Source organism: Adiantum capillus-veneris, chromosome 9 (assembly GCF_014529385.1).
Source record: "Adiantum capillus-veneris isolate H3 chromosome 9, ASM1452938v2, whole genome shotgun sequence".
In the NCBI taxonomy this organism is placed as follows: domain Eukaryota; kingdom Viridiplantae; phylum Streptophyta; class Polypodiopsida; order Polypodiales; family Pteridaceae; genus Adiantum; species Adiantum capillus-veneris.
In genome coordinates, this window is record NC_140939.1 from 65300403 (window position 1) to 65372491 (window position 72089).

Sequence of the window (72089 nt, forward strand, 5' to 3'; positions counted from 1 at the left end):
CGGCCAACCTAAGAGGACCTAAAATTCTACGAATGATACGTTGAAATTGCAACTTAGTACTAACAATTATGTGTACCTTTTGCCTTGCAATGGGAATGAAGGGATCATACAAATCTTCGTGATTCATGCAAACTACTTGACTATGCTAAAGGTTGATTCTACACAAAAATACACAAGCCGTCCTCAGTGGGGGCACCAATTTGAGGCGGTCCGGGGTGGGCAACAAGAAGAGTGGCCTCTAGACACCCTTCAAGGCTCCCGTGCTGCTCAATGGGGCTGGGGCACAACACAACACAAACCAAAACAACAAACCCACAGCCAAATCCCAACTACACAAGGGGCACCACCTAGTTTAAGAGTGAACTAGGACGCAAAAGAGGAGAATCGTTAGAGCAACCCACAAACAAGCAAGGAATTTACACTAACCCTAACACCAATGGAATACTCTCACACCCTAAAACACGAGAGAGAGAGAGAGAGAGAGAGATAGTGCTCGGGCTGCTTTGAAACGTATCGGCAATGATCAAGCAAACACAACTATATATTTAAGAAAGAGAGAGAAAGGGGGAGGGGGTGCTTGTTGCATTAATACCTTCTTACAAATCTGTCATGACAAATCAAAGTGAGATTAGTACTTGTTCAACATAGCTTGTGTAAATTTCACCACAACACATCACAAGAAAAGCCACCCCAATCACTGTCTTAAGGCCAGGGGAGTCCTCTCCACCCTGTCGCCCTCTTACAGTATGTGGGATTTATGGCTAGATTGATGACAACACCAGAGACAAGCTATCAAGAACTTAACAAAAAAACACCAAGACACTTACGCATCATTGTTGTCCATTACTTCACGTTGGAAGGGAGACAAAGTATCCAAGCTTAGTCCAAATCCACCCTCCTTGATTCAGCGAATGTTGGGCTTACACTAGTAGGAGAAATGATAGATTTCCTACTCTCAATTGAATGATCACTCTCTCTCTTACAATGGCATAGAGTTCCCTTCCTAATCCCCTATTACAACACATGCACATGCATAACACAATGAGCTTCCACTCAAGAGCTCCTTCTAGAGAGGTTGAGCTTGGCTTCTCAAGCTATAGCATAGTGCTCTTGCTTATGGCTCTCCCTTTTGTGCTAGCTACACCCTCCTTTTATAGCAATTTTGAAGGCTAGGGTTACTCCTCTAACAATGGTTGGGTTAGATTTTCAGCAATTTATCTAATTTCTTTTGCTTGGAATTATCAAGAAGTTGGTGGGGAAAGAGAGAGGAGAGAGATGGAGGTGATAGGACTTTTCATAGTGGGTTAGTGTTAGTAGAGTTAGTACTAATTTACAAATGGAATTGGATATTTACAATGGGAGTATCCATGTAGGATACAAATAAGGAAGAAAAACTCTTAAGAGGTAAGAAAAGGTGGATTTCTTACAAGGTTGATGCTCCAAGTGTCTTGAGTAGGGCCAATTTTGACGCTTGTTGACGCTCCACTAGCTTTGACGGTTCATTTTTTCTTCACTCTTGACCTTCCTTGAGAGACAAGGTAATTGAAGCTAAGTAATCAACCACCATGATGATGTCTTTTAAGAGAAGAGGCTGAATTTTGTGGTTTTTTGATAGATATGGGTAATTTGGAGGAGGAAGAATGAGACTAGGTGGTCAATTTTGGAATGGAATTGTGTGTGGGAGGTATGAGTTCACCATGGTTTCTCTTATTCTTCAAGGTTGAGGAGAAGGTGAGTAGTGTGTAGAGAGGAGTGGTGAGAGAGATGGGGATGATGAGTGGAGAAGTGTGTGTGAAAGAGGAAAATGATAAAGTGGAAGAGAGAGTGTGGCTGCATAGCATGGGAAAATTGGGGTCCACTAAAAAAATCATAGCTCACAGCTCGTAGCTCAAAAAAATATAAAAAAATTTGAGGCAAAAGTTCAGCTCACGAGCTACAACTTTTGTTTGTATCACCTTTTCAAATTCGGAGAGCAAGTGAACTTTAAAAATTCAGCAAAATTGATCGTTTTTTTCCACTGCAAAGGTCCTTGTGGGGTCCTTCTTTGGATGATTCTTTTGAATACCTCCAAGAGTGAGCCCTCCATAGTGCATGTATGCATGCCACCTACCCTTGACCTTATTTGGTAGGTCTATAATTGAAGATATTGTTCTAGAAATTGACAAGTGCAAGTAATTGCACTGAAAATTAGCTTCCAATTGGGCGAACAGGGGCACAATTCACATGTGATTGCAAATTAGGCTAGTACGAGCAACAAAAAATCTGTGAATCGATACCAAAATCTGCTAGGAGACAATTTTTACAGAACAAGCCAGCATGGACTCAAATCGAGTTGAGGATTCAAGTACATCATAGCAAGCCACTAGTAATGGCAACACAGGTACAAGTGCAATGGAGGAGATTTTACAGCTATATGGCTACAACGGAGATAAAGTCTTTTATACAGATTTAGAAGTCCATACATACTTAATGGGCAGCAAAAGCAACACAGGAGCCAAGATCCTATGGATCAGAGTAAAGCGAGATTTAGAGAACTCCCAGATGTTCACAGACTTCAGTGGAGCCAGGTATTGCAAGCTCAAAGATGAAGTGCAGATAGAAGTTCAGAAAGTCAACCCAAGTGTTTATGTACAAGTATGCACAAGCCAGCAAAACATACATTTAGTGCAGATGCAATCAGGGTCATTGTACATGGATTACAGTGGTCAGATCTATAGTCAAGAGCCAAAATTGCAAGATACAACAGATCAACCAATTGAAGCCAGTCTAATGGGAGAACCGAGTCAATTATAAAGGTCAAGATGGAGCAATCTACAATTTGATGTTCAGTGTTTTAAAAGAAAATTCCGACAACTTGGCAAGCATAGAAGCAGAAACTTCTCAGGTAGATCTTGACATGACCGAACCAAATGAAATACCACCAGTCATGGCATATTGCTTAGATTGTGGACAAAAAGGTGGACATTTTTCTGAAGATTGTCCAAGAAATCCAGACAACAAAGACACATCAACTACCAAGCAAGGCATAGAGAAAATTGGAAATACGAATCTCAATGTAAGTGTATCTACCTTGTCACTTTTAATGTAATCAGATGATTCTGGATTACCGTTAGAAGCACCAGTAAAAACATTACAGGTTCAAAATCAGCATAAAGATTCACACACACCTGAACATCTTAAAATTGATTCTTTGAACAACAAATTCTTGCATGAATTTGGTCAAGGTGTCAAGATATCACCAAATGTTGAAAAGGTTGCTAGGTTTGCAAACGATTCTACATCCACTGCCACAAGTGTGCAATCATTTACGAGTCTAAGGGACACATCAAACAGAATGATGTTAGCTTTGTATGGTACACATGATTCATATGCACACTACCTAGACCAAAAAGGGCAACTGTACAAAAAGGATCAACTAATGTTTGAACGGCCCACATACCAGCTCATAGAAGTGCATCCAGTGATAGAACAGAAAGGATGGTTCATTTTAGAAGATAGAATCTACTATATCCCATCCTCTCTAGAGCTGAAGGATATGACCCGACTGAACCCAAAAGTCTGTTTAGAGCCAAACTCTCCTCCACCGAAAATCAAGCTTCAACATAGCATATACTTTGATCAAAATAGTCATAGATATAGACGAGAGTCTAGCATCTATGATGCCTTGGGTCCCGAAACCACAAAAGCTCATATCATAGGAGACCCATGGGATAGACAATATCAGGGCAAAGATAATGCTATTTACAGCTTGACTTGGAAAATAATTTGTCATGTTTCACGAAGATACATAGGAAACTATGCAAAAGGTTTACTAATGCCAAACATCAACAATGCTACCCAAAGTGTACCTTCACAGTCCCAAAAGATGAGACTAAACCAGAGCCAAAAAAAATTGAACTCTTACAATGAAGCAAGCTATAATGGTCACCCTAAGAAGGGGGGAGCTATAAATCCATCAAGCTCAGCTTATGTACCAGGAAATGCTACACCAGTTAGAAGCCCTAGAGCCTCTAGCCAGCAGACCTCTTCAAATCGTAAACCATTGAAAGATCATATGGTTGTTGGAAGTTTCCAATTGACCCAGATTCCATCAGAGTCTACAGATAAATGCCTCTATGAAGATCATCACAGAAAAAAGTTTCAGCTGATCTCCACAAGTCAAAGTCAAAAGCCAACAAATCCAATAGTGTTCAAACAGTTACATGTGACCAAGCTCACATATGCATATCAAGATGCACATGGTAATGAATATCATCAAGATCACGACCTTGTACAAATCCCTATGGATGGTAAGATTGAAGTCAAAGACTATCTAAAGATGATGCAAAGCCTAAATCTGTCGGAACAGGTGAGAGAAAATTCAAAATCAATGGAAGCTAAAGTTCAAAAGGCTACACAAAGGTCACCACCAAAATCTTCTCCGAAGAGACAGATTCTGCCAGAAAGTACAACGGATCTATTAAGATCAAGAGTTACCCAGATGCAGGGAGACACATGCTCAACAATTGCAAAAAGGTGCAATATTACAACCAATGGAGTCAACATCAATTGTGTCAAAGCAAAGAAAATTCAGATAAAGATCAACCAAAGGACACTGCCACATCAAAAGCAGTCAATACAAAAAGAAATCCTGAGAAGATCAAGTGCAACATTGTTGGTGAAAATAAAGATAAGTTGTCAAGAGACGTAAGGCTAGATTTTTAGCTAGACAAGAACCTCGTGTCTTTTTGCACTTGGAAAAGATGTGGCCAACCAGAGCTGGAAGATGCTTCTGAATTTGTGAGCATATCAGGAGACAAACGAGCAGAATCCTGGGGAATCATCTTCACTACCACTGAAGTAAGTTCACAGATCATCATAGATCAATTTCACGTGATCATAGTAAAGGATATGCCAAACAACATCATAATGGGAATGCCAATGGCTCAGAAGATGTCAGAGATACAGAATGTAAACAAGATGCAGTCTTCATAGACAACAAAGAAAAAAGACCAACAATGGTCACCCGTGGACGACAACACAAAGTTCTCAAGCACAATTCAAATGGAGACTTATATCAAAGCAGATCTTACTGAAGATGATTTATCTCCATCGAACAAAGCTTCAAAAGAGCTTAAATAAAATCAGGCAATATCAAGTGCAGATCAAACAAAACAAAGAATAACCATGAAAGCTATTGAGCAAAGAATGCCACCAAAGCCAAAAGTAAAGAAGAACAAGGCTGCAAAAAGTCAGGAAGCAATAGGAATTTCAAAGATCAATCACTCATTGCCAGTCGAATTAGCCGATGCAAGTCAGATTGGAAGATAGAGTCTCAAGCCACTCTCCATAGAGATGCAGTTAGATCAAGATGAGACCATGGAAAAAGCAGGACTGAAATCTTCAATAGAACCTCCAATGAGAACAACTGTAGTTATCAGTAGTACAAATGGAGCAAGTGCCAGATGCAATGCTCTATTGGATAAAGAAGCAAAGTGCAATATGGTTGCAGACAACATTCATAGCATTCTAGAGATTACTCAAGAACGGCCAGGTAATAGAGAAACCATGGGTAAGGCTGCAAGTCAAAAAGAAATGGTTGCTACCCTTAGCATCCAAAATCATGAAGAGAAGGTAAAAGTTTTAGGTAAAGTCTTCAAACGATGTGCATGAAGATGTAATCCTTGGACATCAGTGGTTAGATCAGCACAAGGCTTTCCAAGAAGATAAATACTAATACTCTCTTTCTCAAGAGTTAGCAAGCAACATTTACATGTACCGTTGATGCCAGATTCAGATTTGCAGAAATCACAAAAATCAAAGACAAAACTTGCAGACAAAGGTAAAGCTAAAGTGGAACTTCCACCGATTAGCAAAGAAGGTGTAATAGCATATGCCTCTACATCAAAGAACCCTTGTGGATCAGCTTCTTCAAGCAAGTCAGGCTTTCAAAGCTTCAAGTCAATTGCTGACCCAACTAAAACCTCTAAGGAGACACCCAGAAAGGCAAAGATGTGTCAACCAAGTACTCAAGAAAGCAAAGGAAATTCAAGCAAGTGTTTGTTTTGAGAAATTTAGTCAAAGTCAATGATCCAGTTTGGATTAAGGATGGGAAATCAGCACAAAAAGACAAACACATGGGATGGATAGCATCACAATGGAGCTTAAAGGAACAAGAGTACTATAGAGGTAACAGACATATATGGGTACCAAAACTGCAGGTTAGAGCATATGAAGTAAATTCAAGTCTCTCCCAAGAAAGAAGGCCCACAAGGTATCAACCTCAACAACATCCTAGGATACCTAAGAAGCAGGTATACAACGAAACAACATTGAAAGATGCTAAAGTCAACCACGACTCTCAAGAGATACAAAAAAAATATGGATCTCAAAGAATCTTCCTCTTAGACAAGGATTCTACACAGGTTATACAAAGATTTGGCTACCTGTCAACCACAAGCCGAACTGTAACTACACCAGACCTGCATGAAGATTTAAAAAACTCAACAAGACCTAGAGCAAGGCAAAGTCAACAAAAGAGATACAAAGGTCATCAAGAGCTTTGGATTCCTAAGTCTTCCAATGCTCCTAGTCAAAAGCCAAATGCCGACAGTGAACAAAGGCCTACAACAACATCAAGACTTCTTACAACATGCCTAATTGGAGAATCAAACAGATAATGGAGTATTCACAGTCAAAGAAGGACAACCCAACCAACGCAAATGTAGATTTGAAGAAGATAAAACAGGAATGGTAAAACAAACCTTCAATGCCAACTTGGTCCTTCACTAATCCTCTTTTTGAGGATTCAAGCTTACTTTTACCCGAAGAAATATTTGTCGTAAGCACAAGAATGTAAAAAGTCAAGTCGCCAGGGTGCAAAAAACACTCTTTGGCATAGTCAGAGACAAGCTGTTGAGCCATAAAATGAGCAAAGCATTAGTCCCAAAGCTTCAAGTCATATTAAACTCTGTGCTAAGAATCGTAGTTATTAGGCTTACGCTCAAGCTATGAGAGTTGAGCATATCCAAGTCATGTCGCTCATGCTGGATGAGATGAGCATAAGAATCAAAGTCTATTAGCTTACAAATGGTCGAGTGTCGTTGAGTCCAACACTCACGTACAGTGCACAATAAGATAAGAGCACATATCCTTGTCAACAAAATCCATTCTTAAAGGGGTGTCAGCTTGCAAAGCCATGTCATATGCTTTTATAGCTACACCAGCTTTCTGAAGAACCCCTCAAAATCTTTCTTGCACAGCATATTATTTTTCATGCATTTGTGTGTATGCATAAATAAGATGTCCCATCATTGGACATATGCATTATACACTCTTTTTTGCTTCCACCTATGCACCTTGAGTGGACTACAACATCTTTCATATTTGCTACCTATTTAATTTCATATCTATCAGCAACTAATCCCTTGAGTACTTTATTAACATTTCCCATGCTAATGAGTACTCCAATATTGCACTTATCCCAAAGGCAGTTTTTTTCCATTGGGTTTTTTTCCTTTGGTCATCTAGGTATTAGACCCTAATTTAGAATTCATCATTCTACTTCCCTTGTACATACTTTTCATAAATAAATAGCAGCCTCCTCATTATTCTATTACAATGGACAAATGCAACATCATCTCTCACAATAAACATATTTGGACCAATGAAGATGCTGCAGCAAATTGAACCTCATCAACAAATTCAACAACAATTGAAGAAATCAGCCCTTCAACAAACAATCAAAAACCTTCCACAGCCTCCACGGACAATTTTCAACAATGTTCGAGGACGGGTACTAAAATCGAAAGGGGGGAATGTTAATTGAGTCAACGTCAGTTAACAGAAGCTGCTAAAGATCGAAGACATACGGATGCACATCGAGGATGAATACAAAGAAGCAGGGAAGATTGGAGTTACACATTTTCTGTTAGGAAATAGGGCGTAGCTAAGTAGATAATTGAGTAGATTACTTAATGGAGAGAGATAATTTTCACACACGAGATTATATAGTAGAGATAGAGAGAGAGTGTACACACAATATACGTGATTCACCTAATGTAGGCTACATCCACGGAAAAGCAGCCACCTAATGGCTTTAGTACTTCAAACAAGAAGTAGGTTACAAAGGGATTATACCCATAATAGAGCTCCCACCTTGCTTCACTCTCACCACCTCCCACCCACCTTGTTGCATCAACTTCATACTATTAAATGTGTGTAGAAATGGCCTCCTTTTATAGGCCAAAAGGCCTGCCCTCTCTCATGAGAGGCAGCCATGTGTAGCCGCCCTGGTGTAGATAAGTCCAAATCGCACCCTCCAATCTGCCCATGTGTGGCCGCCCTTGAGAAGACAAGTTCTCCTTTGAAATCGTCCACTGGCCCCACTGGCCATTGACTTTTGACCACCGGCCATTGACTACTGGCCACCGACGAATCAGCTAAACGACCGATCGTTTCCGACCACTTTTCGATCGTCGTCCAGCCATAATATTCTGGCAAAAAGGAATATTCCGGGTCGTGAAAATTTTGGTTTCTGACGAGTGATTTTTCTTCACGCACGATGGCTTCTCCTCATAATTGGGGCCTTACAAATGTGCCTTTTTAATACAGAAAATTATAAGGGGTAAATCAGGCTCCATACTTAACAATCTCCCACTTGGAGACTGACCTCCAAACCAAATCCGTGACTGATTTCCATCCTGGCTTCCTATCCTTGAATGCCAATTGAAGATGAGCAAAAGCTCAACTTCTCCTTGTTGACCACCTTTGTAAACATGTCTGCAGGATTTTCACTTGTATGCACCTTTCCTAGCTTTAGTTGTCCCTCTTCCAAAAGAGTGCGTATGAAGCGATATCTCACCTCAATGTGCTTTGTTCTTGAATGAAAGGTTGAGTTCTTTGCAAGATGGATAGCACTTTGGCTATCACTGTGCAAGACACAATTGTCTTGTTTAAATCCAAGCTCTTTGCTTTTAGATACCTAAGTATTTGTTAGATACCTAAGTATTTAGTTGTCCCTTTTAGATACAAAGCATTTGTTGTTGTCCCTTTTAGATACCTAAGTATCCACTTCACAGCTTGCCAATGCTCTTTACCTGGGTTGTCCATGAACCTACTTACAACTCCCACTACATCTGCAATGTCTGGCCTTGTCTAGACCATAGCATACATGAGAGAATCTACCGCTGCAGCATATGGAACTTTAGACATATAGGCTATCTCTTCTTGTGTCTTTGGACACATATCCTTGGTTAGTTTAAAGTGATCAGCCAAAGGTGTAGAAACTGTTTTTGCATTTTGCATTGCAAACCTTTATAGTACCTTCTTGATGTAATCCTCTTGAGATAGCTTTATTTTCTTCTTTGTCATGTCCTTTGATATCTTCATACCAAGTATCCTCTTTGCAGCACCTAAATCTTTCATTGAAAAAGATTTAGATAACTCCTATGCCATCAACATACAACACTAGGATGATGAGCTTCCCATCTCCCAAATTCTTTGTGTAGACGCATTGATCTGAGTTGCATCTTGTGAATCCGTGATCCAACATCCATCGATCAAACTTCAAGTACCATTGTCTTGATGCTTGCTTTAAACCATACAAGCTCTTCTTTAATCTGTAAACCATTTTCTCCTTACCTTTTACTTCATACCCCTTTGGTTGAAGCATGTAGATTTCCTCCTCTAAGTCACTGTGAGGGAATGTAGTATTTACATCCATTTGCTCAAGATTTAAATCATGAGCAGCCACAAGGCTTAAGACAAGCCTAATTGAGTTCATTTTTACAACAGGAGAAAATATTTCATTGAAGTCAATACCTTTCTTTTGAAAAAACCCTTTTACCACAAGCCTAGACTTGTACATTCTCTTCCCACCTTCTTCTTCCTTCAGCTTATACACCCATTTGTTCTGTAGTGCCCGCTTATCGTTAGGAAACTCAACCAACTCCCATGTTTGGTTGCGATGTAATGATTCCATCTCCACTTGCATGCTCTTCATCCATTCTTCTTTGGATTTGTGATGCATAGCTTCTTCGTATGATTCCGGCTCTCCAAAATCTAAGATCAAAAGATGGGTGAAGGATGGAACGAACCTTTTCGGACGTCTACTTGCTCTTGTATATCTTTGGGGAATACGTTGAGGCTCCTCATCTGGTTGACGTTGTTGCACATTGTCACCGTTTTTGCAGTCCTTGAGTCTTCACCGTCCTCAAGCTCCATGTACTCATCACCTGTTTTTTTTGTTTTTTTTCTTTCCAAGTAATCTTTGTATATATTTTGTTCGTTGAAAATTACATCCCTACTTCTAAAGATTTTACCATCTTCAGGATTCCATAGGCGATACCCAAAGTCACCTTCTCCATAGCCAATGAAGTTTTTGGAGTTTGCATTTAGCTTTGACCTTAGGCTTGACCTTAGGCTTCTATCTATGTGCATGAAAGCCTCACACCCAAACACTTTGAGAAATGCATAATTCATTGGTTACCTGTCCATGCCCCTTCTGGAACTCCCCCATCCAATTCCGTTAAAGGTGACCGGTTGATTAAGTACATAGACGTACTTATAGCTTTCGCCCAAAGCTCAAGTGGTAGGCCTGCATGTAGCCGCATGCTTCATGCTCCCTCCATGATTGTTCTGTTCATCCTTTCAGAAACTCCATTTTGTTGGGGTGTCCTTGTGTTGGCCTTTGCCTTTGAGTGCCATTGTTAGCAAAAAAGATTTCAAAAGCTTGGCTGCAATATTCACCTCCATTGTCGGATCTGAGGCATTTAACCTTGGTACCTGTTTCATTCTCCACAAAGGCTTTCCATCTTTGAAATATGAAAAACACATCGGATTTATTCTTCATGACATAAACCCATGTTTTCCTAGTGGCATCATCTATGAATGTTACATAATACAATGAGCCACCAAGTGATGGTGTACTTGCAGGACCCCAAACATCAGAATGAACTGACTCAAGTTTTTTATTTTTCTTTCATTTCTTGATTTTTGAAATTTTACCCTTTTTTGTTTACCATAAACAGAATCTTCACAGAACTCTAAGTCCACTTCTTTCAAACCTGGTAGAAGCTTCTTTGTTTGAAGTATTTGCATTTCTTTGGCACTCGTATACCCAAGCCGATAGTGCCACACCACATTGTCGAATTCCATAGCTATTGCACAAGTTGAAGATTGCGTGCTAACAGTACACGAGTAAAGTGTACCTACCTTTTCTCCCTTGGCAACCACCAAAGATCCATTTGAGATCTTCCACCGTTTGCTTCCGAATGCAATGTTGTGACCTTCATTGTCCAATTGTCCTGTAGAGATCAATTTTTTGCAAAGAGAAGGAACATGCCTAACATCTTTAAGCTTCCATTCATTTCCATTAGCAATTTTGACATAAACTATACCTTTGCCGACAATTTCACAAGCTTCATCATCTCCCAAGTATACATACCCAAAATTACCTTTGGTGTAATCTTGGAAATGTTGCTTGTTTGGTGTCACATGGAATGAAGCCCCGAAATCTACTATCCAGTGAGGCGGTCCGGGGCGGGCAACAAGAAGAGCAACCTCTAGACACCCTTCAAGGCTCCCGTGCTGCTCAATGGGGCTGGGGCACAACACAACACAAACCAAAATAACAAACCCACAGCCAAATCCCAACTACATGAGGGGCACCACTTAGTTTAAGAGCGAACTAGGACGCAAAAGAGGAGAATCGTTAGAGCAACCCACAAACAAGCAATGAATTTACACTAACCCTAACACCAATGGAATACTCTCACACACTAAAACACGAGAGAGAGAGAGAGAGAGAGAGAGAGAGAGAGAGAGAGAGAGAGAGAGAGAGAGAGAGAGAGTAGATGTGCTCGGGCTGCTTTGAAACGTATCGGCAATGATCAAGCAAACACAACTATATATTTAAGAAAGAGAGAGAAAGGGGGAGGGGGTGCTTGTTGCATTAATACCTTCTTACAAATCTGTCATGACAAATCAAAGTGAGATTAGTATTTGTTCAACATAGCTTGCGTAAATTTCACCACAACACATCACAAAAAAAAGCCACCCCAATCACTGTCTTAAGGCCAGGGGAGTCCTCTCCACCCTGTCGCCCTCTTACAGTATGTGGGATTTATGGCTAGATTGATGACAACACCAGAGACAAGCTATCAAGAACTTAACAAAAAACACCAAGACACTTACGCATCATTGTTGTCCATTACTTCACGTTGGAAGGGAGACAAAGTATCCAAGCTTAGTCCAAATCCACCCTCCTTGATTCAGCAAATGTTGGGCTTACACTAGTAGGAGAAATGATAGATTTCCTACTCTCAATTGAATGATCACTCTCTCTCTTACAATGGCATAGAGTTCCCTTGCTAATCCCCTATTACAACACATGCACATGCATAAGACAATGAGCTTCCACTCAAGAGCTCCTTCTAGAGAGGTTGAGCTTGGCTTCTCAAGCTATAGCATAGTGCTCTTGCTTATGGCTCCCCCTTTTGTGCTAGCTACACCCTCCTTTTATAGCAATTTTGAAGGCTAGGGTTACTCCTCTAACCATGGTTGGGTTAGATTTTCAGCAATTTATCTAATTTCTTTTGCTTGGAATTATCAAGAAGTTGGTGGGGAAAGAGAGAGGAGAGAAATGGAGGTGATAGGACTTTTCATAGTGGGTTAGTGTTAGTAGAGTTAGTATTAATTTACAAATGGAATTGGATATTTACAATGGGAGTATCCATGTAGGATACAAATAAAGAAGAAAAACTCTTAAGAGGTAAGAAAAGGTGGATTTCTTACAAGGTTGATGCTCCAAGTGTCTTGAGTAGGGCCAATTTTGACGCTTGTTGACGGTCCACTAGCTTTGACGGTACATTTTTTCTCCACTCTTGACCTTCCTTGAGAGACAAGGTAATTGAAGCTGAGTAATCAACCACCATGATGCTGTCTTTTAAGAGAAGAGGCTGAATTTTGTGGTTTTTTTTATAGATATGGGTAAATTGGAGGAGGAAAAATGAGACTAGGTGGTCAATTTTGGAATGGAATTGTGTGTGGGAGGTATGAGTTCACCATGGTTTCTCTTATTCTTCAAGGTTGAGGAGAAGGTGAGTAGTGTGCAGAGAGGAGTGGTGAGAGAGATGGGGATGATGAGTGGAGAAGTGTGTGTGAAAGAGGAAAATGATAAAGTGGAAGAGAGAGTGTGGCTGCATAGCATGGGAAAACTGGGGTCCACTAAAAAAATCATAGCTCACAGCTCGTAGCTCAAAAAAATATGAAAAAATTTGAGGCAAAATTCAGCCCACGAGCTACAACTTTTGTTTGTATCACCTTTTCAAATTCGGAGAGCAAGTGAACTTTAAAAATTCAGCAAAACCGACCGTTTTTTTCCACTGCAAAGGTCCTTGTGGGGTCCTTCTTTGGATGATTCTTTTGAATACCTCCAAGAGTGAGCCCTCCATAGTGCATGTATGCATGCCACCTACCCTTGACCTTATTTGGTAGGTCTATAATTGAAGATATTGTTGAGATTAGGATATAAGTGAATAGTACAACTAAGAAAATCAAATATTGAGGGGTCTAAAAAATATGTACATGTCAAATATAAATAATATAAGTGGAAAAAATATAAAGGGGTCAAAAGAAATCTCTCTCATTATGAGGCTACCATAAAAAGATAAATATTTTTGGTGTTCTAATTTTTTAGAAACAAACAAAATAGATGTAGGAAGGGAAAAATCAAAATAGTGAAAAAATATACACATAAATAAAACTAGTTTTTTTGGATTTTTGTTGGGGTGGAGTTACACCAAATATAAGAGAAGCTTACATGAAAATATTTCTATATGGAATAAAGAGTATGAAAAATGGTAATAAAAATTGTGGTAATGGTGAGGCAATGTACAGAGCATAAATAACACACACCTAGGTAGAAATATTTAAATAAATACCAAAATAATTATGAAAAAATATTTTATTTAGGTCCTATATATAAAGAAATATTTACATACGCATGGGCCATAATATACTTATTTTTTTTATTTTTTTTATTTTTTTTTGGCTCAACTAGCCCAATGACTAGCTAATTGAGGGTTTTTTAAGAAGATATGGGAAAAGTCCCGTGACTCACGCACGCCTATGTACAGTGAAATGGTAGGGATAGCCACAGTGTTTGGGTGATTTTGGTAGGGTGAGGTAACTCACTATGGTAATTACAAAGAGCCGAAAAACGGCTATCATTAGCCCTTCCCCTGGATGATGGTATATTCATGTACCATCATAGAGCATCTTTTCCAAAGAGAGTGCTTCAGAGTCCTTGACAAGATCTCCATTGTTTGGCCCCTCGGAATTTTGGCTAGAGTTACACTCATGCTTCATGTAACAATACTTACATGAGACAGTGGCATTTTGACAGATCTTTGGTAGATCCTTTGGTAGAAGGCGACTCAAATAGGGCTTCAAGCGATACCCGTTTACTTTCCTGGAGTGCTCTTTACCATTCAAGTCCATAAGCTGATAGTAACTTGAATTGAAAGCCTTCTTGACTATGTATGGCCCTTGCCATCTAGTTTCAAACTTGGCATCAAAACGATTATCGAGTCGATTGTCATACCTTAGCACAAGATCTCCTTCATTGATGCCTTTGTCCTTCAGTTTCTTGTCAAGCTTCTCCTTCGCCTGTGTGGCTTTCCTCTTGTAGCACTCGTATGCTGCTTCTCTTTTCCACTCAAGCTCAGCTAAGGTAAGAAGTCGATCCATCCATGCTTCTTGATCATCTTGTGCTGATTTGCCATGAAGTCGCATTGTTGGAATGTTTAGCTCAATTGGCTGTAAAGCCTCTTGACCATAGACCAAGTGAAATGGTGTGAACTCCGTGGCTTCCCTATATGTGGTTCGATACGCCCACAAGGCACCATCCAAGAAGTCATCCCACAACTTTGTCTTGTTTTTCACCATCTTTCTAATGATGCCTGCAATGACACCATTAGCTTTTTCTACCAAACCATTTGATTGGGGATAGTAGGGTGTACTGTGACGATGTAGAATGTGAAGTTCTTCACAACTTCTGTGAGCAATCCCTTTCTAAACCCTGGACCATTATCAGAAACAATCTCCAAAGGTGTGCCAAATCTACAACAAATGTGAGTGTAGACGAATTTGCTCACTGTCCTCTCATTTACCTTTGCCACACTTTGTGCTTCCACCCACCTAGTCATATAGTCTACAGCCACTAGAATGTAGAGTTTACCATTTTTTGTCCTAGGCAGAGGACCCATAGCATCAATGCCCCACTTTTCAAAGGGTCCATTTGCAAGCACTATTTGCCTCGGGCCATGCACCAACCTTCTATTTCCATTTATCTGACAATTGTGACAGCTTTTACACCAATGTTGAACATCCACATGCAAGCTTGGCCAAACATACCCCGCAAGCAAAATCTTCTTCACAGTTAATTCTTGGGCAAAATGACCACCACATGCCTCTTCATGCAAACCTTTTAGAATGGCTGGAATTTCCTCATAGTTGGTACTCTTCTGCACACTTGATCCTTCCCTCTTTGATAGAGGGAGCCTTCTAGGAAGAGATACATGCTTGCCTTCTTCATGAGTCTCCTCTTCTGAGCTTTTGTGAAGTCTGGTGGAAACTCACCCTCCAAAATGTAGCCAATGATGGGAGCCAATGACTCCAATCCCTGGTACCTCGGTTGCTTCACAGCAGCCGCCACCATGATGACCTGCACTTCTTTCTTTACACATGCAACGGCTTGTTGTGCAAGTAAATCAGCATCTTCATTTTGTTTCCTAGGAATATGATATAATTGCACTTCCTCAAATTGATTAAATAGCCTACGAATGGCATGAACTTTTGTCCTTAAGCTTTCATTCTTGCATGCCCAAATGCCTAAAATCTGTTTAACAATGAGAAGTGCATCTCCTTTTACCATGAGACGTTGTATCCCTTGGCCAATGCACATCTTCAAACCATGAAGTAGTGTGTCATATTCTGCTTCATTGTTGCTAGCTGAACTTGGTAGATTGAACTTCTCTTTCATGACCACCTCTCCACTTGGGTTGAGCAACACTAGCCCTCCCCCTGCTTTCCTGTGGCTCGACGAAAAGCTCCATCAAAGAACAAGGTAAAAGCATTAGGAATACTTTTTGGTGGTGGCAATGGTAGGGTCTTTACTTCAGGCACCTTAATCTCCTTTTCATGCACCCTATAAGTGAGAATCCCTGCCAATTGTGCACGCACACTATCTTCTACCTTGAAAGAGTATTGAAACTCTTGCAACTCCATAATCCACTTTGAGATCCTAGTACTAAGATTCATTTGAGATGACACCCAAGGGAACAAATTTTCTGCAGTGAGAATTACAAAAGGTTTTGGTAGCAGGTAGGATCTAAACTTTCTCACCGCAAACATGAGAGAAAGCATCATGAGTTCTGCTTCTGTGTAGTCTCTCTCCAAAGCATTCATGACCCTACTAGCAAAGTAGATGGGTCGCATCCTTGTACTGTGGGGATCTTGTTGTAGCAACACAGCACCAATTGTTTCTTTCCCAACACTAGAGCTAACAAAGAATGTGTACTCCCAACAAGGAGGCATGAGTGTTGGTAGCTCTGACAAAATGACTTTAATGTTACAAAAGTACTCTTCAAGCTCATCAGACCATGCAAATTCTACTTGTTGTGTCAACTTTTGCAAAGGGTGAAGTAACTCCGAGGCTAAGTGAATGAAGCGTGACATATACTTCACCTTTTGAATGAATGAGATGACCTCCTTAAGACTCTTGGGTGATGGTAGCTCAATAAGAGCCTTTGCCTTTGAAGGATCCACTTCAATGCCTTTGTAAGAAACTTTATGACCAAGCAAGATTACTTCATCCTCACCTATATGGCACTTGTCGGGGTTGAGTTGACCTCCCATGTCGTAGAGCTTCTTTAAACCTTCTTCTACCCTTTGTAGATGCAATGATTTTGAGCTATAAATACAGAAATCATCAATGAACACCCTAATTGACTTTCCAAAGAATGCTTGAAACACCATATTCATGAAACGTTGGAATGTTGCAGGAGCATTTGTCAGACCAAATGGCATGACTCTAAAAGCATAACAACCCCAAGGAGTGATAAAGGTTGTTTTCAATTGATCCTCCAATGCAATCCCTATTTGAAAGTAACCTGAGTAACCATCGCACACAGTGTACTTCTCATGACCAGCTACCTCATTTAGTATCTCATCCTGGAATGGGAGGGGAAAGTGATCTCTTTTTGTTGCCTCATTGAGGGGACGGTAATCCACACACACCCTCCACTTGCCGTTTTTCTTAGGAGTGACAACAACAGGAGAGACCCACTCTGAATTCTCCACTGGATAAATGAAACCTGCTGCTAGAAGCTTTCTTACCTCCTTGAGTAAAGCCTGCTCCTTGATGACTCCTAGCCTTCGTAGCTTCTGAGCCTTAGGTGTGGCCTCTGGCTTCAACTCAATCTTGTGTTGAACAACATCTACTCCACGCACATCGGTGTAGTCTTTAGCAAAAAGCCTAGGAAATTTCCTTAGCACACATTTGAACTCCTCTCTTTCATCCTTTGTAAGTGTTGTAGATAGCATACCTTCTAGCATTCCTTCATCTTCCACCTTTTGGTTCTCTTGGGACCTACCTCTTCCAAACCTTGACAAGAGGTCTCCTGGTTGCTTGGCTTAAACCTTACCCCCATGACTTCGATGGAAGACTCCTCTTCAGTAATGCTGCCGCTACTTTCTTCTTCTGAAGTGCTATCGGTCCAACCTTCTTCCGTCTCACTTTGAGATGATTCTTCATGGAGCTCCTCTTGGCGTTGCTCCTTCATGTCAAAGACAACCTTCTTGTGATTGTCATTCCTGCAAATTAGCTTTCCACTCTCCCAATCCTGCAAAGCTCGCATTTTCATTAGCCATGGTCTTCCTAGGATAAATGGGTAACCATTTCCCTTGGTAGACATGACATAGAAATCCACTGCCTTCTTAATGCCAAAGGCCTCTACAAAAACATTTTTACAAATGCCTACGCACCTAGCCTTGCTATTGTTTGCCATTTTCACTTTGATTTCAGGTGTCTCATGGATGTGCATGCCTAGTCTTTGCATGAGCCCTTCTGTCATGATGCAAATTTGTGCACCCCCATCCACTAGACCTTTCCTAACCAATCTTCCTTTTATGTAACAATCTAGCACAGGTGTAATATCCTCGTTCATTTCAGCATGTGCAATTTTTACAACAGGAAAACTCTCTTTTACCTTTCTCCTAGTGCTAACTGCCTTTGTTAAATCCCTCCTAACTTGTGGGCATAATGCAAGAAACTGAGGCCATGAGATATCAGGACCCTTACCTCGCATGTCTTCCAACAGGTTGTATGGAGCCATACCATGTCCAAGAGGGAAGTCTTGGAGATTGATACGACGTCGAGTCCTCTTAGCTTCCTTGGTCTCCTTTGCCTTCTTGCCTTGTCCATGGTCACTCTGTGATGGGACACCCTCTTTCTCTTTACCTTTTCCTCGGCCACGCTTAATGCCATTTGCTTCCATGTCAACCTCATTTGAATTTGTCACCTCTACCACATGCACATTTGGATCTGGCAAAGGTGGAACTCCTTCTACCCCTTGTGGAGGTGGTCTTGGTCCATTTGGCCTTTGTAGAAGCCTTGGTTGTTGACCAGCTCCTTCTCCTGCATTCATCACTGGGTAATTCAAGTTAGGTCTCCCTGGCTCTCCACGGGGCCAAGGACAATTATACATCCCATGTCCAGACTCTCCGCAATTCCAACATTGCAAGACTCTCCTAGTTCGTGGTGGATCTCGCTCTTCTGACTTCTTTGCTTGTCCCTTTGGACCTACAGCTTGTGCAAGGTGAATTGACAGGCTGCTTAAAGATTCATTTAACTTCTCAATCACTTCAGCCGTTACCTCAGGAATCTCCCTAGATGTTGATGCTTGTGACTTACCTTTGGGTCTAAGACCTTCTATTGGAACCTCTCCCCTTAAGCACTTGAGTTTCCTATACTTCTCAGCAGCCCTAGTTTTCGCTGCATCAAAAGTAGCAGGTGCACCCGCCTCAACTTTTACCTTAAGGTCAGGAAAGAGTCCGGCTATGAACCTCTCCTTCTTTAAAATTCTGCACCATCACCAGGGTTAGCAACATTTCGTATCCATAGAGCCCAAAGACGTAGAAACTCTTGCTTGTACAAGTAGTAGTCATCTAAGTCTTTTTGCTTATGAGAAACAATGTCTTGCCATAGTTTTTGAGTGTTTTGGGGATCAAAGAAGTATCTCTTAAAACGATTCAAAACTTCTGTGTAATTCCCCTTAACTTCCGCAGGCAAAGAGTCAAACCAAGTACTAGCATCTTTCCTAAGGACCACCTCAAACATTTCTACATGTTCTTGATCGGTTACTATCCTCTTGATACGGCAAGACATCTTGAAATTTGCTAAAAATAATTCTGCATCCTCTCCAGGCTCTCCAAAGAAAAGAGGATATCCAGACATTTGGCGTTGGCTCTCCATTATTATGAAAGATTACAACACGAGTTACAATAAGGGATACAATAGAGATTTAGAACCACTCGCCTGCAAATGAAGAAGTGAGAAAATACCACTCTAGGTTTTCTTCTTCAGCTATCCAAGCTTCAATAAGGTCTCGATTTGTTTGATCAAAACAAAAGGGTAGACTATTGATGAGCTCTAAGAAGGGTTGAAATTCTTCAAAGCTAAGGCGATAAACAGAAATCTCTAGAACTTCATTTTCTGGATCCAAAAGAGCAACCACGTCCCAAGTGATAAATTGCACTTGCTCTACAATTCCCAATGCACAAGCGGTTTGTATAAAAACTAGATCTTCATGCTCGTCGAAGGCCGTGAGAAAGTAGCAATTGACTAGGAGCTCCTTTCCTTCGAGTTCCACACAGTCGGAGTGAGGCAACCTTCTCACAATTTCATAAAGAACATCCTCATCAAGTCCAATCAAGTTTGCAAGATTTAAAGACTCCACTTGTGCTACAAAATTCCTGGACAAAAACTCCTTAGGATTATGGTTAAATCATTCAAAAGCATAAAGAGATTTACAATGTCTCTATGAACAAAGTGTCATAGAAAGTAGAGAAGGATGAGAATTTATACAAATTTGCAATCTTCTCTATGCTCTCTTTATTAAGACAAGCTCTGAATAGCTCCCTATCTCCTTTGTTGAAAGCGAAAGGAAGACTATTAATAAGACGCAAATGAGGGAAAAATTCACCAAATGTGAGTCTATGAAGCATGAACTCTGGCCGCAAGTTTCCTGAAGAGTCTTCCTCAATGGTGAAATGCACTCGCCAAACGCCAAATTTCACTCTATTTACCAATCTTAGGGCACACACTAGTTGGATGAATGCGCGGTCTTCCTTAGTGCCCAACAACAAGAGGAAAATGGAATCCACGCGTAGGACCTTCCGTCTTAACTTCACCACCCTCTTGTTATGAGGGAGACGCCTTACTACTTGCTCCTGCAACTCAATTGGTAATAGAGCTAGATCTCTAAGGATTGAACTTTCACTGCACACACATTCCCAGTTAGAACAAATGATCATTTTTTTGTTTCTTGTAACAACTTGGACAAAGAAAAAACAAACATACACACTATTTTGCCGGGCTGCACTTCATTTTAAAATAAAATGAACACATGTACATCAAAAGAAGTGTGGTAGTTGATGAGAGGTAGAATGACAGGGTTTGGTGATGCAAGAATTTCTCCTGCTCTTTGGGCACCAAACATGAACACCATTCGTTGTTGAAAATGGATCTTTCTACTAATTGCAACGTTTATTCTAATGTGTGGAGTAAAATGAAAGGGAAAAACCTCTATTCCTGGGCCATTATCCATGGCCTATGCATGTCCTAATGCTTAAAACAAAACAAAAATATAGACGTCCAAACTAAGGTCGTACCTAATGAGAGGCAAAATAAAAGGATTTACTGAAGCGTTTATCTCGACCAACCTAAGAGGACCTAAAATTCTACGAATGACACGTTGAAATTGCAACTTAGTACTAACAATTATGTGTACCTTTTGCCTTGCAATGGGAATGAAGGGATCATACAAATCTTCGTGATTCATGCAAACTACTTGACTATGCTAAAGGTTGATTCTACACAAAAATACACAAGCCGTTCCTCAGTGGGGGCACCAATTTGAGGCGGTCCGGGGCGGGCAACAAGAAGAGCAACCTCTAGACACCCTTCAAGGCTCCCGTGCTGCTCAATGGGGCTGGGGCACAACACAACACAAACCAAAATAACAAACCCACAGCCAAATCCCAACTACATAAGGGGCACCACCTAGTTTAAGAGCGAACTAGGACGCAAAAGAGGAGAATCGTTAGAGCAACCCACAAACAAGCAATGAATTTACACTAACCCTAACACCAATGGAACACTCTCACACACTAAAACACGAGAGAGAGAGAGAGAGAGAGAGAGAGAGAGATAGTGCTCGGGCTGCTTTGAAACGTATCGGCAATGATCAAGCAAACAAAACTATATATTTAAGAAAGAGAGAGAAAGGGGGAGGGGGTGCTTGTTGCATTAATACCTTCTTACGAATCTGTCATGACAAATCAAAGTGAGATTAGTATTTGTTCAACATAGCTTGCGTAAATTTCACCACAACACATCACAAAAAAAACCACCCCAATCACTGTCTTAAAGCCAGGGGAGTCCTCTCCACCCTGTCGCCCTCTTACAGTATGTGGGATTTATGGCTAGATTGATGACAACACCAGAGACAAGCTATCAAGAACTTAACAAAAAAACACCAAGACACTTACGCATCATTGTTGTCCATTACTTCACGTTGGAAGGGAGACAAAGTATCCAAGCTTAGTCCAAATCCACCCTCCTTGATTCAGCAAATGTTGGGCTTACACTAGTAGGAGAAATGATAGATTTCCTACTCTCAATTGAATGATCACTCTCTCTCTTACAATGGCATAGAGTTCCCTTGCTAATCCCCTATTACAACACATGCACATGCATAAGACAATGAGCTTCCACTCAAGAGCTCCTTCTAGAGAGGTTCAGCTTTGCTTCTCAAGCTATAGCATAGTGCTCTTGCTTATGGCTCCCCCTTTTTGTGCTAGCTACACCCTCCTTTTATAGCAATTTTGAAGGCTAGGGTTACTCCTCTAACCATGGTTGGGTTAGATTTTCAGCAATTTATCTAATTTCTTTTGCTTGGAATTATCAAGAAGTTGGTGGGGAAAGAGAGAGGAGAGAAATGGAGGTGATAGGACTTTTCATAGTGGGTTAGTGTTAGTAGAGTTAGTATTAATTTACAAAGGGAATTGGTTATTTACAATGGGAGTATCCATGTAGGATACAAATAAGGAAGAAAAACTCTTAAGAGGTAAGAAAAGGTGGATTTCTTACAAGGTTGATGCTCCAAGTGTCTTGAGTAGGGCCAATTTTGACGCTTGTTGACGGTCCACTAGCTTTGACGGTACATTTTTTCTCCACTCTTGACCTTCCTTGAGAGACAAGGTAATTGAAGCTGAGTAATCAACCACCATGATGCTGTCTTTTAAGAGAAGAGGCTGAATTTTGTGGTTTTTTTGATAGATATGGGTAAATTGGAGGAGGAAAAATGAGACTAGGTGGTCAATTTTGGAATGGAATTGTGTGTGGGAGGTATGAGTTCACCATGGTTTCTCTTATTCTTCAAGGTTGAGGAGAAGGTGAGTAGTGTGCAGAGAGGAGTGGTGAGAGAGATGGGGATGATGAGTGGAGAAGTGTGTGTGAAAGAGGAAAATGATAAAGTGGAAGAGAGAGTGTGGCTGCATAGCATGGGAAAATTGGGGTCCACTAAAAAAATCATAGCTCACAGCTCGTAGCTCAAAAAAATATGAAAAACTTTGAGGCAAAATTTCAGCTCACGAGCTACAACTTTTGTTTGTATCACCTTTTCAAATTCGGAGAGCAAGTGAACTTTAAAAATTCAGCAAAACCGACCGTTTTTTTCCACTACAAAGGTCCTTGTGGGGTCCTTCTTTGGATGATTCTTTTGAATACTTCCAAGAGTGAGCCCTCCATAGTGCATGTATGCATGCCACCTACCCTTGACCTTATTTGGTAGGTCTATAATTGAAGATATTGTTGAGATTAGGATATAAGTGAATAGTACTACTAAGAAAATCAAATATTGAGGGATCTAAAAAATATGTACATGTCAAATATAAATAATATAAGTGGAAAAAATATAAAGGGGTCAAAAGAAATCTCTCTCATTATGAGGCTACCATAAAAAGATAAATATTTTTGGTGTTCTAATTTTTTAGAAACAAACAAAATAGATGTAGGAAGGGAAAAATCAAAATAGTAAAAAAATATACACATAAATAAAACTAGTTTTTTTGGATTTTTGTTGGGGTGGAGTTACACCAAATATAAGAGAAGCTTACATGAAAATATTTCTATATGGAATAAAGAGTATGAAAAATGGTAATAAAAATTGTGGTAATGGTGAGGCAATGTACAGAGCATAAATAACACACACCTAGGTAGAAATATTTAAATAAATACCAACATAATTATGAAAAAATCTTTTATTTAGGCCCTATATATAAAGAAATATTTACATACGCATGGGCCATAATATACTTATATTTTTTTATTTTTTATTTTTTATTTTGGCTCAACTAGCCCAATGACTAGCTAATTGAGGGTTTTTTAAGAAGATATGGGAAAAGTCCCGTGACTCACGCACGCCTATGTACAGTGAAATGGTAGGGATAGCTATAGTGTTTGGGTGATTTTGGTAGGGTGAGGTAACTCACTGTGGTAATTACAAAGAGCCGAAAAACGGCTATCACCATGAATTAGACACATTGTCTAATGAGAGAATTAGAGCATCTTGCTCTACTTTACCTGCCACATTGGCCTCCGATGTTGGCTTGTTTTCTTGAGATTCCAACTCCTTCTTCTTCTTGGACCAGCAATCCTTCTTGACGTGGCCCTTCTTGCCGCAGTTCCAACATACAAGAATTTACTTTGTGTGTGACTTGCTCCGCCTTGAGCGATCACAACTCTTTTGATTTTCTCTTGTTTCCACTGCCAATGCGGCACTTGATGATTCTCGTGTTCTTCTCCTTCGCATTTCCTCGCTTAGGAGAACACCCACAACATCATCAAACTTAAGAGTATTTGTGCCAGAGATACAGTTACTTACAGGCATCAGAAGGCTGTCCCAACTATCTGATGGAGATGATACTATAAGAAGAGCTCGCATCAAAATTGATTTTCACCGTACGAACTTGACTTATGTTTGTGTTAAAGTCATTTAGGTGCTCTATAGCTGAACCATTTTCTGTCATCTTTAGATTGAACAAGCGCTTCATAAGAAATACCTTATTGGATGCTGATGGTTTCTCGTAGAAGTCGTCAAGTGAGTTCATCAAGTCCTCCGTGGTCTTCATCTCCGAAACATTGAAGGCCACCATTGACGCCAAGCTTAACCGGATTGTTCCCAATGCCTTTTGATCAAGGAAAATCCATGCTTCATCTGCCATCGTTGCGGGCTTCTTTGCAAGACCGCCTAGTGGCAAATAGAGGTCCTTCTGGTAGAGATAGTCTTCAATCTGCATCTTCCAATGTTGGTAGTTTTTGCCATCTTCTTGATCTTGAGCTTCCCTTCCTCCGCCATTACTCCCACTCAATTAAAGGAATCCTTTCCTTGAGATACTTTAGCTACGAGTAAACCTTGCTCTAATACCAGTTGTTAGGAAATAGGGCGTAGCTAAGTAGATAATTGAGTAGATTACTTAATGGAGAGATATAATTTTGACACACAAGAGATTATAGAGTAGAGAGAAAGAGAGAGATAGAAAGAGCATACAAATGATATACATGGTTCACCCAATGTGGGATACATCCATGGGAAAGCAGCCACTTAATGGCTTTAGTACTTCAAACAAGAAGTAGGTTACAAAGGGATTATACCCTTAATAGAGCTCTCGCCTTGCTTCACTATCACCACCTCACACCCACCTAATTGCATCAACTTCATACTATCAAATGTATGTAGAAATGGCCTCCTTTTATAGGCCAAAAGGGCTACCCTCTCTCATGAGAGGCAACCATGTGTAGCCGCCCTTGTGTAGATAGGTCCAAATCGGACCCTCCAATCCACTCATTTGTGGCCGCCCTTGAGAAGACAAGTCCTGCTTTGAGATTGGCCACCGGCCATTGACATTTGACCACCGGCCACAGGACCGGCCCACTTTTCGACCGCCGTCCGGCCATAATATTTTGACAAAAAGGAATTGTTTGTTAACAGGACGAAGCGACAAACGGCCGTTTCCAGAGAAGGATCATATTTTTATGAGAAACCTTTGTAAAATTCTTTCATAAGGAAGCATCTCTAAGCCGAGAACTTGTCAAAGGATTTATGATTCTTCTTCTGGGAGCAATTGTATATTAGAGAGCCAGTTAGAAGTTTAGGAGCTTTTGGCCGAACAAGCCATTTGTAAAGACCTAAACTACAAAGGTCATTTTTGTAAGTTTGAACATTATCTTTTTTATGGAAAACTGAGAAGAGAGCGTACGTTTGAGAGCCCCTTCTTGCTCCAACTTGTAATCTTCACCATTGTGGCTACGGTAATCCAAATTCAGATTTGTTTATTGCATTGTGTTCCTCTTACCTTGTTCTTCCATTCAAGTGTAATCATTCAAGATTCGGTGTAGGTTTTCAACTACGAGTTTGAGACCTTAAATCGTTGTTTTGAGTGTTTATATGCGTGTTTTATGTTGTTTTGACCCTAGGATGGGGCATTAGGGACCCTAAAACGACCCATTAGGATCACCTGTTCGCTGTTTTTGCTAACTTTGGGACGAACGATCACGGTCTTTGTACCTTTCGATAATGCTGTGTGACAATGATAGGATACAATCCTGATAGTCCCCTGTAGCTTCCCTTCAAGTTTCGTGCGATTCCGAATAGGTTTGCATGGTAAACGGGCGTGACGACTGTAGAGCTGTGTAGAAGGACATAGTCAGAATACTTGGCGGTAATGCGTCTGATTTGCTTGTAGAGTGAGTAGATGCATCTCATCGAGTTCACTTCATTAAGAGTGATACCCTAGTGAGTTTCCATGTCTCATCCTGGTCGCTTCCCTTGTAGTGATAAATATGTTGATGCTTGAGAGTTATGCTATGGACGTCCGTCGCGGCGACCCGCAAACATTGGCGCCGCTGTCGGGGAATGCACCTTAGGTGATGAGTGACCGAGTGCGCAGTTAGATTCCTTAAAAAAGATCAATCCACAAATCCAATTTACACCTCAGTTAGGTTGCTAGACAAGGGTTTAGAGCTTAGTGGAGTCTAGAGCCAGTGGACCGGCTAGATCCTCTCTTAGGAGATTTATGGAGCTGTGAGTGGGAGTGTTAAAGCATTTTTGCTCTTCAATTTCTCTAATTCGATTGAGTACTGAAATCTCACCCGAAATCCATCATGTTTGTTTTGTTTGATTCATTTCCTTGTGTTTTTTCATTTATGTACTTAGGAGTAGGATAAGCAAATCACATTCCAATCAGATTTGGGGCAAAAGTTAGAGTCGAGAAACTAGAAAACCATAACTTTGGCAAAAAGGCCATAAGACTCTGAAATTTAGAAAATCTAACCAAACAGAGCTGAAATTGATTCAAATCACAAAGGGGTAGTACCAAACACTGGGAAATACTTGTCAGAGGGAGCATACCAAATTTCATCAGATTTGGCCCAGGTACTATGATCACGATTGGTGTACCTATGTGCTAGATTTTGACCAGATTTGTTGTGTGCCTTCTTGATAAGATTCTAAACAAGTTTGTTTAAAGAAACAACACCCAAAAACATCAGAAATCAAGAAAATCAGGCCACTTGGACAAAACTAGCCTAACAGACCCAAAAACTGTGAAATCTTGGCTTTTGGTGATCCAAATGCAAAAAGACTTGGGGGATAGCCTTAAAACATCAGTGTCTACAAGTATGCCAAATTTGATCTAATTTGGGCTCAGAACTACGATCGCGATCGGTGTACCTAAGTGCCAGATTTTGACCACATTTCATATGTGGGATCCTCAGGTGTATACAAACATAAAAGTCTAAAGGACCTAGAGCCAGAAACCTCAAAATACCTGTCAAACCATCTGAATACAGATCCAAGTCAAAAACTACTAAACTGGCTTAGAAATTGACTTTCAGTAGACCAAAACACATCAAAACTGGAAAGGAACCATACATAGGGATAGCCTATACATAGGACAACCCCAGATAGCTTCCAAATCCCTAATCAAGCACTAAAATCAGATCAAACTGACAGATTCTAGGAAACAGACACTTCCAACCAAGAACTGGTAAAAGCTTGACTTTTTAGAGTCTGATTGCAAAAGTATCAGAGAGGTAGCCTTAAAATAGCCTAGTGAACAAGCTGATGAAGTTTGGTCAAATTTGTGCTCAGAAGTACGATCGCGATCGGTGTACCGGCCCAGATCTGACTCATTTTTGACCTGTTCATAGACCTAGACTATTTAAGATATCAGGAGTTGTCAAAACTCAAATTGGACATACTGTCAATAATCTGCAAGCAAAATTGTGTTGAAGTCATTGTGAAAGTGTTGAATCTGCTAACAGTTGGAATGATACAGTGATCTCATAGCCATCAAGTGTATTCATTTGCAGAGATCGGTCAAGTAACAATCCATGTAGTCGCAAAAGTTGGAAGATCACTCCATCTCCAGGTAAGAGGTTTGGATTCAGTCAGTAATTCCCACTTTCTTCATGTTTTTGAGATTGGGAAAACAAATCAACATCCGACACCGAAATTTAACGGATCAAGCAAGTATTGTATCAACGGAGGAGAGTGTAAAACAAGGGGTAGTACGACCGTTAGAGCTGATCCTTGAAGAAGGCATCTCCGATACTTCTTCAGAGAGATCTCACGAGTATTTCACAGAACACTTGGGACAATTAAAACTAAACGGAAGAGAAAACATGGCAGCAGGACCATCAGACCCCTTGGCCACAATAAAGCTATTGTTCATCAAGTATCAATATGACAACAGGCAAGGCGCCAAGATATACAAAGATGGTATGGACCGCTACTGTGTGAAAATAGAAGATAGACCAAGTGAGTTCAGGGACTTAGTGCCCGTGAGCTATAGCGGAGATAGGTACCTAGATGACGAGGGTATCATGTACTTGGTAGTCCCGAATCCTAACATTGTAGACAAGTGGGGATTGATGGGCACGAAAGTCAAAATAGATGAGGAACATGAGGAAAAGGCACCAACAATGAGCTTACCTAATGCGAGGTTAAGGCGAGAAAACGAAACGTTAAGAGTCAACACGGATAATGTCTACTTGTGGTTATACAAGTATAATAATGGAGAGCAAGATCTCTATTATAGATGCGAGGAACCCTACGTCGAAGAGATGACTGAGCGGAAAAGACTTTATGTCTTCACCTACACAGAGGGAGCGGAAACGAAAATCGCCACATATTACAAGTATGGAAGACGATACGCAGCAATCGATAAAAAGGAGTTGGAAGGATATACGTACTTTGAGGGACCACTTCACTAGTATTATGTCACTCCAAGCCCACTAAGACCATCACCTACAACTGTCGTGCCAGACCCGATGACCACAGGTGGAGAGAGGACTCATGTAGCTGACTCTTTCAGTCAACCTCATTATTCGATGCCAAGCCCCATGGGAACGTTGCATTCCAAAGAATCAATGGCCACGAATCGAGGTAGTGCGGTTCCTATCTCTACACATGCGGCAGTAGGTCCGACACGGAGGGAATTACCGTAAGACGAGAGATTGTCTGTGCTCTTCGTTGAAGGACTTAGGAACGAAACCTTGAAAAAGGACCTTCACTTGAAGGCCTGTAGCACATTTCAACAGGTTACAAGGGAAGCGTTAAATCTTGTTGATAATTGCAAAGCATATGGGGAAGTGTCAGAGGATACTGATTCAGTAACCAGTGGCTCTTCATCTATTAAAAGCGAACCCTCTACCAAAAAAGATGCTCAGGCGTCCTTGATGTCGACAGCTAACCAAATGATAGAGGAGGTAACGAAGAGAATGGAGCAACATATGAGATCAAATCCACTGATGAGCCAATCTCAGACGAGGAAGTGTGACATATGTGGGAGGGATCACCCGACGCCGTGGTGCACACAACAGCCGAAAGCACCAGTTGCGAATGGACGAGTATTGAAATGGTGCGCCATAGAGAAAAAATGGACAAATCATGGCATGGAAGAGTGTTTTTACAACAAAAACTATGTGAGGGAAAGACCGTATGGACCTCCAACAGAACCACCCCAGCCACCTCCTCCAAGATATCAAGTTGGACCAAACATGAATCTGGTAGCAGGAGCAGACAGACCTCAACCTGTGTTGGGTCAACAATCTCCATTACCACAGGAAAATAGAGCCATGATTAGGTATGCTCAACCTTGTGAAGCATCACCAAGAACAAATAGTACACTTCAAGTTTCTTATTATGAGGAACCGAATGAGCCTTACGCAACAGAAACTGAATCACAAATGTACGCAGACGAAGCCTATCAACCATGGGTAAATAGAGAGGGTATGGCACCACCAACGTATGTAGCACAACCTTCGAGAGATCAATATTTGGTGGATAAAAAAAGGCTAATGTTCATTGCGAACCAGAACTACAAACCAAGAGGATATCCTAATAGGGCAGGACAACCTATGGGACCACCTCCCCAAAATCAACCCACCAATTGGACAGTGCTATAAATGTGGAAGTACGGATCATTGGGAGTGTAACTGCCCTTTCAAAGGTGAAAGAGTGAAAATTTTTGGTTTTTGTGACGGATGTGGTGTGAATCACATATTGCCAGATTGCCCAAAGAATCCGGACAACAAGGGGAAAACAACTATAAATATTGTGGGGGTGTTACCAAGTGCAAGTAGCGGATCAAAAACCGATCCCATGATCCAAATCAATGCGATAACCAGAGTCCAAGCCAAGGATTTAGAGAAAAACAAGCCTTTGGAGGAAAAGATCGAGGTTGCCGATACCCACAGAAAATGAGAGTTTATCTGTGAGAACCCAGCGAAAATCCTGGAAGGCGAAACGAGACAGGATGAAAACAAGAAGGTTGAAAACCCAAATTGCCATGCAAAACGAATTACATGAAATGAAGGAGCAACTGAAACAAGAGAGAGATAGTAAAACTGCTGAGGATAACAACAAGCCGAGGAAAGCGTTCTCAGGGGGATCAGTCTTGGTCGAGAAAGTGCTAGAGCCTTTAGATGCTCTATTACAAATGTACGAAGCAAGGCTAAAAACAAACCAAAACTTAGAGCAGAGATGGTTAACTTATCCTCAACCAGCAGTGGAAACGAAGCGTTTGGAAATGTGTAAACACCTCATTGAAACAGCCCAGGCATTGATGGAACCTAAGGAGGTTAGAACCCCAGAACAAGAAGTGCTGATTCACAAAGAGCAAAAAAAACTAAAAATCGATGAACCAGAACAAGTAAACGGACCCAGGCCTGAAACGATATTGTCATTGGATCACCGAGTGGTGCCAAACATCACTGATGACGCTAACTCAATGACGATAATGCTAATTCTAGAAGTTGAAGAACAATGGCTACAACACTTATGGGAAACCATTAGAAACAGAAAGGACGGAAGCGCAATGTTACAGTCTGCTCCAATTCCTAAGATTAACTTGGATAACGGATTTTATCCAGGAGATATACAATCGTTGTATGGGGATGTGGGAACGGAGGTTTCGATGGAAAGCAAAGCTCAATCCTTAAAAACCCTGCCTTCATTTATAGGTGAACACGAGGCACAATAGAAGATAAGGTTAGTTCCATCCCAGATGAGAACTATTCCACAAATGATTGACTCAAAAAGTCTTCAAGAGATATTGTCAACACCTATAACATGCACAATCACACTGTCAGAACTCTTGAGAGTCAGACCACACTTATGGGAAGACATGGGGAAACATTTGGAGCACAAGGGAGTAAAGATTCCTCTTCAGACAAACCCTACTGGAGAAGAAAACAAACGGAAAGGTCAACCCAAAGCCCAACCAGTGCCCATAAACAAGGTCGGAGATTACTGTGAGGGCGAGGAAGGTAATACAACCTTACCTGTTGAATATCAGGATATAAAAACGATAGCTATCCTAGACAGTGGAGCGGGAGTGGCGATTGCTACAAAGCAAATCTGGGAGAAATGGGGCCGTTCAGCTCTCAGAAAAACGAGAATGAAACTGCAACTCGCATATGGGTATGTAGAGAGACCGTTGGGAATCCTGGACCAAATAGTTGTAACTTCGTGTGGAATTAACTATGAGCACACCTTTGTTGTGGTGGATTTCGAGAAAACAAACAACTTCGACATTATTTTGGGGCGACCTTTCATGCGTCAACTCAAAATGATACAAGATTGGGGGTACGACCAAAGTTACCTAAGGCACGAAGAGCTAATAACGAAAATCAACATGAAGGATCACAGCTATAGAGACGTTGCAAAAACACCAGTGCAAGAATTTAATTCAACCACTGTAAATGAAAAAGAAATACCTGCATGGATGCAAACGAAAGCACATGTTTGGATGTGTGGAGCATCTGATTGTGGAGATATAATCAAAGAGGAATGCGTATTGGAAAGATCCGTAGAAGACGAGGCTTATCTCCCAGAACCTTTCCCAAAACATTTATTTGAGCCATTTGGGTGGACTCAAATATTGTCAACCTTGGACGTATGTGTTAACAAATGCACGCCTACAAAATTTTGTGACGAAGAAGGATACGACCTAGTAACGTTGCAAATGGCTAGCGTCATCCTCGAGTCAGGATCGGAGAGCGAGGAACAAGAAGAACCACCACGTGAGACTGAATGTAAAAGAATAATTGATGAGATATCTTTAGTGAACGATAAAAATCGAACAGAGGAGGAATTCACGGATTCACTAAGCGGTGACCTTCCATCACTGGATGATGAAATCCAAATGATAGAGGCTGATGATGAAAGATCAAGTGGATCAAAGACAAATAGGAAATACGGATCGAGACAGGAAGGGTTTTATGAGTTTCCTAACTAGAAACCTAGTCGACAAGAGCGGTATAAATCCAAGAGAACAAGAAAATCAAGGGCGAATAAGCATAATCTGATGCCTCTTGTCAATGACAGAACGGGATATCTAAAGCTTGTCAAAGCTGATGATTGTGTCAAAGACGAGGTCACTAGCCGGCTTATCAAAACTAAACCATGGAAAAACAACAAGAAGAACAGGCACGAAAAGCGAACGACTAAGTCGCATAAAGGGGGGAAAACAGGGTCTAGAATGACCAAAACAGAGAGGAAAACGGAGTACAATAAGCTCAAGCGAACCCTCAAAGACATATGGACGATTGAATTGGAAACAAATGAGGACACGAATTCTGACAAGATGGATGCACCGTCCCATTATAATAAGTATACCATACAAGATAGGAAAATCATAGTGCAACAACCAATGAGCGAATTGAAGGAACCGGGTACATCGTACGACGATCCTGAGAAGCCAAACGAATAGATCTAGCGGAGCCGGGAGAAGATCCAAAACCTGCATATATTGCCACGGATCTTACTGAAGAAGAGGAAAAGCTTTTGGTAGCTACTCTTAAACAGTATAGAGATGTGTTTGCATGGTCATGTTAAGTATGGAGCCTGATTTACCCTTGTAATTTTCTATGGTAAAAGCGCACATTTGTAAGGCCCCCATTATGAGGAGAAGCCATCATGAGCGAAGGAAAATCACTCATCGGAAACCAAAATTTTCGCCGGAATATTATGGCCGGACAGCGGCCGGAAAGTGGTCGGAAAACAATCGGTCGGTTGGCCGGTGGCCGGTAGTCAATGACCAATGACCGGTGGTCGGAAGTCAATGGTTGGTGGCCGGTGGTCAGAAGTCAATGGCCGGTGGCCGGTGGCCGAATTCAAAAGCGGACTTGTCTTCTCAAGGGCGGCCACACATGGGCGGATTGGAGGGTCCGATTTGGACTTATTCGCACAAGGGCGGCTACACATGGTTGTCTCTCATAAGAGAAAGCAGCCCTTTTGGCCTATAAAAGGAGGCCATTTCTACACACATTTCATAGTGTGAAGTTGATGCAACAAGGTGAGTGTGAGGTGGTGAGAGTGAAGCAAGGCGGGAGCTCTATCAAGGGTTTAATCCCTTTGTAAACTACTTCTTCTTTTGAAGTGTTAAAGCCATTGAGTGGCTGCTTTCCCGTGGACGTAGCCCACATTGGGTGAACCACGTATATCGTGTGTACTCTCTCTCTCTCTCTCTCTCTCTCTCTCTCTCTCTCTCTCTCTCTCTCTCTCTCTCTCTACTCTATAATCTCTTGTGTGTGAAATCTATCTCTCTCCATTAAGTAATCTACTCAAAACTCTATTTAGCTACGTCTTATTTTCTAACAATTGGTATCAAAGCAAGGTTTGCTCGTAGCTAAATTATCTCAAGGAAAGGATTCCTTGAATTGAGTGGAAGTTATGGCGGAGGAAGGGAAGCTCAAGATTGAGAAGTTCAAAGGCAAAAACTACCAACATTGGAAGATGCACATTGAAGACTATCTCTACCAGAAGGACCTCTATTTGCCACTAGGCGGTCTTGCGAAGAAGCCCGCAACAATGGCAGATGAAGCATGGATTGTCCTTGATCGAAAGGCACTGGGAACAATCCGGTTAAGCTTGGTGTCAACGGTGACCTTCAATGTTTCGGAGATGAAGACCACGGAGGACTTGATGAAGTCACTTGACGACTTCTACGTGAAACCATCGGCATCCAATAAGGTATTTCTTATGAAGTGCTTGTTCAATCTAAAGATGGCAGAGAATGGTTCAATTGCATAACACCTAAATGACTTTAACACAAACATAAGTCAACTTCGATCAGTGAAAATCAATTTCGATGACAAAGTGCGAGCTCTCCTTATACTATCATCTCTACCGGATAGTTGGGACAGCCTTGTGATGGCTGTAAGTAATTCTATCTCTGGCACAAATACTCTTAAGTTTGATGATGTTGTGGGTGTTCTCCTAAGCGAGGAAATGCGAAGGAGAAGCACAGGAGAATCATCAAGTGTTGCACTATCAGTGGAAACAAGAGGAAGCCCTAAGAAGAGGTTCAAAAACCAAAAGGGTCGTGATCGCTCAAGGCAGAGCAAGTCACGCACAAAGTCAGTTCTTGAATGTTGGAACTGCGACAAGAAGGGCCACGTCAAGAAGGATTGCTGGTCCAAGAAGAAGAAGGAGACAGAGTCTCAAGACAACAAGCCAACATCGGAGCCCAATGTGGCAGGTAAAGTAGAGCAAGATGCTCTAATTCTCTCATTAGACAATGTGTCTAATTCCTGGATAGTAGATTCTGGGGCTTCATTCCATGCGACACCACACAAGCAACATTTCCAAGACTACACCAAAGGTAATTTTGGTATGTATACTTGGGAGATGATGAAGCTTGTGAGATTGTCGGCAAAGGTACAGTTTCTGTCAAAACTACTAACGGAAATGAATGGAAGCTTAAAGATGTTAGGCATGTTCCTTCTCTTCGCAAAAATTTGATCTCTACAGGACAATTGGACGATGAAGGTCACAACATTGCATTCGGAAACAAACGGTGGAAGATCTCAAAGGGATCTTTGGTGGTTGCCAAGTGAGAAAAAGTCGATACACTTTACTTGTGTACTGTTAGCACGCAACCTTCATCTTGTGCAGCAACTACAGAAGTTGACAGTGCGGTGTGGCACTACCGACTTGGGCATATGAGTGCCAAAGGAATGCAAATCCTTCAAACAAAGAAGCTTCTACCAGGTTTGAAAGAAGTGGACTTAGAGTTCTGTGAAGATTGTGTTTATGGTAAACAAAAGAGGGTAAAATTTCAAAAATCAGGAAATGAAAGAAAAAATAAAAAACTTGAGTTGGTTCATTCTGATGTTTGGGGTCCTGCAAGTACACCATCACTTGGTGGCTCATTGTACTATGTAACATTCATAGACGATGCGACTAGAAAAACATGGGTTTATGTCATGAAGAATAAATCCGATGTATTTTCCATATTTCAAAGGTGGAAAGCCTTTGTGGAGAATGAAACAGGTACCAAGGTTAAATGCCTCATATCCGACAATGGAGGCGAATATTGCAGCCAAGCTTTTGAAAGCTTTTGTGCTAGCAATGGCATTCGGAGGCAAAGGACAACCCCAAGGACATCTCAACAAAGTGGGATTTCGGAAAGGATGAACACGACAATCATGGAATGAGCACGAAGCATGCGGCTACATGCAGGCCTACCGCTTGAGCTTTGGGCGGAAGCTGTAAGTACGTCTGTGTACTTAATCAATCGGTCACCCTCAACGGCATTGGATGGGGGAGTTCGAGAAGAGGCATGGACAGGTAAACCGGTGAATTATGCATTTCTCAAAGTGTTTGGGTGTGAGGCTTTCATGCACATAGATAGAAGCCTAAGATCAAAGCTAGATGCAAAGTCCAAAACGTGTTTCTTCATTGGCTATGGAGAAGGAGACTTTGGGTATCGCCTATGGAATCCTGAAGATGGTAAAATCTTAAGGAGTAGGGGTGTAATTTTTAACGAACAAAATATGTACAAAGATTACTTGGAAAGAAAACAAACAAAAGAAACAGGTGATGAGTACATGGAGCTTGAGGACGGTGAAGACTCAAGGACTGCAAACGGTGACAATGTGCAACAACGTCAACCAAATGAGGAGTCTCAAACTATTCCCCGAAGATCTACAAGAGCAAGTAGACCTCCACAAAGGTTTGTTCCTTCCTTCAACCATCAGATTCTGGAGAGCCGGAATCATACGAAGAAGCTATGCAACATGAATCCAAAGAAGAATGGACGAAGATCATACAAGTGGAGATGGACTCACTACATCGCAACCAAACATGGGAGTTGGTTGAGTTGCCTAAAGGTAAGCGGGCACTTCAAAACAAATGGGTGTACAAGCTGAAGGAAGAAGAAGGTGGGAAGAAAAGGTACAAGTCTAGGCTTGTGGTAAAAGGTTTTTCTCAAAAGAAAGGTATTGAATTCAATGAAATATTTTCTCATGTTGTAAAAATGAACTCAATTAGGCTTGTCTTAAGCCTTGTGGCTGCTCATGATCTAAATCTCGAGCAAATGGATGTAAATTCGGCATTCCCTCACGGTGACTTAGAGGAGGAAATCTACATGCTTCAACCAAAGGGGTATGAAGTAAAAGGTAAGGAGAAAATGGTTTACAGATTAAAGAAGAGCTTGTATGGTTTAAAGCAAGCATCAAGACAATGGTACTTGAAGTTTGATCGATGGATGTTGGATCATGGATTCACAAGATGCAACTCGGATCACTGCGTCTACACGAAGAATTTGGGAGATGGAAAATTCATCATCCTAATGTTGTATGTTGATGACATGTTGATTGCAAGTGCTAACATGAAGGACATCAAAGACCTAAAAGAGGAGCTGTCTAAATCTTTTTCAATGAAAGATTTAGGTGTTGCAAAGAGGATACTTGGTATGAAAATATCAAGGGACAAGACGAAGAAGACAATAAAGCTATCTCAAGAAGATTACATCAAGAAGGTACTAGAAAGGTTTGCAATGCAAAATGCAAAACCAGTTTCTACACCTTTGGCTGGTCATTTTAAACTAACGAAGGATATGTGTCCAAAGATACAAGAGGAGATAGCCTATATGTCTAAAGTTCCATATGTTGCAGCGGTAGGTTCTCTAATGTATGCTATGGTCTAGACAAGGCCAGACATTGCACATGCAGTGGGAGTTGTGAGTAGGTTCATGGACAACCCAGGTAAAGAGCATTGGCAAGCTGTGAAGTGGATACTTAGGTATCTAAAAGGGACAACAAAAAATGCTTTGTATTTTGGAGGAACTGATATTTTTCTAGAAGGGTATGCTGATGCAGATATCGCAGGTGACAAAGATACTCGAAGGAGCACTACTGGCTATGTGTTCACGGTTGGAGGCACAGCAGTAAGCTGGGCTTCAAAGCTGCAGAAAGTGGTTTCACTTTCTACCACGGAAGCAGAGTATGTAGCAATGACGGAGGCAAGCAAAGAAATTATGTGGCTTCACAGATTCTTAGAAGAGCTTGGATTCAAACAAGACAATTGTGTCTTGTATAGTGATAGCCAAAGCGCTATCCATCTTGCGAAGAACTCAGCCTTTCATTCAACGACAAAGCACATTGAGGTGAGATATCACTTCATACGCACTCTTTTGGAAGAGGGACAGCTAAAGCTAGGAAAGGTGCATACAAGTGAAAATTCTGCAGACATGTTTACAAAGGTGGTCAACAAGGAGAAGTTGAGCTTTTGCTCATCTTCAATCGGCATTCAAGGATAAGAAGCCAGAATGGAAAGCAGTCATGGGTTTGGTTTGGAGATCAGTCTCCAAGTGGGAGATTGTTAAGTATGGAGCCTGATTTACCCTTGTAATTTTCTGTGGTAAAAGCGCACATTTGTAAGGCCCCCATTATGAGGAGAAGCCATCGTGCGTGAAGGAAAATCACTCACCGGAAACCAAAATTTTTACGGACAAGAATCAGGAGCAACTTTAGAGTATTCCTTTTCGTCGGAATATTATGGCCGGACGGCGGCCGGAAAGTGGTCGGAAAACAACCGGTCGGTTGGCCGGTGGCCGGTAGTCAATGGCCGATGACCGGTGGTCGGAATTCAATGGCCGGTGGTCGGAAGTCAATGGCCGGTGGCCGAATTCAAAAGCGGACTTGTCTTCTCAAGGGCAGCCACACATGGGCGGATTGGAGGGTCCGATTTGGACTTATTCGCACAAGGGTGGCTACACATGGCTGTCTCTCATAAGAGAGGGCAGCCCTTTTGGCCTATAAAAGGAGGCCATTTCTACACACATTTCATAGTGTGAAGTTGATGCAACAAGGTGAGTGTGAGGTGGTGAGAGTGAAGCAAGGCGGGAGCTCTATCAAGGGTTTAATCCCTTTGTAAACTACTTCTTCTTTTGAAGTGCTAAAGCCATTGAGTGGCTGCTTTCCCGTGGGCGTAGCTCACATTGGGTGAACCACGTATATCGTGTGTACTCTCTCTCTCTCTCTTTGTCTACTCTATAATCTCTTGTGTGTGAAATATATCTCTCTCCATTAAGTAATCTACTCAAAAATCTATTTAGCTACGTCTTATTTTCTAACAGGTCATACAAAGATCTTAAATGGATGGATCCAAGTATCTGTCAACACACAATACCCCTTAAGAATGACGCCAAACCCAGCAGAAAACGTCCCTATACTTACAATGAAACGTTTGCAAAAAAGATCACGGAGGAGATAGATAAACTTAAAGAGGCAGAGTTTATTTATGAAATTGAGCACACCGATTGGGTTTCACCGATTGTGGTGGTCCCGAAGAAAAATGGAAAGTTAAGAGTGTGCGTCAATCTCAAGAAAGTAAACGTTGCTACAATTCGAGACAACTATCCCCTACCTATTACTGATCATGTAATAGAAAGAGTGGCAGGTAAAGAGGCTTATAGTTTCTTAGATGGCTTTTCGGGTTACAACCAACTCACAATAAAGCCAGAGGATCAACACAAAATGGATTTTGCAACTGAATGGGGTATTTTTGCATTTCGGGTAATGGCTTTTGTCTTAACAAATGCACTAGCCACATTTCAGAGGCTAATGGGTTATGCTTTTAAAGAATATCTAAGACAGTTCTTAGAAATTTACATGGATGACTTGTGCGTTCACTCTCTTGTAAGATTGGAGCACATAGAGCACTTGACCAAGGTGTTCAAAAAATGCAGACTGTATCGGATTTGCCTGAATCCAGAGAAATGTGTCTTCATGGTAAGACAGGGCAAAATATTGGGACATATAGTGTCCAAAAACGGTATTTCCACAGACATGGAGAAGATCAGCGTCATTGTTAATCTACCACGACCAGTAAAGGTAAAGGAGGTACAGGCATTTATAGGCCATTGTGGATATTATCGTAGATTTATCTACTCATACGCTATAATTGCAAAACCACTTTACGCGGTGATAACTAAATTTGAGTGGACGGATGAGTGCGAGAAAGCTTTTCAAACTTTGAAGCGAAGGTTGATTTCCGCTCCAATTTTGAAGGCTCCGGATTGGGAAAAGATATTCCACATCCACGTAGATGCATCAGCATATGCAATAGGATGCATACTTGCACAACCTGGAGAGAACAACATGGATTTTCCAACAAGTTACTCCAGTAGACAACTGAACAATGCAGAGAAGAATTACACAACAACTGAGAGGGAGAGTTTGGGTATGATCTATGCGGTGAAAAAGTTTAGGCACTACTTACTTTTCAATAAGTATTCTTCGTTGATCACCAAGCATTGTTGTACTTAATAAACAAACCTTGCAGTACGGGAAAGATTGTTTGATGGTTCATCATACTGCTTGAGTTTGACTTCACGATAGTAGTCAAAAAAGGAACTACACACCAAAGAGCGGATCATTTATCTAGAATGATGCATGGAGAAGACCCGATAGGAGTTGATGATGATTTGCCAGATGCATATCTTTTCAACATAGAAATGGTTCCAAGATGGAGCGAGGATGTAATTCCGTTGCTGACTATCGGGTCATTGAATGTGACAAGACAACCATCTACCATTGCAGCATCTAGATCATTGGTAATGTTGGCAGGGAGGCTATACAAACAAGGATCGGATCAAATCCTTAGGCTTTGTGTTGAATCGAGTGAACGGGAATTGTATCTAAACCAAGCTCATGTACAAACAACGGGGATTCACAATGGGCATGCACAGACGTATCAAAGATTGATGAGAATGGGTGTGTATTGACCGAAAATGCCACATAGTGTTCATATGCATATCAAATCATGCGTTAGATGCACGCTTCAAAATCCGATAGAGCACGCAACTCTATTCAAACTATCTGTAGCACCCCAATGGAATAACTACATTGTTGAATACCTCACCACCAGGATACTGCTTGAAGGGATGAGTAGATCACATATCAAAATGATCACGAAAGAAGCAGAAAACTATGTACTGATCGAGGACAATCTTTACAAGAGGGGAAAAGACAATCAATTGAGAATGTGCGCGACTGAAGAGGAATACATTCCTATCTTAGAGCAAGCACACGACGGACAAGCTGGTGGACATTTCTCAGCTGACAAAACGGCCAAAGCAATTCTTATTGCAGGCATATGGTGGCCTACACTATTCATGTACGCTGAAGAGTTTGTTAAACGATGTGACGATTGCCAGAGGACAAAAATTCCTAGAGCACGAGATGATATGCCCTTGAGGCCAATGATGGGGGCAAGAGCGTTTGCGAAATGGGGAATACATTTTGTAGGACCGATAGCGCCTCCGGGATATAAAACGCACGCTCAATACATTATTGTGGCAACAGATTATCTAACAAAATGGGTGGAAGCGAAAGCAACAACCAGAAATGATGCAAAAACGACAGCATAGTTTTTGTATGAGAACATTTTCTCCAGATATGGCTTACCAATAGAGATAGTGAGCGATAGAGGAACTCACTTCATCAATGAAGTGATTGAATTCCTATTGGATGAATTCATGGTAATTCACAGGAAGTCAGCTCCCTATCACCCACAAGCTAACGGCCAAGCAGAAAGTACAAATAAGATCTTGGTGACAATTCTCACCAAAATTGTTAGCGAATCAAGAGCTGACTGGGATCAAAAGCTGCATTCAGCTTAATGGGCATATAGAGTAGCTTACAAAACATCAATCGGAACGACTCCGTTCAACATGGTTTATGGAATTCAAGCAATTTTGCCACTTGAATTTCTTATCCCGATGCTTCGGGTCGCTAAAGAATTAGAATGGACGGGCCATGAATTATCCAATCAGGTAGATGTCCTAGAAAAACTGGATGAAACTAGATTGAGAGCCGTTGCATCAATCTACGTGCAAAAACGAAACATGAAATCATTCTTTGATCAACATGTTATCAGCACAAGGAATTTGCTACGGGGGATTACGTCTTAATGTATACCCTGAAACAACATTTCCGAAAACTCAAAAAGCGAGGCAATGGACCCTATGTGATTCATGAAATATCATCTAGTGGTGCCATTAAACTTGCGACATTAGAGGGAGAGGAAATGCCTAACTGGATTAGTAGTTGCAGACTAAAGAAATACAACCTACCACTAACCTCAGAGATGCTTGCCAAAATACACGCTGCGAAGGAGCGCAAGAACAAAGCAAAGGAGACAAAAGCTCAAGCGCAGGAGGAGGCCAAAGTCGGGATTTTAAAACGAAAACAAAACTTACAACAACAAAGACTTCCTCAACCAGCAGATACGGCTCAAATTCCTCTTTCTATAATTCAAACTAATGAGCAATGGGAAACAGGAATCGATGTTCGCATCAATGTTAGACTTCCGCATGGCAAATATCAACGAGCATTGATTGACACAGGAGCAAGAGTCAATGTGCTTAACTTCTCCACTTACAATATGCTTATAGATGAACCCCTAGTGCAATCCATACGCGATTTACAAGCCGCAAACGGAGCAACAATGCCAACATTAGGAATAGTAAACTTACCAATCAATATTGATGGAAATAGTTGTCCTCATCAATTTTTTGTAATGAAAGACGGAGAAATCAGAGAACCACTATGTTTGGGAGTTCCATGGATGAGAACGTACAATGCAGTCACTGAATGGTCAGAACACGCGTTGATGTACACACACAACTCTAACACGTACATGACTCCATTCACCAAAACAGATCACTCGTGGCCGAGTATCCCCATCGACAAAAAGTAGGCTCATCAGCCAAAAACACCACAAAAGGTTATTCGGAAAGTATGGCTAAAGAAAAGAATGATACCCAACAAACCGAGCAAGATATGGCTACCTAAGGACAAACTCCAGACGAAAGCAGCACCATATCAAAGACCTTCAGGAGATCATCCAGAGTGAAAATGGCAACCAAAACTGGAGAAAACTAAAGATTTGACGACAGAGCTCGAACGGAAACCCAAAACTCAAGACAAGAAGCCTGAACCTCCAAAATGGCAATGGAAACCTGTGAAAATTCAGGAAACTAAAGTCGAATCTATAAAGATGCAACAAACTGCATACAAATGGGTTCCAAAAATAGTTGCCATCACCACACCAACAATCAGGGAAAGAGCAATTCGACTGCAAGCTCTTCCGTTCCATACACAGCTACCCTCGCCATCAAAAGCCACTGAAAACTACATTCAGTCCCCGCATCTTGCACAGCACTTTGTTACCCAACGTATTGTCTCAAACATTAGAATAGGGCTACATTACACGGCCATGCATAGACACAGATTCCAAAACCCATGCACATGCACCCAACCTTCGTCCGGGACGACTCAATCAAGGAAGGGGGGAATAATTGATGAATCTAGCAGCAGTCAGGGCCATTAAGGGGTCCAACGTGTATATATGTACATAATGTGTGTGTTTTTTTATTATTTAGAGTTCAATTTCGAACATATTCGATCAAACCTGGCATTTTTAGCGTTTTTTATCATCCGACCAGCATAATAATGAGCTGTAATGACAAAATCCGGAGCATTGGGATGCTTCTAGAAAAAAAATATGCTTAGGGGTGAGTATAATAATTTTGGCTAATTTTTTTCAGTTAATAAGTATTTTCAATTCATTTTGTTTGGTTTTCGTTAAAACATCAAAAAGTTAAAAATATCGCTCACAAGTGTCAGAATCAAGTTCTGGAAGCAAACGCCGAAGTATCATGATAAGGTTATCAAGCATGAAAGATATGAAGCTAAGCTGAAGATGTCGAATTTCAGCCTTAATGATCATGACTACATTTCGCCAAAATCGCATCAAATGGTCATACGACGCCTGAATGACAAGCGGTTCGACCCACAGGTGGTATGCAGATTATGTCAGGATCAAAGGTACGGAAAAGCATCCCTATGTCACGAAAATCTCGGGAAGATATAGGTCAGGTAGGCCAATTTTTAGCTCATTGTTCATTTTTACATTTTGAGAGAGAAGAAGAGAGCTTCTTGACCTAGAGCGAGCTACCACATTTCTACCCCGTACGGAGGGTCGGAGCCAGCGTTTCATACCAGATTTCACAGGTATGTTCCTTATCAAGTAAAGATCAAGTCTATTACGCATGCAAGCGCGAATCATTGCACAAACGGGCGAAGGGATCAAATCAAAGTCGGATCGGGTCAAATAGGTCAAGGGCCCTTAGAGGCATCCAAACAAAACTTTTTTCAAGCACAAAACACATCAATGTGCTCCCCACAAGGTCAGGAACAAAGCCATATGATCAAATCACAATTTGGTGGTGGTACACCGATCACGATCGGTGTACCTCACTAACAAAATTTGGGACAAAATCTCCAAAAAACCTCCCCTCAGCCTCGCCTACAATCTGCAGGTGTCAAAAATCATTTTGGCCTCTGTGGTACGATCGCGATCGGTGCCCCCATATGCAAGTTTTGCAACTTTTGATTTGGCCTAGGCTTGGAACTCAATTAAAGATACACACTCTTGAATTTTCAAGGAAAATGCACAAATTTTGCTCATGGAATGGGCCTAATTTTTCAAACACAACCGAAACGGAAAAATTTGACCTACAACTACCAAAATCCGGTTAAAAATAATGATGGATAGTTTGAAGGGCATGCTTGTCCGACTAAGAGTCAGTACAGTTGTAGAAAACCTCGAATGGATCTCAGAATCTCCTACAAGTACAGATATAATCATTTGAGTCTTGAATGATCACACAAAGGGAGACTTGGGGCCGAACCAATGCCAAAGACCAGAAGGTGACTTAGGGATGCTCAAATATCACATGGGTATCCAAGGAATGCTTGAAAAATGCACAAGTCTGGAAAATCTCCCAAGACGGGGTATAAAGTGCCTAATCAAGTCAAAATCAGACAGGGGAGTAGGCTGATGGTAGCAGCACATCATAGAAGCAATGGAAGCTCTAAACTAACTTCAACTAACTCCAGGCTCCAACCAAATTTCATCAGGAAAACCCAATATGATTAGACTTAGTAAAATAAGGTCAAACAGTGAAAAATTGCTCTAATTTGTTCATTTTAAGTCCAAACTTGGAAATAAATCATCAGTGTGCTAGGCAGGCATAGGGGTCCATGACCATCCAGTTTTCACCCAAAAAAGCTCAGGTACTACGATCGCGATCGGTGTACCTCAGCATCAGATTTTGACCAAAACCTAACAGATCCCTTCTATACATCTTGTTCAAGTCACCAACCAAGTTTCAAGCCATTTGGACATCAAAAACTCATGAAAAGTCAAAGTCTAGTCCAAAACTCCCTTGTAACCCAAAATTGGGACCTATAAACTCAAAAGTGGTTCAAATGAAACACGGAGTGGACCAAAATGACCCTCCAACTATCAGCAAACCACTCATGTGATCAAATCTAATTTTGGCCTCTGTACTACGATCGCGATCGGTGTACCTCAGGCCCAAAATTGGCTCAGATTTTAATCAATCATAGCTCTAGTCTTCCTAGTCCCACTGGTGAAATATGGACAAGAATGGATGAAATTTGTTCAAGTTGTGATCAGTTTTAACTTTTGAACCGCTTTTTACTAAAAGTCTAAATGCGATTGATTGCGAAAGAAAAATCCTAACAACTTGTGATTCTACTGACACAGAATGCCTCGCCAAAAGAAAGAAAGGCAGTGGACAGCAGCACCATATGAAGTGAAGGAGCTCGCTACAAATGAAAAGGCTCACATCTCGGATGAAATACTAGCTCAGATCCCTGCCCACATATTCATCTTGAAGTTTAAGGATGTTGATGGTGACATGGTAAAGACAACTATCATGCCACGAGAAATATGGAACCTCCACCAAAGGCCGGAGGTAATAGAGGCAGTGCGAGCTGTGCATTTGGAGCAATTTTTCAGATTACAGCCACAAGGAACAGATTACATGAGGGCCCACGAGCTCATGAGCTCGATATAATATGATGGGCAGGCAATGCTCACGGACAAGGATGGATCGAAGGTGAAAGTAAAGATCACGAAAGAAATCATCAATGAGGCTTTGCATTTCCTTCCAGGGCAACACGACTTGCTGGCAAAGACAAAGTCACTGGATAATGAGAAGGCATTCGTCAAAGCAAAAGGAAACAAATACAAATACAGTGACATGATATATGGAGAGTTGGAATTGCCGATGAGATTGATCTCTCAGCATTTCAGAGTACAAAAGCCTCCTCGCTACACCGAGCCAATCCTGCACATTGCCGCGGTCATGGCTCTAGCGACAGCAAAAAATAGAACCATTCGCTATGACTACGGTTCTTACATTTTGGAAAACCTGGTCGAAGCAAATTTGAAAAGCTCGGCAAAAAACAAAAGCTACATGAACGCAGGGCCAATGCTAACAAGAATAGCATACCAAGCTTTGGGAATGATTGAAGATCTGCCAACTGCCAGCTGCCAGTTCTCAAATGGCCCTGATTCAGAAAGAAAAGCTCGTTGCTCATTCAGTAAGGACGACCCTTGGCGCGACATCATCGCGCTCAGCAAAGGCCTCCAACAAAAGCTCGAGTGATGAAGAAAAGACGAAGACTAATGAAGAAGGAAAATCTCAAGGGTCGAAAGACAAATGGCCATCGGAGTTTGAAGAAAGCGAGGAGGAAGACTCCACAAAGCCACTCGAGAGAAAAAGGAGGGAGAGAAGTGCAGTACCACAGTCCGACCTTCAAAAAGCATATGCAGAAGCCCAACAAAGAGTCAAGGAAAGAAGAACCAAGTTACGGGCTAACAGACAGGCATGAGCTGCTACAACACAACAAACACAAAAAAGAAGATTCGAGAAGGAAAGGCAACAAAGAATAGAAAATGCAGCTCGCATACGGGTTGAAAAGCAAAGGTTAGAAGCAGAGCAAAAGGCTGCAGAAGTGGACATTTCTTCGCAGTCCACTAAGGGAACGAAGGAGAAAGATGCAGCTGATGAAACAAACCAAGCAGAGCAGCTAAAGAAGATTCAAAGAGAGAGGAATGTGGAAGCGCGACGGGCGGCGGATCTGACACGCCAAAGAATCATCAAGTTTTTAGGAAAAGAAAAGCGGAAGCATCTGCTTCGCAACGAGAGAAATATGCTTCCAAAAAGAGGCATGTACGAGAAGAAGCAAGCTCACCTCCTCCCTCGCCCAAATCACCACCTCCTCCCTCGCCCAAATCTCCTCCTCCTCCCCCTTCTCCATCAAACAAAAAACCTCCACCTCCTACTCTTTCAACCTCGCAAAAGGAGTTTATACCTCCTACAGAAGCAATCGGATACCACAAAGCCTGCCAGGCCGTTGCTGGTTTTGATTACAAGAAAACATTAAAGGACTTAGAAAGACAGTTCCAATGCCAGCACGTGGTGCTCTGTGAAAAGGAAAGGCAGGTACAGGAGGCCCAACAAAAGCAAGCATCTGGGCAAGAGGAGTTAGAGCGCCTGCGGGCGCGACTAGAACTCACAACGGAGGAAAATAGACCTTGAGCGATAGCAGGCTCAGTCTCTGATCAAAGATTTGGTGGACGTCAGGACAGATTTGACCTCCAAAGAAAAGGAATGCCAAGAATTGACGGCAAGAGTACAGACAGCAACGGAGCAACTTGCGTACGAGAGCGTAAGATTTCAGAGAATTAATAGTTCATACAACACTGTCAGAAGCACTCTGGCAACCTTGATGGCAAATCAGGAACCTGCTAGAGCATTGGTCTCCACATCTGACGATGCCACAGCAGTGAACACTATAGCGGCACTGAAATCGGATCTAGAGCAAGAAAAGCTTTAAAGACAGCTTCTCGTATCAGGAATGGTGGCCAAGACGGCAGCAAACGAGCAAAAGATAAAAGAACTGGAGTAGCAACTAGCTCAAACAAGCGCCGAATTAGAGACTCAGAAGCAGATCGGTGACACGCTGCTAAAGGAAAAAGAAGATCTGATTTTTCAACAACAAATCAAAGCAAACAAAGCCCATAGTCAACCGCAACTGCTACCCGGACAACAAGTGCCTGATTTGCCTGAAACATCACACCAAGGGGAACAAGAGCATGAATTTGTTGAGCCAGATCTGGATATTAGAGATGAGCTCACTGAGAGCATTAAGGACATGCCAGAGGGGCCAGCAAAGGAGTACATGCTCTATGAAAAGAAGATAATGGAGTCAGCGGCCCTGGCCTACTTACAGCCAGAAGAGCAGGTGGAAGGGTTTGGCCATGAGTACCTACCATTTCCTCTGTTATGCCATGAAGCGATTCTGTGGAAAGAAAAGATGCGGCCAGCCCTCCCACAAAACAAAGATGGGGGTTACGAAGGCATTGCACTGACAGCGGAAGAAGCCCAGATGCTTGTCGATGACCACCCAAAGTGGAGGCAAAAGTGGTTCGACAAATGGCCACAGCATCTAACTAACTACCACAACGCTCCTCAGCATATACAAATAGATCCTACTTTCTGCCCAATCCCTAGAAGACGCACGTGGAAGGATTTCGCCACATGGAAAGGCTCAAGGCCGCAAAACTGAACTACCCGGTCTTGACAGCGCAGCAGCCTCCTATAGTGGCCTACATGGTCAACACACTAAATTCGACAGTCACCTTGCTGCGGGATGTCCCCGACGTGGCTTGTCAAATGCTAGTAAAGATAGCTTGTATGATCGTCACCTGCATCCAGGTGTTTAAAGACACTGAAGGCGACGATCATCCATGGAATCTGTTCTTGGAAGGGCATAGAGGGATCTATTGGAATCTCTAGGATTCACCGCCACGACACATTTTGATGGCAATGTACTCCATGCTAATGTACCTGCCCTCACACTACTTGCAGACATTCGAAGAGGCCTTCGTCACAGGATTCTTCGAAATTGACTCAAGGATTTTCCATCCTATGGCGAAGGACCTCAAGGCACGGTACGTAGCATACCAACACACGCTAAGTGAAAATCCATTCAGACAGCATCAAGAAGCCCTGGAAGCTGTCCTTCGAACAAGAAGCTTTTCAGCAACACTTGCTTCATTGGAGTCACATCAACGGCCAAAGCACTAAACATGCACGAGGGCGTGCAAGGATAAGGAAGGGGGGAGTGTTTGACAGACGAAGCGACAAGCGGCCGTTTCCAGAGAAGGATCATATTTTTATGAGAAACCTTTGTAAAATTCTTTTGTAAGGAAGCATCTCTAAGCCGAGAACTTGTCAAAGGATTTATGATTCTTCTTCTGGGAGCAATTGTATATTAGAGAGCTAGTTAGAAGTTTAGGAGCTTTTGGCCGGACAAGCCATTTGTAAAGACCTAAACTATAAAGGTCCTTTTTGTAAGTTTAAACATTATCTTTTTGATGGAAAACTGAGAAGACATCGTACGTTTGAGAGCCCCTTCTTGCTCCAACTTGTAATCTTCGCCATTGTGGCTACGGTAATCCAAATTCAGATTTGTTTATTGCATTGTTTGCTCTTCCATTCAAGTGTAATCATTCAAGATTCGCTATAGGTTTTCAACTACGAGTTTGAGACCTTAAATCGTTGTTTTGAGTGTCTATATGCGTGTTTTATGTTGTTTTGACCCGAGGAGGGGCATTAGGGACCCTAAAACGACCCATTAGGATCACCTGTTCGCTGTTTTTGCTGACTTTGGGACGAACGATCGCGGTCTTTGTACCTTTCGAGAATGCTGTGACAATGATAGGATATAATCCTGATAGTCCCCTATAGCTTCCCTTCAAGTTTCGTGCGATTCCGAATAGGTTTGCATGGTAAACGGGCGTGACGACTGTAGAGCTATGTAGAAGGACATAGTCAAATTACTTCGCGGTAATGCGTCTGATTTGCTTGTAGAGTGAGTAGATGCATCTCATCGAGTTCACTTCATTAAGAGTGATACCCTAGTGATTTTCCATGCCTCATCCTGGTCGCTTCCCTTGTATTGATGAATATGTTGATGCTTGAGAGCTATGCTATGGACGTCCGTCGCGGCGACCCGTAAACAGGAATATTCTCGGCCGTGAAAATTTTGGTTTTCGGCAAGTGATTCTGTTTTGATCTCCTCATAATGGGGGCCTTACAAATGTGCATTTTTTATACATAAAATTACAAGGGGAAATCAGGCTCCATACTTAACATTTTTCACATTTTTCCAAAATGGTCATGTATTGTAAATTCCCGATTTATTTCAAGCCATTGTAATATTTTAATGTGTTACGGGCTCAATGGGAGTTCCAAGCTGTAAAGAATAGGTCAGTTAGTGTGCCTAGGTAGCAGATTCAGTAAGTGGTGGAGCCCTAAAGGCCTTGGGCACCCATACATTGCATATTTTTACCCTAGGTATATAAGGCAGTGTGTAAAAGAAATTAGGGTTCTCAAGCTCATTTTTTGAGAGCACTCTTTGGTGAGAGCTCTTGAGGTGTGTGTCTATGGAGTCCTTGAGCTTCACCTTGCTCATGTGACTTTGTTAACACTAATCAATGCTTAATTCTCTTTCACTATGCCTCTCTCATGTTTCTTATGATTGCCAATGATGCTTAGATTAGCTAGATCGTAACTAATTAGTGGTTAATCCCGCTATAATCTTGTGTGATTGCCCTCTTTTGCTTGTGTGTGCATGTAGGTTTGATTGGAGTGTGGTGCTCGATAGATCTATGTGTGTGTGCTTGCAATTAGTGTGTTGCATGATAGGATTAGTGTTGTGTGCATCTTGCAATCGTTAGTGTGTGTGATTGGGTTGATTGGAGGTGAAGGGAAGTGGATGTGGAGATTGCCCATCATTATGGCTTAGCTCCTCCATAGGCCGAGAAGCTCACCTCGTAGATTTAACCATTTGTGTTGCCATGATTAGCTCACTAATCGTGTGAGTGTTTTCATGCCCTAGCAGGGTAGCTCATCCCTCCAGATTGATAATTTTTTTGGTCATTGGAACTATACAACGATGGAACCCTCAACATACTGAGTCAACTTCAGTTAACAGACGCTACTAAAGACCAAAGATGTATGGATGCACATCGAGGGTGAATACAAAGAAGCAGTGAATATTGGAGTTACACATTTTTCACATTTTCCCAAAATGGTCATGTATTGTAAATTCCCGTTTTATTTCAAGCCATTGTAATATTTTAATGTGTTACGGGCTCAATGGGAGTTCCAAGCTTTAGAGAACAAGTCACTTAGTGTGCCTAGGTAGTAGATTCAGTAAGTGGTGGAGCCCTAAAGGCCTTGGGCCCCGGACATTGCATATTTTTACCCTAGGTATATAAAGCAGTGTGTAAAAGAAATTAGGGTTCTCAAGCTCATTTTTTGAGAGCACTCTTTGGTGAGAGCTCTTGAGGTGTGTGGCTATGGAGTCCTTGAGCTTCTCCTTGCTCATGTGACTTGTTTAACACTAATCAATGCTTGATTCTCTTTCACTATGCCTCTCTCATGCTTCTTATGATTGCTTATGATGCTTAGATTAGCTAGATTGTAACTAATTAGTGGGGTTAATCCTGCTCTAATCTTGTGTGATTGCCCTCTTTTGCTTGTGTGTGCATGTAGGTTTGATTGAAGTGTGGTGCTTGATAGATCTATGTGTGTGTGCTTGCGATTAGTGTGTTACATGATAGGATTAGTGTTGTGTGCGTCTTGCAATCGTTAGTGTGTGATTGGGTTGATTGGAGGTGAAGGAAAGTGGATGTGGAGATTGCCCATCATTGTGGCTTAGCTCCTCCATAGGCCAAGAAGATCACATCGTAGAGTTAACCATTCGTGTTCCCATGATTAGCTCACTAATTGTGTGAGTGTTTCCATGCCCTAGCCGGGTAGCTCATCCCTCCGGATTGATAATTTTATTGGTCATTGGAGCTATGGAATCCCCAACAATAGCCATCAAGCTATCTCTCTCTATGTCGTTTTTTTGAGTAGTCATCCTCTCGGTGATTGTTTTTTCATAGTGTTTATGATCACGTGTGTGCATAAAAAGCGCTTTTCATTTCACGTCATAGAAGCGATTTGAACATTGTTTCATAACTCACAAACCGTTATGAATCAGATCAAACCCTTTAAACCAAAAATAAAAAACATCATTTAGAACATTTTCTCTCTTTGGTGTCATGTGAAAATCATGCACAAGCTAGTATATATGGTGAAAAAAATAGCTTGTTGTCCACTACACAGTCAAAATTTTGGACCCCAGGCTACTTGCAGGACCACTATATAGATTCACCGGATGGAAAAACCCACTTAACAAATTGAAAATCTTGAATAAATGTGATGATAAATGTATTTAGATCTCCGTTATCGCCTTGGGTATGCGAGTTATTAATCATTCCATAATCGGTTTTACCTACGCGTGTAGGGGTGCTACCTACTAGGGGGAGTACCATATGACGTCGTGAGTTAACCAAGCCTCTTATGTATGATTTATGGTTTATTTTTTTGAGTCAATTTAATTTATTAGATGTCCATAAACTCATGTGAGGGTATATGGTTAGTCAACCCGAACCACATAGGCAGATATGAATAAGGTGGCTTTCTTTTTGGGTTACCGTTTGTTGTGTGAGTATCATCTGGATAAAGTGATGTGATAGGGTGTTATTCTATATTATGAAACTGAGTTTGATGCACTGGTTTGAGGTCAAATAGTTTCATTTGCATGTTATGCATGCTCCCAAAAATGGCAAAAAGTTATTTTTTGTATATGTGTGAAGTTATGGTTGATGGTCGACCTAAGGTTTGGAGTTTTTTTGCATCATGTTTATGGTGATGGAATGTTATCATATGATGTATAGAACTTTATGGGTTAATGTGGATGCCTCATGTGCATGGGTATGATTGCTTTCCACCTCTTTAGGTCAAAACTAGCCCTATGTGCTAGAGGGATGAAGTGCAGATATGATGCATCAACTTTGCATGGTTGGACGTTGTCAAAATTGGATATTATATCATGTTTAGTTGCTGCCCGGACTTGTTTTTATGCATGAAAAGTTCATGTCTTAAGAGTCATGTGTGTGCACTCCGATTGACTTCAATGGATATGTCAAACTCCAAGTGTGGGAGTTGGTTCAGTGTGAATATGATTTGTGGTTAAAGGTTGAGATTCCCTCATGGATTATGGTTGTGATCTTTATGGTGGAATCCGGTATGGCTCTTTCCTCCCCCCCCGGATATGGTTATGCTGCCGATATTTTTGCAGCCATGTTATATTCTAAAGTGTTTATGCATGATTGGTTGTGTGTCACCCGAGTTAGATGGAGCGCTCACACGTGTGAAGTGATTGGATTATGGGTTATGGTTTTGGGATTAGATCATGAAGTGGTTTGGATGGTTTATGGTAGACATATAAGGGTAGAGACCATGTACAGTCTAACTGCTTGGAAAAGATTGTTTGTGCATATGGAAGGTGCCATTATGATTGGACTCACGTGTTATGTTTCTCATGGAAGCGTTGCTACAAGACTAGGATCACCTACATCTCTTAGCCTTAGATAAAAGGGCCGTTGACCTGGGGCTTTGCTGGATCGGGGGTGTTGCCTAGGTCTTCTTCTTTTTATTAGGCTCATCTACACGATAAATGCCTCAAGGGTTGAATGACCTACACGGATAACGTGTGGATGATTTTGCCTTGGCTTTGCCTAAATACCCTGTGCTAGGTTTTGAAGAGGCATGGCACCTAAACTGGTATGGTTGGTGTTGATACCCTACCATCTACTAGTACTTGGGATCCTTTCAGAGCTCGGGTTCATGGTAGAGACGAAGCGGGCTCAGCTTATGTCTAGCTCTGGTAGGCTGGAGGTGTTCTGGCTAGCTCCCGGTGAAGTGAAATTTTCTTTGTCCATAGTAGAGCGGAAGTGGATGGGTGGACCGGTCAATCCCTACACAGGGTCCGGTGCTCTGCTAGTTATTTTGTCATATTCTTTTGATATTATGGTATACCTAGATTTTGTCATTGCTTTAATATATGGTTGCATGTTTCATTTAGATGGAGCATTTAAAGATTCTTTGTTGTCATCACCTCATGTCTCTATGCACTCTATTTCACCCTCCACTATATTCTCTCTTTCTCTCTTCCCGCAATGTGGTGTACACATATATTCACCCTCCACAATGTTATATTTTTCCTTGAGTACGCTTTCATTCATAACACCCATTCAGAGGTAGTACTAGTCGCTAGGTGCCTTTGGATGCAGTCCGGCTCGTGGCCTAAACTTCATGCTTGATCGGGCATTGAGAACTCCTCCCCTATGCAAATGCTTCCGCAACTCTGATGTATATTGAAAATTGTATAAAGATGTAAATTGTATATTTTGTGCATAGAACCCTGGGGAGGGGTATCTCTCACCTAGTATCAGAGTCTATACATAAGGTTATGGGTATAGCTTAAAGCCTAATACTAGTCGGATTATTATGCATTGTGCACACATTCATGCATGCTATTTAGGAAAGGATATTCTATTCATGATGCATTTATAAGTGATATTGATTGGTGCTATCTGCTTGACTTGTCTTCTTGAATGGAAGTATTTGGTTTGAGTTATGATGAAGTGATTGAAGTGTTCAACAACAGCGTTGTAATTTCTTTGAATGTTTGTTTTGTAGTAACAAATGGCTCCCAGAGTGACGTCTGAGTGCTTGAGCTAGTGGAATGAGGTTTTGGCCATAGTGCTCAACAATATGGCAACATGATTATCAAGAGATGAAAGGGAACTCTTTTACTTAGAAATCGGGACCAAAGTCTTTGGCACTCCAGGAAGCACAACTTGTTGGAAGAGTGTTGATCATAGTTACCTTACCCGTTGGGATGGGGGAAGAGGAAACTCACACAGCACACCGAATACTTGCCTCCCTATAGCCTAGTGAATGTCCAACACCCCAAACCACATGGTTTCATACACTCACACACCCTTTTCTACAAGTTTCTAATGCCAACCTCGCCTTTAATCGATCCCCAGAAACACACACCCAACCATGTACGCTCTAGCACCATTGACTCACCAATATCTCATCACATAGCACACTTTCCAAGCAAGACGACATAGCCGTAATCATTCAACTCTTCTCTCGCTCTCTCTTGCACACACACAATCCATCTTTCTCTCTCTCTCTCTCTCTCTCTCTCTCTCTCTCTCTCTCTCTCTCTCTCTCTCTCTCTCTCTCTCTCTCTCTCTGTTATACCCACTCCTCGGAGAACACACACGAAATTGGAATTTGAGCACAAGAGAAGACATTGATACAAAATAGATGGGGCAAGCAAAGCAATGAGCTTTAGATTGGGATATGATAGTGCTCAAAGCAACATATACAAACTCAGTCGATGCCGGTTTTCTTCAAACTTACAAAGAAATTTTGAGAATAAGAAGTGATCCTTTATCATCATGGGATGGTATTGATAGCCTTGGCTTGTCCTTGTGCAGCGCTACCATGAACCTGAAGGATTTATGATAATTATTGTTTGCCTTCCTGTAGAGACGGTGGTCCTCAAGATCATGCGACCACCTGCAAGCAATCGAACACTCTCTGGCTGAGTTCGACACCACTATTGGTGGTGCCCCTTTCGTGGCATGAGACGAAGTCCTTGGGCTCTCCTTGTTTTTTCTATACCCGCTGCCCTGCGGAGACTTTGCCAACACTCCCTTGTCCCAATCCACTGTAGCTCTCAACTCGACTCACTCCACCCTGTAGTGCTCTCTTCATGCACCCATTTTTAAGCCGTTTTCCAAGCTTGGTGCCACATGTTTTCCATGAGCATAGTCTCCTCTTGCATGACAACCACCTAGGATCATCTTTCCTACTAGCCATCCGTTGCCATAGTGCCATCCCAGCCTGTATGGGGCCCTGACTTGCCTCAGATTCCCATTCGGCATCTCACCAACTGGTGCCCCTTGCTCCATGCCACCACCACTTGTATGGCTCTCCCTCGCATGCCCTACACATGGTGGCTCTTGCTTTGCCTTGCACCACCTGGCGGGCACTTCCGATGCTTATCTCCACCTACACACCGACACGTGGTGCCACTTTGTTCACATCCTGTCGAACTGCAGATGTTGACTATAGCGCATTTTTTTATAGCATGACAAACTTCAAATTTTTATTTTAACTTGCACCTTAGCCAATGTTCCCACCGAATACAACCCGCAGCCAATAGCTTTGCATCTCTTAGCATAACTTGAGACCTTTGCTTTCAAACCAAGGCCTTCACGGCTTTCAGTAAACATAACTGACCTGCAAGAATCAAATCCCGGATGCTTGCGACCGCAACAAACATTGGCCGCCTCGAACCCCAATGCAACCATGATAGACGACCACATTCAAGCTCTAGTTTGGAATGGATCTCCAAAAGAACTCCAAATGATAGGCCAAAGAAAAATCGAGCCATAGAGTAAACGGAGACTATACTTCATATACCTGCAAACATCCTGATCATTAGAGGCCCAAAATCATCACTTAACCTGTAAAGTTCCACATTTGACATACACATCACAATCCAATTTGTTGTAATCTGCCTCTAGTATTTGCTCCACCGCTTGTTCATGAGCCTACATGATTCCACACTAATGCTAGTACCACTATCTTGGGTCGACAAAACTCAGTTGCACCATCATTGCCCAACGCGCTGGTTGAACATTTATGTTCAACCAAGCAAAGCCTTTATTGTCTAGAAAATTGTAAACCTATCGACACTGAGCAAAGATGAAAGAAAACCATATGTACAAAGTATTATTGATGTCTTTTTGCTATATTGGACTTCAACCCTCAAGTGGGATGCCCAACCCCTTCAACAAGAATCTGACGTACATCCGGTGTTAGAGTCCTATCCAAGTAGAGTTTGAGACGATCCCCATTCACTCTATGTCAAAGAGGCTTACCATTGGACCACTCTAACTGATAAGTACCATTAGGAAAATCTTTGAAAATCTTGTATGGTCCAGTCCACTTTTTCTTGAGTTTCTTCTGGAACGTGAAATCAAGGTAGCTCTCATAATTCATCACTAAATCACCTTCATGCAGCTCCTTCTTTGGCAATTTTTGGTTGAACTTCGCCACGTGATTTTTCGTTTGTTGCACATAGGGATCTGTTGCAGCCTCTCGATCCATCTTTAAAGTCTCTAGATGTGTGATCCTGTCCTGCAAAACATCTCTTTAATTCACATTAGCTCGCCATAAACCTTTTAATGCACTTAGCAGGATGTGTACAGGTAACACTACTTCCTTGCCAAACACCAATCTCATAAGGAGTGAAATTGGTGGCCACTTTATAAGAAGTTTTTTAGGCCCACATGAATTTATCAAGATTCACCTCCCAGTCTTCCACCTGCTTATATATATACTTGGTGAGCATTTTAATAATTTGACCATTTGCACTTTCTACTAAACCATTACACTATGGGTGATAGGGAGATGAGAATCTGTGCTGAATCCCCATCTCCTCTACCAATGCACGCACTAGTTTACTCCGGAATCCCTGTCCTCTATATGATATCAAAACCCATGGCACTCCAAACTGATAGCATATAGAATCAAAGACAAATTGAGCAAACGTAAGAGCATTTACCTCCTTGACCGCTTTAGCTTTTATCCACCTGGTGAGGTAGTGGATAGCTACTAAAATGTACTTTTTTCCACTTGTAGACTTGGGAAGCGGTCCAATAGCATCCAGTCCCCATTTTTTGAATGCATTTTGGGCCAAGATAGCCCCTTGTGATTCTGCTACTAAACACCACTCTCCCATAACTTGACACTCATGACATGTCTTGCACCAGTAATGAACATCTCGTACAAGAGATGGCCACCAAAAACCTGCTCTGAGAATGCGAAAGAGTACCTGTCTTTACCTTGATGCCCGCTTTCTTCATGGCATTGTCTCAAAACCATTCCAATTTCCTCCTTATAGAGAACCCTCCTCAATACTCCATCACGGATGTATACCATAAGGTCTTCGCCTACTAAGGTGAACTTGCTAGACTTCTGAGCAACTCTTTTCCTTTGTAGCTTGAACATGCCTGCGGGACTTTGAGATGTGCTCAAGAAATCATCAACATCTTTTAGTGTTTCCCAACCTGCGTAGCTGGTAGGTGTTACATATAAACCTGCTACATGCATTTGTACTCGGCTACTGGCCAACTAGTCAGCTTCTAGATTTTGCTCTCTCCTGATATGCTTGAAGTGCACCACTTCAAAAAACTTCAACAACTTTTTAATAGAAAAAAACCAATGCTTGAGAGAGTCCCTCTTCACTTGCCATTGCCCCAAGAGATGTTTTATTACCAAAAGAGCATCTCCCTTCACTGTGAGCCTAGATATTCCAAACTCGATACACTGCTTAAGTGTGGAGAGCCAAGTACTCTGCCTCGTTGTTTGTATGCACATTCTCCAAATCATAAGCCTTTGAAAAAATAGTGTTACCTTGTGGATCATGTATAACGACCCCGCCTCTGGCCTTTTGTATAAACCTCCTGTAAGCACCATCGAACCACATAACAAAAACTTCTTTTAGATCAAGTTCATCGTTCTCCTCTCAAACCACCCTCGGATATATTGGCAAATACACACCTTTATTTACCAACATGTCTGCGAGATGTGACCTGCAAGTGTGATCAATTTTAAATTCAAAGTCGAACTCCTGTAATTCTAGCACCCACTTCATAATGAGCCTCCCTGGTCATAGGCGAAGCACCACTTCAGGTAATAAATTGTTAGTAAGCACATAAAACTTGCGACAATTAAATGCACTTTGAACTTCTTGCGAGAAAACACTAATGTCAGCACCCACTGTTCAGCCTTTGTGTAAGACATCTCCCCTGGACTGATGACCCAACTTTTGAAATAGATGGGTTTGTAGCATCGCCCCACTTTATGTAATAGGATTGCACCAATTGCAATCGTACCCACCGTCATAACAACATAGAAATTATCCTCACGATTGGGAGGACAAACAGTAGGCAATTGACATAGGATCTCTTTAACCCTGTCAAAGGCTACATGTGTGTCTCCATTCCATTGAAAGCCATCAACCTGCTGACTCATTTTCCAAAAGAATCAAGAGAGGTGCATAAATGATGCGAAACCTGTAGCACTTTTGGGAGGCTCCATCAACACAAGAGCTTTTACCTTTTTTGGATCAGCTTCAATACCATTTTGTGAGACCACATGCCCTAGCAGATGAGCTCGAGGTTGAGCTAACTTACACTTTTTGGGATTTAATTGACCACTAGCTTCATCCAATTGTCAAAAGCATAACTTTAACTTTGACAAATGATCAACCCTGCAACTGTAACACCCTATGTCATCCATGAAAACCCTGATGAACTTACCAAGATAGGGACCAAACACTTTATTCATCCAATCCTGAAATGGTGCATAAGCATTCACCAAGCCGAAGGGAATTTTGCGGTAGGCAAAACAGCCCCATGGTGAAATGAAAGTGGTTTTCAATTGATCTTCAAGTGCAATACCTATCTAGAAGTATCCAAAGAAGTCGTCCATAATAGAGTACCTCTCATAACCTGCAACTTGATTTAAAATTTCATCTTGAAAGGGTAAAGGATAATAATTTCGCTTGGTGGCAGCATTCAAAGGTTTATAATCAACACACACTCGCCATTTCCTGTTCTTTTTAGGCATTATGACAATTGGGGAGACCCATTCAGACTCTTGCATGGGATAGATAATACTTGCCCCCAATAGTTTGTTGATTTCTTGCCATAGAGCCTCCTGTTGAATTTCACCCAATCTCATTAGCTTCTGCACCTTTGGTTTATACCCCTCCTTGAGTATGATCCTGTGTTCGAATATCTTGGTACCTTGTAAATCTTTATATTCAGTGACAAACAGATTAGGGTAGGATGCACAAAGTTGCACATTGTTCTCCTTCTCTTGCTTTGTTAAGTCCTCTCCTAGCATACCTTTTACCTCTTGAGCATCAACAAGAGAAACTTGAGCTTGCATACCTTCTTCTGGAATAGAGTTATCGATAGTAACCCCAAAGAGATCAGCATAAACGTGGAGGAGGTTGTCATCACTCTCTTCCCCTTCTGTATCTTTGTAGCCTTCATCATAGGTTGACTCTATCTTGTACTCATAGCTTGTCGTTGAATCATCTCCCCCATCCCTCGCCATGGGATGGGAGCAACTCTCCCTTGTCTGTAAGTCAAGCATTACCTATCTATCATTCTCTTTATCAAACAAAGTAACTACCCCTTTTCCCCAATCCTGCTTGGCTCCAATTGCAAGAAGCAATGGTCTACCCAATATGATAGGGTAGGCATTGTCGCCTGCTTTCATAACAAAGAAATCAATAAGGCATTCAACACCCATGGATTTACCTTCACATCCTGTGCTATGCCCAAACACCTTGCTTTGGTAATATTGGCCATCCTCATTCGTACATTAGACCTTACTGCTTTAACTCCTGCATCCTTCATGGCAGATTCGGTCATGACACACACTTGTGCCCCTCCATTGATTTATGCAAATACCTGCATCTTCTTCAAAATAAGAGCGTCAACATGCGGAAGCACATCCATTGGACTCACAACCCTCAATGCTAGGTTCTCCACAGTATGCACTCTTGCTTTTGTTCATGGGAGGCTGGTACTAGCACTAGTAGACCACTGACGTTGCAACTTAGGATTTAAAGCAAGCAACTAATCAAAAGTAATTAGCCTTTTGGCTCTTGACATCATTCACCAAGTCATATTTTGGATGATCCCTTCCAAGCTGGTAGTTGGATTGTTGGATTTTATGCCTCCTTCTTCTTTTGCTTGTCTCTACTGGCTCTCTACCTTCATCAACCTTCCCTTTGCCTTTGCGAGCTCTGTCTCCGTCTCTCTTCCCTCACGTGCCCTCTTGTTGGCCAAAACATCCACCACCTGCTCATCTACTCCAATTATGTTAACACAATGAACTTCTTCATTACCTTGAGGAGCAGGAGGCACAGGGTTTTCACTCGGCTGCTCCCTTTGCCCGTTGAATTGCCCTTGTCCTCTCCCTCTTCCGAATAGTGGATACATACCACCCCTTGCTCTTGGTGGATGTGGAAAATCCGGTGCATAATGCCCTTCTTCGCCGCAATTATAGCAATGACTAGGTAATTGTCTAGCTCTTCCCCTTCCTGTTCTTTGCTTCCCTCTAATAAGTCTTGAATAGTACGTACCCAGTGTTGAAGAATAGCCTCTACTCCTTGATTCGCTTGATCCTCTACACGAACGTCGTCTTGAGGGCTTGGTGGCTGCTCGTAACCCATCATACCTTGCTCGCTCTTCTTCTTTATCTTCCTACTCTTTGTTCGAGCAATTGCTATTAGCACCATTGTAGTTCTCGGGGCTTTTGAAATTCATGTTTTTTTGTACCTTAGGATGTAGGCACGCCATAAATTTGTCCATCTTGAAATAGTTGTCATTGGCCAATTGCATTGTTGTTGCTATCTTCATTAGGCATTCATAGCGATAGCATGTATAGTTCAAAATCAGCAATCCAATCCATTGGATCCTCCTCGCCTGTGAAAATTGGCCCGTAACTCCGAGCAGCCATGTTTTCCTTCTATTGGTCTTTGCATTGCCTTCTTCAAAGCGATCAGTAGCTCCTCAGTGGGGGCACCACTGATGGGATGGGGGAAGAGGAAACTCACATAGCACGTCGAATACCTGCCTCTCTATAGCCCAGTGAATGTCCAACACCCCAAACCGCACGGATTCATACACGCACACACCCTTTTCTGCAAGCTTCTAATGCCAGAATCTCCTATAATCCCCAGTCACACACACCAAACCACGTACACTCTAGCACCACTGACTCACCAATATCTCATCACATAGCACACTTTCCAAGCAGGACGACATAGATGCAATCATTCAATTCTTCTCTCGCTCCCTCTTGCACACACAGAATCCATCTCCATATCTCTCTCTCTCTCTCTCTCTCTCTCTCTCTCTCTCTCTCTCTCTCTCTCTCTCACATACCCAGAGCACACACACGGAATTGAAATTTGAGCATAAGAGAAGACACCAATACAAAATAAATGGGGCAAGCATAGCAATGAGCTTTAGATTGGGCTATGATAGCTTTCAAAGCAGCATATACAAACTCAGTCGATGCCGGTTTTCTTCAAACTTACAAAGAAATTTTGAGAATAAGAAGTGCTCCTTTATCAACATGGGATGCTCTCGATAACCTTGGCTTGTCCTTTTGCAGTGCTACCATGAACCTAAAGGCTTTATGATAAGGATTGTTTGCCTTCCTGCAGAGCCAGTGGTCCTCAAGATCATGTGACCACTTGCAAGAAATCAAACACTCTCTGGTTGAGTTCGACACCACTATTGGTGGCACCCCCTTGGTGGCATGAGACAAAGTCATTGGGCTCTCCTTGTTTTTGCTATACCCGCTGCCTTGCAGAGACTTTGTTTTTGCTATACCCGCTGCCTTGCAGAGACTTTGCCAACACTCCCCCCTTGTAGTGCTCTCATCATGCACCCGTTTTTAAGCCATTTTCCAAGTTTGGTGCCACTTGTTTTCCATGAGCATAGTCTTCTCCTGCATGACAACCACCTGGCTCGTCTTTCCTATTATCCATCCGTTGCTATAGTGCCGTCCCAGCCTGTATGGAGCCCAGACTTGCCTCAGATTCCCATTCGGCATCTCACCAACTGGCACCCCTTGCTCCATGGGTGCCGCCACCTGTATGGCTCTCCCTCCCATGCCCTACACCTGGTGGGTCTCGCTTTGCCTTGCTCCACCTGGCAAGCACTTCCCATGCTTATCTCCACCTGCACACCAACACGCGGTGCCACTTTCTTCACATCCTGTCAACCTGCAGATGCGGACTGTAGCACGTTTTTTTATAGCATGACAAACTTCAAATTTTTTCTTTCCTTAGTCGGTGTTCCCATCGAATGCAACCCGCAACCAATTTATCTCTTACCATAACTTTAGACCTTTGCTTTCAAACCAAGGCCTTCACAGCTTTAAGTAAACATGACTGACCCACAAGAATCAAATCTAAGATGCTTTGATACTTGCCACTATGGCAACCACAACAAACATTGGCCGCTCCAAACCCCAATGCAACCATGATAGAGGGCCACATTCGAGCTCTGGTTTGGAATGGATCTCCAAAAGAACTCCGAATGACAAGCCAAAAAAAACCGAGCCATAGAATAAACGAGACTATACTTCATGTATCTTAAACATCCCGATCATTAGAGGCCCAAAATCACCGCTTGACGTGTAAAGTGCCACATCTGGCATACACATCACAACCCAACTTGCTGCAATTTGCCTCTAGTATTTGCTCCACCGCTTCTTCATGAGCCCACATGATTCCACATTGATGCTAGTACCACTATCGTGAGTCGACACAACTCAGTTGCACCACGATCACCAAGAACCCTTCCATCAATGCTTTATTTACATTGATGATAGTCCACGTGACTGGTTTTCCAAACTCAAGCTACTTCAACTCAGGATGTGGTTAGGCCTAGAAGACATGTTCTACTGCTTGGCAATTTCTTCCCAAATGTTAAGGATTGCCAAAGTTGCTAAGAAGTTTGAAGCTCTTGCAGATGTCATAAGGAAAGAAAAATTAGAAGATAACTATAGACCACATTGTCGCATAGGAGGTCTAAGGGAATACCTTGTCATGAGAGTTAAAAGAATATTTAGAGGATTGGCTTTGAGCCATCCAAAATATTGTAATAAAATCATAAAAATCAAATTTTGGTGAATAAAAAGGACATAAACTCAGTTTTGGTTCACATGTGTACTAAGTCTTGTCTCTCCTTGTCTTGTTTTTAGATGGATCTTCTTAATTGTCTAAATGAACTCCCAAGTGATTTTGCACAAAGGGTCTTTTTCAATTACGCAGTCGCATTCAATATCCATTGGGAAATTGAAGTGGTTCGAGCTTCAAAGGGGACTAGAGACTACCTTGTTTCAAACACTTGCGTAGCATGGGAATTGTATGTTGAAGCCTCACCTGAACATCGGACACAAGTGCCTAATAGGTTTACGACCGATCCACGACTTTGGTCAAGGAAAAGATCCTAGAAGGTGATGTCAAAGTACAGGGATATGTTCTTTATCTTAACATGTGTTCACTTTTGGACATACCAAGTCGAGAGCTCATTCTTAGTAAGAAGGCTCTCATGCTAAACCAAAGATACGGCTTCTATGAGAATGTCACAATCAAAGTTTGGAAGAAGTCAAACGGCAGAAACCAATTCTATTATATACCCCAAGATTGGTTCAATAGAGTCTATGGACCCATTCTCAAATATGAGGAATCCCAAACTTTAAGCGAACCACTTCGAGCTTACACAAAACCGAGAAATTTTTGGCAAAGCACCTTGAATATAACCACGTTGTATAATTGATACAATTTAGGATTAAGTAAGAAAGCATCATCTCCATCATCTATTTCTATGCCTCCAACTTCATCTATGCACCTTCTCCATCATCTATTTTTATAGCATCCAAACGTCACATGTGCTTCCAAAACGTCAATGGATGCAAAGATGTATGGTCTGCAAGGGCCATAAAATGTACTTTCAAAAAACAAACTTGATCTCAAACATTCTACATTCCAACGTCAGAGGACAAAGGATAGTGATATGCCTACACTCCCTTGCCCAGATGTTTTATCTTATACTCCCTTGCCCAGCTCTTGGAAATCCTACGGTCTATTGCAAAAGCGGAAATGATGATGATGAGGCCACGTGAGTGGTAGCCTCCTTGACAGTAGCCTTAGCACCAATAGCGACCTTAATCTTGGTCGGCATGGCAACACACTGGAGGAGAGATATTAATGGCAGCAGGGACAAGACGAGGAGGTTGAGGGCCACAACATCAACACATGCAAGCTTGTAGGCACTCACAAATGACATCCAACCAGATCCAGTGATGCGATCACCAGTCCGACTCACCACGCTCCTACTTGCGCCATCTGACCATCTACTCGCGTTGCCTCTCCTCCGATGATCCCAATATTACATGGATAACTACATGCTCAATTAATATGGACGCCATTGCATGCTAGAGGAGAGGACCGTGAGGGCCACAACAACAGCTTGCATCCACTCCACCGTCTCACCATCCACACCTGGCCGCCTCCAATTACACACATAGCTGCATGCTCAGATCACTCCTTCTACAACACTTACCAGCTATCATTATTATGAGCTGCCCCCTAATGGCACATCTAGCTCCTCCCCTTCTTGTTCACAAAGCCACCTTCCTCACTGATGAATTGCTCCCATGCAACCCTTTCACAACGCGCGTCAATTGATCAGGCCCCCAACAAGCTCGAACTATCCTTGAGTTGCATATAATTGGTTGCCCATGCTAGCTGGGTGAGATTTCTCCTCTTTGCACTATCTAAACCTCCCTTATCCTCGAGTGAATGTCTATAGTTCCCGTTTCTTTATAATCTGGTGGCTCCTCGGGCCTCCCTTCACAATCTCCTCTTCAATGCTACTTCCCTCCTATCGGTTTCCTTCCCCCATAGCTAGCTCTGAGTGCTCCAACCCTCAGATCTATTCACATACCAGCGTGTCTTTGCTTTGGCTGCCTCATGATGCCAACACTGACGCAACATTTAGGGTGCCCGCTGATTCAAAGGCTTGGAGGCACATTGAAGATACCTGGCCACATTTTAAGAGTGAACCACGCAGTTTGCGTTTGGGCATGGCAATGGATGGAGTCAATCCATTTGGCTTGAGAAGCTCATCATGGAGCACTTGGCCTGTGTGCCTTATCAATTACAACCTCCTGTCGTGGCTTGCTATCAAGAAGGGTCATTTGATTTTAAGCTTGATTGTACCTGGTAAGTTCAAGGCAAAAAACATGGATGTGAACGAACGCAAACGAAGCTAGTGCTAGAAACACGAATGAGACCACTAGCAACCTGGATTACTGTGGTCTGGTGTCAGATATCCTGAAAGTAAGCTTCAGGCGGTTTGAGATGTTTTTGTTGGATGTGAAGTGGTTCAAGGTGATTACTTTTGGTCGCAATGCAATGGTATGCAGAGATGGAAACAAGCTTGTGCAAATAGATTCTACAAAGACTTGGACAAATGCGAGCGACACATTTGCTCTCCCCGAACATTGCGAGCAAGTGGTCTTTGTACCGGACCCTCGAGAGCAACAATGGTGGTTTGTGGTTCAAGTTGCTCCAAGAAATAAACAAGTATTTGAAGGGCAAGATCTCCTGGAGGAAAGTCAGTCAGATGACGTCCATACTACTGTGACATTAGATGAGATGGACGAAGGTATGGCAGAGGAAGCTGACAGATATATGAGGGATGATGCAGACGAGCCAGAATTGACACTTGTAGATGCAGATGCAATGGATGAAGACAATATGCCAGAACGAGTTGGGGCAGAGTTATGTTTGCAATTAGAGATAGACAATGATACGGTGCAAGATCTTATCGATGATGCCTCACTCGTTGAGGCCTAGGCCTGTAAGTGTTTGTGTGAAGACTTTGATTTAAAATTAAGCTTAAATTTAATTTAAAAAACTGTGTTCTGACGCTTTATTTTAGTTTCTTTGTGCAGGACTTTAGTATGGCAGACGAGATTCCAGATCCCGCTTCCATGAGTGCAGATGCATTCATGGGCTTCGTTACACGGATGACGCCTGCTCAGATGGCAGAGGCTTCTCAGTACTGGGTAGCTAGAGGCACGGGTACTATGCCTCCGGGATTCACACCCGAGGGACCGACGCCTAGGGGGGGGCGCCTACGGGGTTCAGGACGCCTATGGGTACGATGCCTTCTTCTCCCATCACGGCCGCTTCGACACCTAGGGGTGGGGCAGAGACGGGTACGTCCTCATCTCCGCAGCACAGGCGCACTCCCCGATCTCGGCGATCATCAGGTGGAGGTGGTGGTTGCTGTGGAGGAGGGTCCACAGATGCTTCAACCCCTCCTCGCTCACGACCCCCGTCTTACCCAGGCACACCTCATCTTGGCAGCGGAGGCTTCGACACCTTTCGCTATGAGTTTGTGAGTTTCTAATCCAATCTTAACTATGGCATTTTTTAAAACGCGATGAATCATGTATTCTTATTACTTTGATTTTTGTATAAACGCAGAATCTTGCGATGCATCAAGCTCCATCACGCGAGGAGGAGTCAGATGGATATCACAGAGGTATCTATGAAGTACTGAATGATCTTGAAGCTTCAGGAGAGCCTGTAAACTGGGAGGCCTTACAGTCTCGCTGATCGCTTGAGGTGAGACGTTAATATGTGTGAGTTGATTTAATTAAGTCAGTATATGTGAAGTAATATCAATACTAATTTTGTGAGTATTCCTATGTGCAGGTTGCGACGCCTAGTCATTAGTGGACCAGATTTCATCTATATGCTTTGTGAGACACAGACACGCTTTTGTATCTCTTTTTTGTACAAACAGTTAGTGTTCAGACAAATTATTATTGTTTCCCTTATGGTTATGATTATTGTCATTGTCATTGTATAGACAGTTATTGTTTCTCTTTTTGGTTATGCTTATGGTTATTGTTAATTTTTTTTATGGTTATGGTTATCTGCATTATGGTTTTGATCAAAGTGGTTATAGCCGGTTATGGTTTTAAGTTATGCTTATGCTTTTAAGTTATGGTTATGGTTCGTTATGGTTATGCTTTTAAGTTATGGTTATGGTTCGTTATGGTTATGCTTTTAAGTTATGGCTATGCTTTTCAGTTGGTACGGTTGTCTTTCATTGGCCTTAAATCTCATGTGAGATCCTACATGGATAGCATGTAGGAGGCGTATACATGATATGGTTTTTTTTTTTGAAAAGTTTATGTAAAAACAAAGGGAACTCTACCGAAATTTCTGCGCGCGGGAGCATGGTTGATATTTTGGTGCTGCTCACTTTCTTGGACAGAGGACAGGAAGTCTGGCTGTGGCTGTGTCCATCTTTTAACTGGGCACAGGCCAGGCTACCTGCCCTCTGCCCAAGAAAAAAAATTTTGCTATGGTCGTCACTATATGCGTCGCTATGCCCGTCGCTATGAGCGTCGCTATCCGCGTCGCTAATAGCCATTGGTTTCACAGTGACGTGTATAGCGACGTGCATAGCGACGGGCAACGTGGATATATGCGTCGATAACACTTGTTTTTGTTGTAGTGTAATAAGTATGTTGCAGACATTTTATAAAAGAGTTATAAATCCGAATCACGAAAGATGCAATTGAATAGCAGGATGGGTGCAGGTGGCGAGAGCGAGGATGTGGCAGCTAAAGAGTGCACGGGCATGGGCAGGTGGCAAGTGTAAGGCGAGGAAGAGAGGCGTGATAGTTGAGGAGTGCACATGCTCTGCTGCGGACATGCCCTGCTCATTTTCAAGAGAAGAGACATGGTTGTTTTTTTACTATTAATATTGTGCTAGTTCCAGCACCGACGGTGGCCTGACTCGATGGTTAGGGCCTGCAACTCCTCGCCCCCACCCGACCACCAGAGTTCAAATCCTCTTTTGCTTCAACTTAAGGTGATTGATGTGGGGAATCTGCAAAGAGGAAAGGTTGGGAATTGAGGGATCTTGGTGATAATCAAATAAAAGTTGGAAGTATGATCACCTTTTAGTTCTCATGATTCATATGATAACAGATTTAATGAATTTTTTAGTGCATGGCAACTTTTGTGTAATTAATCCCTTTGAGAACTTTCGCATGCAACAAGAGTAACGTTTTTGCTTACTTGACCAATCGTTGCAAATAGTCTTAGTTGGCTTTTGTAAAGTGCCCTACAAAAATGCGTAGAGAGAGGACAGAGTTTTGCAAACTCTATCCGCATCGATGGCTATAGAAACAACAATTGAGGATAACATTATTAATGCACACCAAAAATTAAAATTATACTAAATTTCATTGCCTTAGATGGCCCTCTTTGACCATAAAGAATTGCACATATATACCCATGCTACCTTGAATGGTTGCTAGTCTTCTGCACCCAAAAACCAAAGCTAGTGCTCACAATCTCCTTAATCTTCATGGGCATGTTCCATTGTGACATGCTAGTTGTTCATTCCAATTTTTTGATTAAGTATCTATTGATAGGAAAAGACATGATAGCTTGGTTATAATGCAAACATTACCCTTGTTTTGTTGCAAAGATGATACGATAGGGTGAATGGCAAAGTATACTCATCCATTAGACTTGAATATTAGTCATTTCATTATGGTTCTTCACCATATTTCTTTTGGCTATTTTGATTTCCTGGGTGATTTCATTGAGTAAAGCATGTTTTTATCTTTTAATGAAAATTCAATCAATATCACGGATATAAAGCGTTTCAAGTCATGGTCGTTGTTTTTGTGTTTGTCGTGCAAATATTCTATGATCTTCATGGGGTATAAGAGAGGTGTGAGTCCAATTGAGGAGAGGAAGCAACTTTTCTAGATCCTGAAAGTATGAACAATTGTTTCATTTATGTGACACCAAATATTTAGTTTGTCTCTGACTATACATGTTTTCTTTAGGGAGTCAGGGGCCCTCTCTCTCTCTCTCTCTCTCTCTCTCTCTCTCTCTCTCTCTCTCTCTCTCTCAGATTGCTCGCTCGGTTATTTCCTTGCTTGAAAATATTCGCTCGCTATATGGTAGGACTCCTCAAATACAACCCTCACAATAATGGTACGAAAAGAAAGACATGAATTTCAATGCACAAGTTGAAGTTCTAATTGAAACTCGTGATGTGAACAAATATAGGGATAGAACCTCGGTTGTAGGAACCAATATTTGGTTCATAAGGCCCTTTCATATTCATGTATCTTCATAAAGACTCTATGTATCTTTTTGGTTTCCTATGGTTATAAAAATTTGATTTTGATATGACTCATATTGTTTTGAGGTCATAGTTATTGAGTTTGGATCTTGGTTTTATCATTCTAACTGACTTTAGTGATGGGGTGTATGTGTAGATGACTGACATCTTACCTTGAGGGATATGGGCAGATATACTCTCTTGCCTTATGGTGGAGGAGCATCTTCAAACAAGAGTGAAATATAACGGCTTGTCACTACCACGTATGATGGGATTAAGAAGAGATTGTATTGTACCTAATACATTCCGAGCTTGGTACCATTACGCTACAGGAAACCCCAACTGTAGACTACCTGAACATAAACCCTCACCCATTGGGAGTATCGAATGGATACAATAAAAGTTGGAAAACGAGATCATTGTCACTAACCAAGTGTTGTACATAAATGTTTATGAACTTACATTGAGACCGACAAAGGAAACATGGATAGCTAGAAACATACTTCCCTTAGTAATGGCTACGAGATGTTTCAACATTGTCATGTTCAATGTATGTGGCCGTCAATGCCAGACCAACAACCAACATCCCTTTAGCCCGATACCTCGGGGGTTGTTCTTTCACTTGTTTGGAAGGTCCATAATCCACAATCCTCACCATGTAAAAGTTTTATACAATGCCTATAACAGACCCCAGTGCCTTGAAAATTGTGCAAATATACACAGCTCCGATAAGTGGAGCACACCAAATGTGTTTCAAAAAGAATCTGCTTATTTTGATGACTACTTCGAGTACAACAGGGCAATAGTTCACAACGAAATGGGAGTACTCGTAACTAACCGATACCTTACCCAACAATGGTATGATTCACACACTAATGAGGAAATGTTTCAACCAAAGATAAAAAAGGATTATTGAAATCACCCGTCCGATATACTCAAAGAATGGGATAGCTATGCTCCATTGGTGGAAGGTGTCACAATGGATATTACCGGGTGCATTATGTCAGAGCCATTAGGATTTATTAGAACTTTCAAGACACTTTGTAGATTTTTTTGAAACCCCAAAGTTTTGTGATATAGAAACTGGATTATTTTAGTTGTTATTCTTTCTCCTATTCTCTCTCTCATCTAATCTTCAACTATCTATTTTATTTCCTCGTAATGGACTTCGAGCGGATTAGAATATTGTTAAAAGTGTGACCTTGGTTGATATGGTGCAGTAAGTTACCATGCCTCCTAGAGGAAATGCGGTTGCTTTTAACGCAAATGCGCTTATTGCTCCTCAACATACCATCATTGATAGAGACATCAAAATTCTATGCTTCTCAAGTCTCAAATGGAAACTTTAGCGGGAAAGGCAAAGATATAGGCAAAGTTATTGAAGATTGGATTAAGCACACGGATGAATACTTTGATTTGGCTCATTCATTTGCATTAAACAAAGCTATCATTTCTAAGTTCAAACTAGAAAAAATAGCCAAGCATTGGTGGAGAGACCATTGCACAGAAAACAATATTAATCCTAAATATGCAGCAACTTGGGATTATCTTAAAACCCAGTTCAAGAAGAAGTATCAGAACAAAGTTTATCATTTAGACCATATGAATGAGTTTCTTGATTGTACTCAAGGAGCCAAAGATTTGGAATCATACTATCAACATTTCTTGACCCTTGTCAAGTATGCTCCAGCAAGGATGACTCAAGAGCTCAAGGTAGCTCGATTTGTGTCAGGGCTACATAATCCTATGAAGACTAGACTCCAGAGTCTTTGTCTTACCAATTTTGCAGATGTCCTTGATGCAGGCAAACCCATTGAACTAGAAACCAGAACCTGCTCCTGTTCATAAAATCAAAAGGCCTTGTCCCAAGGAGGAACAAAGGTCTGAAAATCCACAGCAAAGAAGAGAGAGCTTATTACGTAGAAAGGCTAGACATGATCACTATTGCTACACTTGTCTTGATCCTAACCGTCAATTTAGAGATTGTCCATTTAACAATTCAAGCTTCACAGGATTGGTGGACAACTATGAGCGTAGAAACTTCAACCTGATCAAAATTTTGAAAATTTTAGACCTAGATCATCTACAATTTGTAGGAACTACAATCAGCAAAACTTTAACCAAAGTCATAGACAACCTCAAAACCAAGGAAACTTTAGACTAGGCAATCCACCTTTTGTCCGGAATGGACCGCATGCCAACAATAACAATGGAAATGTTAACCACCAACCTCGTCCAGGAGGAGTAGGAAATCAAAGGCCTCAAGGAAGACCTCAAGTTAACAGAGCTCAAGGGGCTAGAGGCAAAGGAAATCAAGCAAATGCGTATGTTCATGCTGCAATTGAACATCAGGGAGTGAATGAACAATTTTTGGTAATTCAAACTCCAATGGAGTATCGAGGTAACCATTTTACCTTATTGATTGATTCAGGGAGTACACATTATTTCATATCTCCTAGGTGCATCGGAAATCTCATTTTGCTTGAACACCCTAATACAAACCCTATAGTGGAATTATCTACGGGTAGGAAGGTTAAATCTTCTACTTTAGTAGGTAACTTGAATTTTTGTTTTGGATGGTCACAATACTTTTGCAAACTTCAGAGTCTTATCCATAGGGATCTATGATGGAATCGTAGGAATGGATTCGCTTAAAGCCAATGATGCTCACATACATTGTAAAGACGTTTCATTGACTTTTGAAAATGACAAAAACTCTAGGTTTACAATTACATGGAAACGTGGAAAGCCTAAACTCAGACTAGTGAACTTTACCAAACTTATGAAGAGTCATAGGAAGAATGAAAGGATTTACGCAGTGAAGCTTTTTCCCAAGAAGAAGAAGTTAGATTCACGTGAACCCGAATGGATAACTGAATTTGATGATGTATTTCTCGAAGAAATTTTACACTTATCGCCTAAGCATGATGTTGATCATACAATACAACTTACTCAAGGATCTCAACCAATTACCCATAGGCCATACAAAATGTGGGTACCTAAACTTGTAGAACTCAAGGAGCAACTAACTCAACTTCTTGAACAAGGCTTCATTTGACTCAGCGTTTCTCCATGAAGTACCCCTGTTCTCTTTAATTGGAAGAAGGATGGTACTCTACGTCTTTGTATTGATTATTGTGGATTGATCAGGTAACAGACAATAATAAGTATGCAATACCAAGGATTGATGAGCTACTTGACCAATTATACCGAGCATCTATCTTCACAAAAATTGATCTTAAGTCAGGATATTACCAAATCCGA